The sequence below is a fragment of the Balaenoptera physalus genome, assembly GCF_965194825.1.
Source record: "Balaenoptera physalus genome assembly, chromosome: 13".
In the NCBI taxonomy this organism is placed as follows: Eukaryota; Metazoa; Chordata; class Mammalia; order Artiodactyla; family Balaenopteridae; genus Balaenoptera; species Balaenoptera physalus.
The window spans coordinates 100,661,804-100,733,892 of NC_138892.1; the positions used below are offsets into that span (position 1 = coordinate 100,661,804).

A 72,089-nucleotide genomic window follows, 5' to 3' on the forward strand; every position below is an offset into this window, starting at 1 on the left:
CAAGATGGCCATTGAAACTTCAAGCATTACATCCATTTTCCATGCAGGAAGAATAAATAAAAACGTTCATTGGTGTGCCTACTGAAACTTGCTCTTTTTATTAAGAGAGCAGAAGTTTTCCATAAACCCCACCCAGAAGTTTTCCATTTATATGTCACTGGCCAGATTAGATCAAATAGCTACCCATGGTTTGAAGATGGCTAGGGAGAAAGATGCTGTGTAAGTAGTTAAGCCAATGAGCATCGTCTGCCATATTTTGGCAAATATCTTCTCAATTTTTGAGACTTAGCACAAGAGTTATATCTTATCTATTTACTTATTTGTTTATTTATTTGTTTGGTTGTTGGGTTTATTATTCATTTACTATTTATTTAGCACCTAGCACCTAGTACATACCAGGAACTGTTATAGGCACTGGGGATACAAAGATGAGCAAAATCCCTTCCCTTGTGGAACTTCCATCCCAGCCTTGACCTTTTTAAAAAAATTTTTATTGGAGTAGAGTTGCTTCACAATGTTGTGTTAGTTTCTGCTGTACAACAAAGTGAATCAGCTATATGCATACCTGTCCCCTCCCTCTTGGACCTCCCTCCCACCCCACCCCCATCCCACCCATCTAGGTCATCACAGAGCACTGAGATTTCCTTCTCATTTAGGTCACCACAGAGCATTGAGTAGAGTTCCCTGTGCTATACAGTATGTTCTCATAAGTTATCTATTTTATACATAGTATCAATAGTATATATATGTCAATCCCAATCTCCCAATTCATCCCACCCTCCCTTTTCCCCTTGGTATCCATACATTTATTCTCTAAGTCTGTGTCTCTATTTCTGCTTTGTAAATAAGATTGTCTATACCAATTTTTTCAGATCCACATATATTCGTTAATATACGATATTTGTTTTTCTTTCTGACTTATTTCACTCTATATGACAGTCTCTAGGTCCATCCATGTCTCTACAAATGACCCAATTTCGTTCCTTTTTATGGCTGAGTAATATTCCATTGTATATATGTACCACATCTTCTTTATCCATTCCTCTGTTGATGGACATTTAGGTGGCTTCCATGTCCTGGCTATTGTAAATAGTCCAGCCTTGACCTTTTGATCCAATATTTCTACTTTCAGTAATTTACCGTACAGACTACTCTGCAATGACAAGCATGCTCATTGATGTAATAACTAGAAAACAGAAAACTGACTGATTATCTATATGGTATTGATTTATTATAATATGTATATATAAGGTAATTATTCAAAAGAATATATCTCTCTTAATATAGATATCTATGCTGACATGGGAAGTATCTCCAATATATGTTTTAATGGAAAAATTGCAGAGCAAAATGTATGGTGTAGTTAAATCACACTTTTGAAAGAAAATCCATCCTAAAATTCATGTGAAATCTTGAGGGACCCTGAATAGCCAAACAATTTTGAAAAAGAATAAAGCTGGAGGGTTTTCCCTTCTTGTTTTCAAAACATTACAAAGCTACAGTAATCAAAACAGTGTGGTACTGGCATAAAGACAGACAAATAGATCAATGGAAGAGAACAGAGAGCCCAGAAACAAACCCTCATGTATATGATGAAATGATCTTCAACAACAGTGCCAAGACCACTCAATGGTGAAAGGACAGTCTCTTCAATAAATGGTGTTGGGAAAAGTGGATATCCATATGCAAAAGAATGAAGATGGACCCTTACCTTACACCACATACAAAAATTAACTGAAAACGGATTAAAGAAATACATGTAAGACCTAAACCTATAAAACTCCCAGAAGAAAACACAGGGGAAAATCTTCATGACATTGGATGTGGCAATGATTTCTTGACTATGACACCAAAAGCACAGGCAGCAAAAGCAAAAAGAGATAACTGGAACTACATCAAACTTAAAAACTTCCATAGATCAAAAAACAGTTGACAGAGTGAAAAGGCAACCTATGGAAAGAGAGGAAATATTTGCAAATCATATATCTGATAAGGGGTTAATATCCATAGTATATAAAGAACTTCTACAACTCAACAACAAAAAATCAAATACCTGGATTTTTAAAACATGAGCAAAAGATACGAATAGGCATTTTTCCAAAGATGATATACAGATAGCCAATAAGCATATGAAAAGATATTCAGCATCACTAATCATCAAATAAATCTAAATTAAAACCACAATAAGATATTATTATTGTTGTGGTTATATCCATTAGGATGGTTACTATCAAAAAAAAAAAAAATACCCAGGATATGGAGAAATCAGAACTCTGTGCACTGTAAGTGGGATTGTAAAACAGTGCAACCACTATGAAAAATACTACGAGAACTCAAAAAATTAAAACTAGAACTACCATATGATTTGGCAACCTCACTTCTGGGAATATATCCAGAAAAACTATAAGTGAGGTCTCAAAGGGATATTTGTACACCTGTGTTCATGGTAGCATTATTCACAATAGCCAAAAGGTGGAGGCAATGTAAATGTCCACTGATGGATGAATGGATAAACAAAATGTGGTATAAACACACAATGGAATATTATTCAGTCTTAAAAAGGAAGTCCTGTCACATTTACAACCTGGATGAATCTTGAGGACATTATGCTAAATGAAATAACCGGCCACAAGAAGATAAATACTGTATTAGTTCACTTGGTATCTAAAGTAATCAAAGCCAAAGAAACAGAAAGTAGAATGGTGGTTATCAGGAGCTAGGACAAAGGGGAAGAGGGGAGTGGTTGTTTAATGAGTATAGGTTCTAAATTTCAAGATAAAAAGTTCTGGAAATCTGTTTCACAACAATTGAATGTATTTAATTGTTAAATTGTTAATTTAATACTAATGAAGTGTACATTTTAAAAAGGTCAAAATGGTAAAAAAAAAGGAAAAGGAAAATTTACAACTGCCTCTTCATATATATTATTATATACAATAATACCTATAGACTGGAAATATATGGAGTGGAAGATCATGTGTTGCTTGCTATTTTCTTCATGCCTATATTTTTACATGTGCATTATTTTTATAATCAGAGAAATATTTGAAAAACTTGAAAAAATGAAAAGTTACTTTCTTCTCTCCAATTCTCTTCTTAAATAGTGACTATTTATTTGTGCTTACATTATCACAAACAGAATTTATCAATATAATGTTTGCTGAATGAATTCATAAACTTATCATCAACTAGTGATGATGAATAATGCCTTCAACAACAATCTATATTTAGCATCAATTTAAGAATTAAATTTAATACGGTTCTTCATTTAATAAATATTTATTGTTATTAAATGTCTATGATGAGTCAGACTGTGTAGGTTTTAAGTAACTACACATATTATTGTTTTTTGCAACCATCTTCTGATGAAATAAGAGAGGAAAAAAAGAAAGAGAAAGAAAAAAAGAGGTTATGACTAGTTGATAACATTAAATAGCAAGCCACCTAATGAAATCCTGTTAACAAGCCAAGATAATATAGTCCAGGTGTGTAGTTTTCCAGTGGTTTGGTTTCACAAAAGTTAGAGCATAAATATATAGGGAAGTGAATAGATTCAACATCCTTAAAAAGTGTAACTGAAAGGATGAAATATCTTCTGACTCCAAACACTCCACCCCAGCTTCTGCCAAAGAAAACCGGTGGAAGAATAACTGTCTCTTGACTTAGAAATTAACTGCATTCTTAATGAACTATAAGAATTTTTGTGGTAAATTATGCATTCTTCTGTAAAAATTAAGGAGTCTATGTTAAGACCAGGTTAATACAAAGATGAGCCACAGGAGAAACAGCAGACAAAACTCAAATTTTCACCCCAAAAGGTCCTATGACACATGAAAAGCTGCTTCATAGAGTAAATTTTGTTCTAAACATAAAATCTTAACACTTGTTACTCCTCTGAAATAAAGTTTCAATGGAATATCATGTTTACATAACATTTAAATGAATTATAGTAAAAACTTTAGTCTTCACTTAAGAGACTCACCGGATGAAATAACATTCTTCATTTCAGAAAACAAAACCAGTGAAATGTTAAAAGCTTGTGGCAAATAATAATCTCTCAAAACCTCACACAGTTTTGCTCTTAACAGTCAAGTTTACATGCTTACTCAGAATCATTGTGGTTTATTGCCAAATCTGCATTACTATAATTACAAATTTTAGTAATAATTACACAAACTGAGAGAGTATAAATATGAAAAAAATCTCAGTTTTTACATAAAAATTGGGTTGAAGTTGTTGGAAAGACTCAAAGGAAATTAATGTTTCAAAATACCATTTATTAGACCTAGAGGAAATAACTATAAATTTTAAAGAAAAGTGTAAAGAATTTAGGAAGATTCTTAACTCCAATTAATTCACAAACAAGAGAGAACCTGAAACTAGAAATGCAGTCAATGTATTAAGATGTGCTTTATGCAAGATAGTGCAACAGATTTAATCAGGTCATTTAAGCTCCATTTATAAAATTATATCATAAAATATTTATACCAATAACAAAAAATCATCAACTTATTTCATCCAATAAAAATTAACATTTTTAAACTTTCTAATAAAAAATAAAATATGTGGGCTTCCCTGGTGGTGCAGTGGTTGAGAATCTGCCTGCCAATGCAGGGTACACGGGTTCGAGCCCTGGTCTGGGAAGTTCCCACATGCCGCGGAGCGACTGGGCCCGTGAGCCACAATTGCTGAGCCTGCGCGTCTGGAGCCTGTGCTCCGCAACAAGAGAGGCTGTGATAGTGAGAGGCCCGTGCACCGCGATGAAGAGTGGCCCCTGCTCGCCACAACTAGAGAAAGCCCTCGCACAGAAACGAAGACCCAACACAGCCAAAAATAAATAAATAAATAAAATTAAAAATAAAATAAAATAAAATAAAATATGTGAGTGCATTAGCAAGATGGCAGAACAGGAAATCCCCAGCCCTTATCCTCCCACAGAAATATCAATCTGGAAACCATGCACAAATAAAAATATGTCTTTGGGGGAGCTTTGGAATCCAGGTAGAAAGTTGTAGCACCCCAGTGGAGCCCAAGACTGAGGAAAGCTGCTTTGAGAAGGCAGGCTCATACCCTGGGAGCAGACCCACTGACCATGGACCTGGCTGTAATCTGGTAGTAGCCCTATCTCCCTGCGGATTCAGCTCCAGTCTTCCTTGTCCATGGTCCTGCTACCAGACCCATGTGTCCCAGCATGAACTATGCCCAACTGTGACTCCAGTAGCAGGCCTACCTACCATGGACCCGACTGAAACTGGTAGCATCCCTGTGATCCATATTCAGCCCCACTCAACCAGAGCCCCGAAGGCACTCCTGTCCATCCAGGGACTCTGGAGGAGCAACAGCTGTCTGTGCCCCATGGTAACAGGTCTGGTGACCCTAGAGTCAACTGAAGATCCAAAGCATCCCTGAGACCTGCCTCCAGCCCACTTGACCATGACCTCAGTGATAGTCCCATCAGTCCAGGAACCTGGTAGGAGAAGGTCTTCACCTGCTAAAACTAGTCTGTAAAGACTGGAAGAGGTGACTGCTCATTCAAATGCAGAGACACCAATTCAAGTCTTCAAGGATCACAAAGAATCAGACAAACATGACACTACTAAAGGAAACAAATAAAGCTCCAGTAACCAATCCTTAAAAAAATGGAAATTCATGAATTGCTTGACAAAGAATTTGAAATAATCTTCTTAAACAACCTCAATTTGCTACAGAAGAACACGGATAGATATCTAAATGAAATTAGGAAAACAAAACATGAACAAAATAAGAAACTCAATAAAGAAATAGAAACTATTAAAAAAGAACCAAACAGAAATCATGGAGTTGAAGAATACAATGACTGAACTGAAAATTCAAGAGACTTACAAAGGTAAAATCAATCAAGCAAAAGAAAGAATCAGCAAACTCAAAGACAAGTCATTTGAAATTACCTAGTTAGGGGAAGAAAAAGAGAAAAAGAATAGAAAAGAGTGAAGAAAGCCTATGTGAGTTATGGGAGCTCCTGAAGTAAAACAATATACACATGATGAGAGTCCCAGGAGAAGAGAAAGATAAAGGGGCATTTAAGAAATAATAACAGAAAATTTCCCCAATCTAGGGAGGTAAAAGAACATCCAGATTCATGAAACCCCCAAATTCCCAATAGGTTGAATCCAAAGAGGTCTACATAGACACACATTATAATTAAATCATCAAAAGTCAAAGACAAAGAGTGAATCTTGAAAGCAGCAAGGAAAAAGCAACTTGTCACATACCTGGGGGTACCCATAAGACTATCACATTTCTCAGCAGAAACCTTGGAGACCAGTAGAGAGGAGGGTGGCATATTCAAAATATTGAAGGAAAAAAATGCCAAGAATACTTTACCTAGCAAAACTGTCATTTAAGAATAAAGGAGAAATAAAGACTTTCCCCCCCAAAAAACCTGAGGGAGTTCATCATCACTAGACCCACTTTATACTACTAAAGGCAGTACTAAAGGCAGTTCTACAAGCTGAAACACAAAGGTACTCAACAGCAACATAAAAACATATGAAAGTACAAATTTCATCATTAAAGATATATATAAAGACAAATAGAGAATATTGTAATACTGTAATGGTGGCACATAAATCACTTTTAACCCTAGTATATACATTAAAAGCATAACTATAGTAGCAGAATAACTATAACCACAGATTTCTTAATGGATACACAATATAGAAAAAAGTAAACTCTGACATGAATTACATAACATGTGAGTGGGATTAAAGTGTAGACTACGTGATTGCAGTTAAGTTGTTAATTAGCTTAAAACAGACTGCTATACCTATAAAACATTTAATGCAAGCCTCACAGTAACAACAAAAACAAAAACAATACAGTAGGTATATAAAAAGACAAAGAGAAATGAATCAAAGTATTCCACCACAAAAAATCATCAAACCACAAAGAAAGACAACGAGAGGAACAAGAGAAATACAAAATAGACAAGAATAAACAAAATGGCAATAGTAAGTCCTTACCTATCAGTAACTACTCTATATGTAAATGGACTAAACTCTTCAGTCAAAAGTCATAGAGTGGTTGAAAGGATTAAAAAACAAAACCCAACTGTATACTGTCTACAAAAGACTCACTTTAGATTTAAAGACATACAAAGGTTAAAAGTTAAGGGGTGGACAAAGAAGTTTCATGCAAATACTAATCAAAAACTGCAGAGGTGGCTATATATCAGACAAAATAGATTTTAAGCTAAAAACTGTCTTAAGAGACAAAGAAGTTCATTCTAAAATGATGAGTGTCAAGTCACCGTAAGATATAATGATTAAAATATATGTGCACCCAACATCAGAGAACCTAAGTACATAAAGCAAACATTAAGAAAACTAAACAGAGAAACAGACAGCAATACAATAATAACAGGATAATTCAATACTCCACCCCCTAAAAGGGACAGATCATCCAGATAGAAAATCAAGAGGGAAACAGCAGAATTGAGCAACACCATAGACTAATTGGGCCTAAAAGACACATGCAGAAGATAAATGCATATGTATAACTGAATCTCTTTGCTGTACACCTGAAACTAACACAACATGTTAATCAACTATACTCCAATATAAAATAAAAATTTAAATAAATAAATAAAACTGCCATGGGTGCTCAGGGCAAAAAAAAAAAAATACCGTGCAACTCATTCCTCTCAGGTGCACATGGCACATTCTCAAAGATGGAGGATAGATCTCATACTAGGTTGCAAAACAACTCAACAAATTTAAGAAGTACCTTTTCCAATCACAATGGAATGAAACAAAAAATCAACAATAGAAAGAAAATGGAAAAATTCACAAATACATGGAAATAAAACAACACACATTTTAAAATAAATTTTATTTATTTATTTATTTATTTTTTGGCAGCGTTGGGTCTGTGTTGCTGCGTACGGGCTTCCTCTGGTTGCGGCAAGCGGGGGCTACTCTTTGTTACAGTGAGCGGGCTTCTCACTGCAGTGGCTTCTCTTGTTGTAGAGCATGGGCTCTAGGCTCGCGTGCTTCAGTAGTTGCAGCACGCAGGCTCAGTAGTTGTGGCTCGTGGGCTCTAGAGCACAGGCTCAGTAGCTGTGGCACACAGGCTTAGTTGCTCCAGGGAAGTCCCAACTACACACTTTTTAACAACCATTGGGTCAAAAAAGAAATCCAAGGGAAATTGAAAACTATCTCAAGACAAACAAAAATGAAATACAACATACCAAAACTTAAGGGATGCCGCAATAGCCACACTAAGAGAGAAATTTATGGGAATAAATGCCTATGATATAAAAGAAGAAAGTCATCAGATAAACAATCTAGCTTTACACTTCAAGGAACCAGAAAATGAAGAATAAACTAAACCCATAATTAGCAGAAGAATATCATAAAAATTAGAGAAGGAATAACTGAAATAGAGAAAAGAAAAACAATTTTAAAAATCAATGAAACTAAGAGTTGTGTTTTTGAAAAGATAAAATTGAGAAACCCTCAACTAGACTAAGAAAAAAAGAGAGTATTCATACAATCAGAAATGAAAGAGAAGATATTACAATTATTCTCACAAATAAAAAAGCTTTTAAGATATTATTACGAGCAATTATAAACCAAAAAATTGGACAATCTAGAAGAAACAGAGAAATTTCTAGACATACAACCTACCAAGACTGAATCATGAAACACTGCACAAATCTTTTTTTGTGTTTCAGTTTCATTTTTACCTTTCTTGAAATAATAAAGCATAATATGTCAAAAATGTTGCTTTTTTTTTCATCTTCAATATTAAAATGGCTACACAAAAATTCACCAATTTTGATGTTTTTTTTTAAATGCACGCTGTTATGACAGCTGTCACAATACAATCTAACAAAATTGTTTCGAATGAAGTTAAAGACAACTAAGCGCTACTAGAGCCATCTTACAGAAAAAAAGAAATGAACTCTTCGGCCAACCCAATAGAAGACAGCTGCCCTAAAGCTTCCTAGGTTTCTAATATCCTTACATTAGATCAGCAAGGCCAGAACAGTCATCTTTTGGTCCAAATTCAAATTTCAAGATGGAGAATCCATATAGCCCTATTTGGGTCAGGTGTCCACCCCTGCTCTGATACACCGTGGTCAGATAGACATGATCAAGGTACAGTCATGACTTTTAGGCACCCACTTCTATGGAAAGAGGGGAGCTCTGTAAATTGCCATCTACAACAAAAGGAGTTCACACCAACATTATGTAGCGCTTTAAGTTTACCAAGAACTTGCACATTCTTTAACTCATTCAATTCATGTAACTGAGCAGGACCCTATGAGGCCTTCCCAGAATAGACCCCCACCCATGTCCTCTACCTGCCTTTTGTCTGTAGAAAAACTTTAGTCAAAGAATAAATTTAATCAGAGAAATAAGAAAATGCAGAAAGGAAAACAGTCAAGCAAGACAAAATAATAATACTTTAGCCATTAAACAAAGTCAAGGATTTTAGTTCTTCCTCAAGGACTATAGATAATATTCTGAGCCATGTCCTTTGAGCTATTTTGCAGATACTGAAACCCCCAGCAGGTGAAAGAAGTTAACTGTGTGCTGCCCACAAAGCATGTAGACTCCAGACTGATTGGAACCAGAAGGTTGATGATGTTGACTCCCAATTACCTCACCACCAACCAATCAGAAGAATGCCCACCAGCTGATCACACCCTGCTCCTTGAACACTATAAGACTCCTTGCCACTCTTATGGAACATAGTATTGGAAGTCCTAGCCAGAGCAATTAGGCAAGAAAAAGAAATAAAGGCATCCAAATTGGAAAGAAGAATAAAACTATCACTATTTAAGGATGACATGATTTTATATACAGAAAACCCTAAAGATTCCACCAAAAAAAGCTATTAGAAATAATAAATACAGTAAAGTTGCAGAGTACAAAATCAACATACAAAAATCTGTTGCTTATCTACATGATAACAATGAGCTAGCAGAAATGAGCCAGAAAATTAAGAAAACAATCCCATTTACAATTGCAACAAAATACCTAGTAATAAATTAAATCAAGGAGGTGAAAGACCTGTAAACTAAAAATTATATGACGTTGATAAAAGAAATTAAAGAAGACATAAAGAAATGCAAAGATATTCCATGCTCGTGGATTGGAAGAATTAATATTGTTAAAATGTCCATATTATCTAAAGCAACCTGCAGATTCAGTGCAATCCTTATCAAAATCGCAAGAACATTTTTCACAGAAATAGAACCAAAAAATTCTAAAATTTATATGGAACCACAGAAGACCCAGACTAGCTAGAGCAATCCCGAGAAAAAAGAACAAAGCTAGAGGTATCACACTCCCTGATTTCATACCCTTTGCTTCATAAATAACAATTTTACCTCATATTATACTTGATTATTTCAAATGAAGTAATAGGAGATTGTGTGTTTATAACTTGCTATGAAAACACATGAATTTAAAAAGCAATACCATTTAAAACTTAACAGCTTTAATAGTATCTTACAAAATATATTCCATGATTTTTCTTACAAAATTTTATATTACTAGAAATTGTGCATTATTTTAAGAACCTGCGATTCAATAACATTTGGGCATAACAAAAATCAAATAAATTCGAGCATCTAAAGCTCTTAGAACATTACTCAGCACAGTCATATAAATAGTAAGCACTATGTAATTCTGAGCTATCATTACTGTTGTTGTCAATATCATCATTATCATCTAAGTAATTAAATAAAACTTGACAAATAATTTTATCTTTTCCTATTAAAATCTGATTCCGTTGTTTGCTCCCAGACTAAATATAACTCTCTAAAACAAAAGTTCTGACACTGAAAAGTTCCAGAGTGAACATGAGAGTCACAGAGAACAAAGTGGGTTCATAAAGTAAAGAGTCATGGAACAACCCTATGCGTGTGTGCATGCACACACACACACACTCACACACACAGTTTTCATTCACCAAAGGAAAACTCACCCTGAAACATATTCTCTACCTAGTCTCATATTCAAAAATAAACTGTATAGAGTTAGAGATAAAAATATGAAGCACAAATATTTAAATTAGGAAAAACATGTAGCATAGTTTTACAATTTGGGGGTACAAAAGGACTTCCTAATCAGAAAATAAAACCCCAAGACAAAGTTACAATACAAGCAACAGAGTTCCTACAAGTAACAATGATACAATACATCACTAGTAATCATAAATTTGAAAAAGAAAAATATATGTCATGCACCACTCCCTATCAGATTGGGAAATTTTTTAAAGGCATGGGAAAAATGCAGTTTTAGACATTGCTGGTAGAAGATAATTGACAGAGTTATTTGATTTTATTTTATTTGTTTATTGGGGTATATTTGCTTTATAATGTTGTGTTAGTTTCTGCTGTACTGCAAAGTGAATCAGCTCTATGTACACATATATCCCTCCTTTTTTGGATTTCCTTCCCATTTAGGTCACCACAGAGCATTAAGTAGAGTTCCCTGTGCTATACAGCAGGTTCTCATTAGTTATCTATTTTAGACATATTAGTGTATATATGTCAATATCAAGCTCCCAATTCATCCCGCTCCCCCTTTCCCCCCTTGGTGTCCATATGTTTGTTCTCTATGTCTGTGTCTCTATTTCTGGCAGATTCATTTTAGAAAGGTGATGTAACAGTACTATAAAAGTTTTAAATGTGTTTACTCTTTGACATAGCAAATTTACAGCACAGGTTCATCATACAAAAATACTTCTACATGCCCCAAAGTATGTATATGTAAGGACAGACATTGAATTCTACTGTTTGTAATAAATTGTTTTAATTCGGGCACTAATTCCTCTGCATCACAATGTAGGGTCTAGTAAAATAGATTAGATTTGTGAATATCAGTACTCTTTAGAATCCTAAAGGAACAAGTGGAGTTTAATTTAAAAGATAACACACTAGGGACTTCCCTGGCGGTCCAGTGGTTAAGACTCCACGCTTCCATGGTAGGGGGCACGGGTTCGATCCCTGGTCAGGGAACTAAGATCCCGCATGCTGCACAGCATGGCCAAAATAGATAAATAAAACTTGAGAGTCATCAGATCAATCTTAAAAAATAATAAATTAAAATAAATTAAAAAAACAAAACAAAACAAAAAACATTTAAAAGATAACACACTAAAATTTTGATAATTTTGAGAAACTATGGCAAGAATATTGTTTAGAAATGATCTGAGGATTTGTTATGCTTTTTATCTTTGTACATTTAAATATTTTTTCTCATTAAAAATTAGAAAGGAGCATTGAGATAGCACAAATGAGAAACACTCTGATCTTTGAGAACATCTCTGTAGATAACACGTTGCCCTAACTCCAAGTTTGCCCTAGATGTTTACGGAAAGGTAAAGCAAGTATACTGTCTGATAGAGCGAATGTGGTATGCCAGTAACTGAGCTTTCTGATTTTTGAAAGTGGTTAATATGTAACCAGCTGAAATGTCCTTCATTATCACTTCTTAGGAACTACGGGTAGCGTATGTGTAACCAGTGGTGCCATTAGAGAAACTACATTCAGTCCCCAGCAAGCACTACAGCAATACAGGGGAAACATTTTTTTCTGTTTATTTTTGTCAAGGCCCAATACCTCCTAATCTTTTTTCTCAATTCCCAAATGATTCTCCTTTGTTTTATTTAAACGGCTTTTTCCTGCATTTTGCTCCCTTACTTTCTTTTCCATAAACTGCCTTCCTTCTTTCCCTTACCTTCTTTTTTCTCTTAACCCTTTACCTCAGCTTCCTAACAGTAATTATTTGCTAAATGCTTCAAAACCGTACAGAACTTGTCCAAGTTGTGTGCTATCATTTCTGTCAAGGACTTGTTATGCAGGTAACCTAACTTTCTTTATTTGGATGCTGCCCTATATCAAAGCCCACAGCAGACAGATGAAATAGACCTCTTTCTCAGTCATTAAGATTCAAAGTATAACTATTAATTTTGACTGGTACAGTAAGGTTCACAGTTTTTAAAACTGTTCCATATAGCATCTTGTATAAAAGTACCCCTTGGAGCTGACAGGACAGATGTTATTAACCCCATATTTATCGGTGAGGAAGCTGAGGCTCAGAGCAGTGAAATGAGTTACCCAGGACCTTATAATGAGTCAGAACTAGGACTCAGGTACCCTGACAACTGATCCAGTCATTTTTTCCCCCCTCAAGCTCATTTTCTGTCTTCCCAAGAAGAGAAAGCTCTGTCTTCGTGAAGGGAGCGTTTTAGATAAAACGTTCCTCTTTATCTGCGATTAGACTGAAGTGGTGTCGCTTCTCCTGAGGATAATTCTGCCATCCACTTACTTAATACGTCCACCTCACGCAACCTCAAAGTTCTCTCTCTTGGGACTATCACTTCTCACTCACAGTGTTCAACCTCTCCCTTTTATTTGATCCTCAGCATTTACAGAAGCAACAGTGCATTTAAACTTGTTCAAGTCTCTCTCCTCTTAAAGAAACCTCCCTCTCAGCCCGACATCTCTGCTGAGTACTGCCCTATCATTCTCTTTCCCTTCACGTAAACTCAGGAACCTCCCTCTCACTCCCCCTGGAGCTGCAGTCAGGCTCTGCTCCACACAGACCCTTAAAGCTGGGTCCCATATTCTTCTTGTCCCTCAATTCAGCAAAAAAAAAAAAAAAAAAAAAAAAAAAAAATGATCATTCGATCTATTATTTGATTTCACAGTGGCATTTGACATGAATAGCCAGGGATTCAGCAGTAATCTTTACAGATGCTCTTTGTAATTTTTGATAAGGCACCAAATGAATGCTATTAATTATTTCTTTCAGTAATTAACCTTGCAAATAAGTGTTGTTATTTCTAGTTTCTTAAAAACCGTTTAATTTCTGTTATGTTTTGAATCAATGTATTATAAAATCATGCAAACTTTTGAAATGATTTTTTTCAATTTTGTATGCTATTAACATTGATGTGTCGGCATAAAGCCCCTATCACTCTGACTAGTAAAAGCCTTCTCTTGACTATTTTCTTAAAATGTCCCTTCTTTGGGACTCAGAGATCCCACACTCTCCTGTGTTTCTCTCAGTCTAGCCATTCGGGTTCCATTTGGGTGCCCTTGCCTAGCTCTGTCCTGGACTATTTTCCATTTTCATCCCATATTATCTATTTCCATGGCATCAGCTCTCCCTATAAGCTGATAAATCTCTAATCTGTACAAATAGGCCAGATCTCAGTAAACTAGTGGTGTTCAGATTGCTTTAACTTTAACCTACAATAAGAATTTTGGGGCTTCCCTGGTGGCGCAGTGGTTAGGAATCCGCCTGCCAATGCAGGGGACATGGGTTTGAGCCGTGGTCTGGGAAGATCCCACATGGTGCGGAGCAACTAGGCCCGTGCTCCACAACTACTGAGCCCGTGCTCTAGAGCCTGCAAGCCACAACTACTGAGCCTGTGTGCCATAACTACTGAAGCCTGTGAGCCTAGAGCCTGTGCTCTGCAACAAGAGAAGCCACTGCAGTGAGAAGCCCGCGCACCACAACGAAGAGTGGCCCCCGCTAACTGCAAGTAGAGAGGGCCCGCGCGCAGCAACGAAGACCCAAGCAGCCAAAATTAATTAATTAATTAATTAAGAAAAAAATAAAGCATTCTAAAAAAAAAAAGAATTTTGTATACTTTCATCAGACAGTTTGCAATGTAACACTGAAATCACATTTTCACAATGTAACCTTTACATTGTGACTCAGAACACTCATAGTTAAAGATAGAGATGATAGAGATAGTAATAAAGAAAGAGAAATTATATTAGTTAGGATACAAGTTTTACTGCTTGAACAAAGATATCTCAAAATGCAAAGGCTTTTAAAGAAGAGAAAGTGTTTTTCTCTTACATGAAAGTCCAAGCTAAAATGGCCTTTGGATGATTCAGGGATTCAGTCTATGCCTTCTTTTTTTTTTTTTTTTTTTTAACATCTTTGTTGGAGTATAGTTGCTTTACAATGGTGTGTTAGTTGCTGCTGTATAACACAGTGAATCAGCTCTACGTATACATACATCCCGATATCCCCTCCCTCTTCAGTCTATGTCTTGCTTGTTGTTCTGCCTCCCTTGACACATGGCTTCCATCTTATTACCTACAATGGAAGATTGGACAACTGTCCACACATCCACATTCCAGCCAGTGGTAGGAAGCAAAGGGAGGCACAGAACCTAGCCCTTCCTTTTTAAATCATGAACTGAAAGTTGCATACATCACTTGCACTCACATTCCAATCACCAGAATTTAGCCATATACCATGCCCAGCCTTAAAGGAGAAGGCTAGGAAATGAAAGTTTTCAGTGAGGCAGTTTGTGCCCAGAGAAAACTCAGGTGTTCTAGTATTAAAGACAGAATTGGAGAAGGGGTCATAGGACACAACCAGTCTCTGCTGCACAACATTGAAACGAATATTTCCAAAATCAATAGTTTCACTTATTCTGTTTGGTACACTGTGTTTTCCATTTTATTGTATTCTATTACATTTTTAAAACTCTTGGTCATGCCTCACTGATCATGACATTATAACTCACTATAGATGGTGACCCATAATTTGAAAAACATTGCTTTAAACCTGCTATGTCTAATCTGATAACCAGTAGCCACATGGGCTCTTGAGCTTTTGAAATGTGGCTAGTCTAAATTAATATGTGTTGTAAGTGTAGAATTCACACCAGATTTCAAAGACTTAGTATGAAAAAAGAATTTAAAGTATCCCATTAACAATTTTTATATTGATTAAATGTTGAAATGATAATGTTTGGGCAATACTGAGGTAAGTAAATTATATTATTAAAATTAATTTAATCTGTTTCTTTTTGTTTTTCAATGTGGCTACTGGAAAATGTAAAATTACATAGAAGGCTCACCTTATATTTTTATTAGATCACACTGCCTTAAGCTCTAGATGCAAATGTTAAACTCCCTACGAATATTATTACTGGACTATCCCACAAGCGCTTTCTAAAACTAGACTCTTTCTCTTCTCAACCCTCAGCCCTCTGTTCTCCTTCTCTTCCCACCCTGTTTCCTGTGTTTCACTCAACCAGTTAAAGGCAACACAGGTCACTCAGTGACCAACCAGGAAAACTGAAAAGCACATTCTCCTTTACCCATCACATGCATGTATTCACTGTGTACTATAATTTTACCTCTTAAATATGATATAAATCTGTCAACCTCTATCCAATCTCATTATGAACACCCTAGCTCAAAATATCATCATTTCTCACCCATATAATTGTGCAACTCCTACCCTGCCTCCTGGATTGCCTCCTTCCAATCAGTCTTCCAAATTTCAGTAAATGTGATCTTTCCAAGAAACAAATCTGGGGAAGTCACTTCACTGATTACTCCCCAAATACCCTAGTAGTACCAACAAGTTCCTTTTTTATTTGAAGCAAGCTTGCTTCACCACTGTTCTAAGTGTACAGGCATTTTCTTCATACCAAACACTTCATTTTACCAAACATTTCATGATGGTTTTTACCTCCTGTGCCTTTGTTTATGTCATTCCTTATGTACTTAGAATGCACTTTTCATCTCCTACTTCCCTCTGGCTAACCACCACCCACACTCTAGAACTTGATTTACATTATGCTTTACCTTAGATTTCCTTTCCAAGGCCCAGGTTTGAATTGTGTCTCCCTGTCCAGTGCTCCCAGAGCATCCTGAACTTCTCCAATAATAATGTCTGGCTACTGCATTTTTATTGCTTATTTGTCTGCTTTTACACCTTCAAGAATGTGCAATCTGTTTCTACATATTTGATCATTCCATCTCCATGATTTTGTATGATTCCTAGACCAACTAGGCTCAATAAACACTTACAAAACAATCAAACAGTTGGATGAATGAATGGATGAATGGATGGGTGGATGGATGGATGGATGGATGGATGAATAAAATAGTTAATATGATTAAAGATTGAAGGGGAGCTGCACATTTAGAAGGCAGTAACAAAATGTGTTTGTATAGTAGATGGTAAAGGCAATTGGTATCTTTGGTAGGCACAGTAAGTCAAAGCTTGTTTTTGAGGTCCTGCTACTTCTCCTTTCATCTTTTCACTTCCTTAATAGAGGAAAATATTTCTATTATCATTCTTCCAGAACCTAGCTCTTTATCTGCAATCCAGTAATATCCCCAAGGTCAAAAAGCTATTCTTTTAACCCAATATCTTTTCCATAGAGGACTGCTAAATTCTGAAACTGCTTCAACATTTGAGGTAGACATATCTGATGGAGGACTTGCAGGCAGACTGACTTGTAGTGAAATATCTATTTTGAGCCTGTCCTGTGTTGCTTAAATTATAGCTTCCCCTGCCAGCTATTCATGCAAGAGATGTGAGGAAAGCCATAAAAGGCACTATGGGGAAGTGGGAAGGAGGGAGTAAGAGAGAGAAGGAGTTGAAAAGCCGATTAGCTGCTTTACGGTAAAACCCAGGGAAAGTGAGCACTAATGGGAATGTGGATTTTATCCCTCCAGGAATCCTATTTAGCCCACCAGGAATTAACCTTGACTGTAATTAAGTCCCTGAGAGCAATGACCCTTTCAGAGAATGTTCAAAGACCTCTACTCTGTTTAGACACCTTGTGTGGGTGGAACTTCCTGTTTACACAGAGAACAGCATAAAGCCTAGTTGCTCTGAGGAATGTTTGGGACCAGACCAGCTGCAGGGAGAAAGGCACAATACAGTCTGGTCTCCTCTGGTCCCTTCTCCCTACAGCATGGGGAAGAACAAACTTCTCCATCCAAGTCTTACTCTCCTTCTTCTGGTCTTCCTGCCTACAGATGCCTCAGTCTCTGGAATACCGTGAGTTTCACATAGAGCATAAACTTGAAGAGTCCTTTCCTTTATTTCAAATCCTCCTTATCATTCATTTGTCTTCCCTATGGAACTGTCACCTTCTTATCTTTGAGGTGTCTTCCAATGATGAGATTTTACAAATCTGGTTTATTCAGTCTTCACTTATTCTTAACCATTTTTCTCCAACTCTCTGGATCTCTGAATCTCTGAATCTCTAAATTCTCTGGGGATATACAAAGGCTTTCTAAAGGGCATTGGAAATTGATACTTTTAAAGGAATCAATTTTCAGATCCTCACATTCATATTGATCTGCTTGAGACCATGCTATTTATCCTTTCTTACCTCCCCTTTCTTAATTTCCTATCTTTCACTTTAAAAGAGAAAGACAAACCTCCCTCAATCAGATTTTACTGTGGAACACTGTCCTGGAGTATAAAAGTCTCTAGGGTGCCAAATAAAGGAGCAATTTGAAATACCGATGTTGATGTTGAGAAAGCAAAGGACTCTAATGGCAGGAGAAAAAATCCTTTTGCAGATCTTGTGGTGACGAATTCTTTGTTTCAACAAAATTGAAGGAAGATCTAAGGGAAATACCAGCTGATAAATAATTACAAGCAATTCTTGATAATAGGGCACTGTGTGATCTTTGGCATGTAATGCAGAAGGAGTTACAAGAACTGGTAAAAATGATACAATTGTTTCATCTGTCATCTATTTACTTTTATGTGAACAATTTTTCATGGCACTTATATCTACACAAACCAAAAACAGCAACAGAGTTAACGTTAGACCTTATTTAATTCTTGCAGTAAGGAATATCCATCCATGGATACATAAGAACAACTCTTCATTTTCATTAAAGATGTACTTTAAAAGTATTTTGATTTTATATATAATAAATATGAATCATAATTTGTAATATATTTATTTTGTTTTGATCAGTTGTATACTAATAAGACTTTTGAAAACAATTCAATCCAGAAGAAAATGTTTAACGTTTACAACTTTAAGGTCACATTAAATTTAAAAGAAGAGTTAAAGTTAAATTTATATACCCACATATAATATTTCATATATATGTGTATATAACATATGCATGTGTGTGTATATATATATATACACATATATATATAAACAAAGAAGGAAGAGTGATCCATAAAATATTTTGAAGCACAGAAATGTTAGGACAAACTCCTGTGTGGTAAATGGCATGAAAATTCAAGTTCAAGGAGGAAAAGGGGGAAAGATGCTAAATTTCTGATCATTACGAAAAGAACATTTTGGTGTATTTTTTAAATAGATCATACTGGATATCTTATCACTATGATATTTAAGATTCCATGGGAGACATACAAAAAAGTAATGTAAGTTTTAATTTAAAATGTCATCAAAAATAATATATTTTGCTATTGTTTAAACTTGTGATAAAAAAACAGATGTTTACTTGAATATATGTAAGGAGGGCATAGTGTCTAAAAATAGTTAGGAATTCTGTGAGCAAAAATGTTTGAAAACTCGAGTGTCGATAAAATTATATATGAGAGTATTGAGAAAGTTTCTGTTCTGTTCGTGAGGACCCCAGATTCAATCTCTAGAAGACCATTCTTGAGTAGACCATTTTTGTCTACCCTGAGTTGAAAGGCAAATATTTAATATGCAAACATCCAGGGTTAGGTAACACACTAAGATTTCATTAGTTGCTTAACACACTGAGACTTTAAACTAAGGACTCTCTTTAAGCCTCAGAGTCCATATCTGTAAAGTGGAAAGCAAGAACTTGCCATTCCATTTTTACAGGCTTGTTTATATATATATGTATATATATATGTTCTAAGTGGATTGGTTTCTGTAGTGTTCCACATGAGAACGTGCTTGCTTTTTACAGCAACCCTAATGTAAAATAGATTTACAGCATAAATATACATAATTAGTATATTTTTATTTGAATTCAGATGCTCACAGACGGATATTTGGGTTCTTTAAAGTGAGGTATACCTGCAAATGTTAACCTCTTAAAGGCTCACTTCAAGTAAAATGTTCACTGCTATGGCACTGACGATGGAAAGGGGAGTAATTCTCATGCATGCCCTCCAACGGCAGAGATCAATTTCATGCTTATCAACATGTCTCCTCTTGGCATAGAACTAACGATAGTAACAAGAATTACGGCGGAAGATAGTGCTGCTGATAATAATGCCTCGCCTCCTACACTCTCCTCTAACTGGATTCCCCCATCCCCAGGCACTACATGGTGCTGGTCCCCTCCCTGCTCCACACTGGGACCCCTGAGAAGGGCTGCCTCCTTCTGAGGCACCTGAATGAGACGGTGACCGTAAGCGCCTCCTTGGAGTCCCTCAGAGAGAACAGAAGCCTCTTTACTGATGTGGTGGCAGAGGAGGACTTATTCCACTGTGTCTCCTTCACTGTGAGTATGGCTGTTTGACTTAAAATACTTGTTTCTATTGGTCAGGAAGATAGGCAACCAGAATTCAGTCAAGGTAAGACTTTGAGAGGCTGGCATGGACTTCAGGAAGGAATCTAAATGTAGCGACTAAGTGTAGAAATTAAGAAGCAATGCATGAATTTCCAATATAAATATTGGTAGACCAATATTTATAGAGATATTAAAATCAACTTAATGATTAGAGAAAATTCCTATTAGCCAGAAAAAAAAAAAAAAGCAGTATGCACTAGACAAAGGGAAAATATGAGTTCTCCTGAAAATTAAAATGGAAAAAATACTAACAAAGAAAACTAGGCCAGTGTTTAACATAAGCCCCAGTAGTGGGCTGACAGGAACACATCACCCCATACTCTTTCTAAGAGTGAACTTGTAGAAATTACCATGAGTGACTATCCAATAGCTCTTCAGCGTTGCCCATATACAGAATCCTTACAGCATACAGCCAATAATACGTTGCAGTTTCCTTTCTCATAGCCTTAAGAGAGGCTTGTACCATGCTCTTTTACCACATAACATCAGTTTGGTAAAGTTCAGTGTATAAGTGAATCAAAACTGTATTAGCGAGCTCGGGCGGCGGGAGGGGCGGCAGCGGCCCGGCAGCCCAGCTTCGCGAAGGCTCTGGGCGTGCGCGGCTCGCAGGCCCCCCGGCACGCGCCAGCCCCGCCGCCACCATGGCCAAGAGGAAGGTCAGCTCCGCCGAAGGGGCGGCGAAGCAGGAGCCCAAGAGGAGACTGGCGAGGCTGTCAGCGAAACCGGCTCCTGCAAAAGTGGAAACGAAGCCAAAAAAGCGGCAGGAAATGATAAATCTTCAGACAAAAAAGTGCAAACGAAAAGGAAAAGGGGAGCAAAGGGAAAACAGGCCGAAGTGGCTAACCAAGAGACAAAAGAAGACTTACCTGCAGAAAACGGAGAAACTAAAAACGAGGAGAGCCCAGCCTCTGATGAAGCAGGAGAGAAAGAAGCCAAGTCTAATGAATATCACACACTTGGTCCTACAGTGGTCCCTGTCTCCCTTCTTGTACAATACAGAGGAATATTTTTATCAACTATTTTGTAAATGCAAGCTATTTAGTAGCTTTAGAAACATTTTTAAAAAGGAGGGAATCCTATCTCATCCCATTTTTTAAGTGTAAATGCTTTTTTTTAAGAGGTGAAATCATTTGCTGGTTGTTTATTTTTTGGTACAACCAGAAAATAGTGGGATATTGAATGTGGCAGGCATTGTCTTGGGTGCCAGCTTAACATTCCACAGATGGGGGGATATTTTATATCCTATAATACAAAGCATACTAAATGGCAGTTTGGAGTCAGTTGTGCATTTAATGTCTTGAACACTTTAAATTACTTCTCTTCCCATGTTGTTTTTGGTAGAATTATTTCCTAAAGCAAAGCACTCACCCCTTGATCTTGGCTCTCCTGGTCAGAATTTTGTGCACTCTGTAACATCTTTGGTCATAGTAGTCCAGTTCTTCTAGTAACTTTGTTAATGTGCTGTGAACGATTGACAGTTTGGGTATGTAGTGTATATGATATTAAATTGTGAATTAGTGGGACTTACGATGTAACAGCATATCAATATTTGAAGATATTGGTACTCGATAGCCTGTCAAGGAAAATTTGCCTCCAAATTTTAAGCTGGAAAGTCACTGGAATAACTGTTCAGAAAAGAATCACAAGTACATGATTTTTTAGATTTTTGGTATGTATGTTAAGAATTGTGTACAAATTGAAATGTCTGTGTACTGATCCTCAAAACAACCAATAAAACATCTCAATTATGAAAGAAAAAAAACAACTGTATTAGCTGATTTGCAGCAACATGGATGGACCTGGAGATTATCATACTAAGTGAAGTAAGTCAGACAGAGAAAGACAAATATCATATGATATTGCTTATATGCAGAATCTAAAAAAAATTGATACAAATGAACTTATTTACAAAACAGAAACAGACTCACAGACTTAGAGACAAACTTATGGTTATCGGGGGAAGGGTGGGGAGGAGGATAGATTGAGAGTTTGGGATTGACGTGTACACACTGCTATATTTAAAATAGATAACCAACAAGGACCTATTGTATAGCACAGGGAACTCTGCTCAATATCCTGTAATAACCTCAATGGGAAAAGAATTTGAAAAAGAATGGATACATGTATGTGTATAACTGAATCACCTTGCTGTACCCCCGAAACTAACACAACATTGTTAATCAACTCTACTCCAACATAAAATAAAAATTTAAAAATGAATAAATAAATAAAGCAAAAATATTTTTTAAAAACCTGTATTGGCTGATCTATAAGGAGATGTGAGTATCATTTATGACCTCTCTCACTGATGTATTTTCCTCCATCCTGTGTTCTGTCTTCCCATTTGTAAATGACAGAAGTCATTCTGTCTGTGAATTCCTGTCCATGCCAAATTTCCCTGATGAGAATGAGAGAGTGAAATTAAGTAAAAGGGACAAGATCCCCAGGGAGAAGTGGGACAGGGACTCGAGGAGGAAACTTGGCAGATGAGCGGGTTCTCAGGATCTCTCCTATATTTCAGATCCCAAGAGCTCCATCCAATGAGGAGGTAATGTTCCTCACTATCCAAGTGAAAGGACCAACCCAAGAATTCAAGAAGCGGACCACAGTGCTGGTTAAAAATGAAGAGAGTCTGGTCATTGTCCAGACAGACAAACCTATCTACAAACCAGGGCAGACAGGTACAAAAAGGCTTATGGTCAGGACAACTTCAAAAAAGAAAGATCTTCCTCCCCTGTGTATTCCCCGGTCAAAGGAATCCTGGTTCCTTTATAGTCTGTCTTACTAGCCTATAGGCCTGGCTTAAGGTTTCTGGGACTCATGAAAAATATTTCTGTTTCAGTGAAATTTCGTGTTGTCTTGTTGGATGAAAATTTTCACCCCCTGAATGAGTTGGTAAGTGTCCTAATGTCGATCTAGAATTATTATTATCTATATAAACAGGCTGAGAGTTTGTTTCTGGTGTTGGGGGAGAACCAGGGAGAGGAAGAATCTGGTACTGATAGCAGTATTTTCTGGCATTGCCATAGTGCAAGATCCTCATTTAAAACAGTATTCTGGGTCCAGAGAGTAGCTGATTCTTTCTTGGTACTGATACTTAGTTGTCACACAAACTTACTCTTTAGAAAATTCTCAATTAGCCAAACTAGAAAGATACATGATATAATAAATAAACCATCAAAAAACTTAGGTTTAAATGACTTCTCAAAGATTCAAACTTTTTCTAAACACAAAACCTCTCCTATAAAGGAAGGAAAGTGTAATCAATGTTTGTTCCTCAAGACTAACACTCTCAATTTTAATGTAGACAAGAAACCAAAGTCTTAATTTTTCTTTCCTAGATCTAGTCCTCAACCACATTTTCTTATCTCAGAAAGAGGCAATTTTCAATGAAAAGCCAGGGACTCTGTTGACTATAGCCCCTCCGGCCCCAGCTTCCTTTTCCCCTCTTAAAAGTGTTCTCTTTCCCTTGCCATAGAGTTTGCAATTCCCTGCTGACCCTGATCAAACCCATCTTTGCTAGGGGGTGAAGAAGGGAAAGGGATGGGAGGGAAAGAAGCAACTCTTTTCTTCTAGCCCCTCAGGCAAAGGATTAAGGGCATAATCCTACGTCTCACCCGCATCCATTTCATCAGAAAATCATGTTAGTTTAAAATATATCCAGACTATGTTTTACAAAATGAATCGCTACGACCTTGTCCTGACCAGTATCACCTCTAAACAAGACTACTACAATAGCCTTGAAATTGGTCTCCTGGTTTCCACTTACACTCCTGTATCTAAAATCAAACACCTAGCCCTTCACTCTATCAGCTTAACTCTGCTTTATTTTTATTTCTTGACATTTACCAGTACCTCAAATCTATCTATCTATATATCTATCTATATCTCAAATATATATATCAAATATATGTATCTCAAATATATGTCAAACATATATATCTCAAATATATATCTATATATATCAAAAATATATATTTCATATATGTCTGTGTTTCTCATGTATCCATCCCTATTAGAATGTAAGCTCCATGAAAGCAGATCTGTTGTTCTTTTGTGCACTGCTGTATTCATAACACCTAGAATGATACACAGCACATGTTAGGCACTTAATAAATATTAGTTTTAAAAATGAATAAGCATTGATAGTAGAGGAGCTATTCCCAGTCATCCTTATTCTTAGAACTACCTAAGAATTCTGTGACCCACCTTAATATTTGGATCTGAACATTGTTACTTATAATTCCATTAGTGTTGATTTCTCAATCTGTAAAATAGCATAGCAAAGGAATGTTCTTCACTGGGATACTAAAAGCATTTAAGTAATATCAGTAAATACCATTCCTAATGAATGGCACATATGCATTTGTTGCTCACACCCAGTAAGTACTTAACATTACTTATTAATTGCTTGTAATGGATTAATCAAAAGTTCTGTAAAACTTAATCTGGAATTTTTCTGTGTTTTACTACAGATAAAGTTATTCTGCATAAAGCTGTCTTGCTTATAAATCAGAACTAAGAATATTTGAGAACAATTCTAAACTTCTTTCTCTCTCTTTTGTCTTTCAGATTCCACTAGTATATATTGAGGTAAGCAACGTGAAACATTCCATAATTAGACACAAATAATAAACTTAGGGAAAATGTTCTTATTTGAGAGATTCTTACAATATTTCAGAAACTTGTCATTAAGGGAGAAGCCTTCAAACTCATGTAACACTAGATGGTTCCAAGTCATCTCCCTTCCCCACCCCTCCCCACCTCTTTGTGGATAACATAGGAGTCCCCATAGATTTCCTTTATTGTCTCTCATGCTCTGGGCTCTTTTGTAAATTACAATTACTGCGTCCACAGGACCCTAAAGGAAATCGCATCATGCAATGGCAGAACCTCAAGGTAGAGAGTGGCCTCAAGCAGTTGACCTTTCCCCTCTCATCAGAGCCCTTTCAGGGCTCCTATAAGGTGGTGGTACAGAAGGAATCAGGTGGAATGGCAGAGCACCCCTTCACCGTGGAGGAATTTGGTATGGATTATGCAAAATCATCGAACAGTTTTTTCATATTTAAACTTCTAGGGCCTAGAATTTGAGTTTCTTTGGAATTACTTTCTATTTCCCATGGGTGAGATTAGGCTTGGAGTGGAACCAATTACTTCTAAATCCAATGAGGACCATCAATGATTTGTGAATAGGACGTCATATAGCATTTTTGGTAGTCATTTTTAATCTTCAAAAAAAATGTAAAACATTTTTAGCCCAGTGGAGTCTCCCATAATTCATTAAGGTTACATTGATCCATCATAGTCCTTCAACCAGGATCTCCATTTGAGAGAAAGGTGGATATATTGGAGAAGAGGGCTACCTTTTCAGGGCCCTAAAATATGAGTAGAGAATTGTTATGAGAACCTGGAAATACCAATTCCCCAGAAGTTGAAAACCAATCACCAACTTCCTTTATCTCCAATCAACAGTGCTTCCTAAGTTTGAAGTGCAAGTAAGAGTGCCAAGGATAATCACCATCTTGGAAGAAGAGATGAATGTGTCAGTGTGTGGCCTGTGAGTTTATACTTTTAAAAAATCTTTGGCAAGGGGAATTATTTTAAGGAGACTCACCCTTTGAGATATTTTGACTAGCTTGTCTAGAAGCAGTGCAGCACAAATACCTTAAATACATGGGAGCATCCCCATCTCTAGAACTTTCCTCTCCTGTTGCTTTTCTATTTCTCTTCTTATTTTCTTTCATGTCCTTTCCAACATTATTATAACTATCATGGGGCAGGCAACTGTTCCTAGAGCTAAGCTATGCTAGTAGGATTGATTCTGAAAGTAATAAAGCTACTCACACATGCACATACACACATACACACACAAATGAAATAGTGTTGAAGGGTAGTGACTTTCCCTTTACCAGGTTGTAAACTAAACTCAATCATCAACAGATCATTTACTTGACCTTGGATACATAGTGGAAAAATGGCTCAGATTCAGAATTTGTAGAGATAGGCATATTACAGAAATCTCGTCTAACTCATCTGTCTACCTAAGGCATGTCACATACTTCTCTGAACTGCCATTTTCACTGATGAGAGTAGACATGATCTCACAGTCTTTTCCAACCTTGAAAATTCATGTTTCTAGGATCTTATTGCTCCCATCTCCAGTAGCCCAGCAGTAGCAGTACAGAGAGAACAGGCAGAGTGAAGAAACCAGTCCTAAAGACCTTCAGCTGGGTCCCTGCCCCAGCACTATCTCAGAGTAAGGTCACCAAGCTCCTGATCCCACAGAGCTGGTGAACCAGTACTCTTGCAAATATAGATATAGAGGGTATTTTGAATAGGGAAGGAAACAAATACCCTCAAAACCACAGCAATTATCAATGACATATTTATGGCACAATCCCATTTTTGTAAAAAGTAAACAAGCAAAAGTCTACATGAACAGAGATGGCTACACATAGGAAGAGGATGATGGAAGGAGAGATACCATCATATTAATAGTTTATATTCCTAGGTAGAATTGAGAGCATTTATTTCTTGTCTTTGTTTTGTTTTGTTGGTATTGTTTTTTCTCTTAAGATCTGGTGTAGCTTTGGCAAAATAAAAATATTTTTTAAAAGATGAAACTGAAAATTAGAGATTAGGAAAAAAAAAAAGACATGGTAAAAGAAGACTGTAGTAAATTCCAGCATGTTGCACTGGAAATTTCTAAAAGAGAAGGTTCATTACTTAGTTTACTTGCCCTCAACACTATATGAGCCCTGCAGAAATTAGAGGGAAGTACAGAGTCTAAAAATATACTATAGGGCTTCCCTGGTGGCGCAGTGGTTGAGAATCTGCCTGCCGATGCAGGGGACACGGGTTCGAGCCCTGGTCTGGGAAGATCCCACGTGCCGCGGAGCAACTGGGCCCGTGAGCCACAGCTACTGAGCCTGCGCATCTGGAGCCTGTGCTCCGCAACAAGAGAGGCCGCAATAGTGAGAGGCCTGCGCATCGCGATGAAGAGTGGCCCCCGCTTGCCACAACTAGAGAAAGCCCTCGCACAGAAACGAAGACCCAACACAGCCAAAAATTAAAAAAAATTTAAAAAATATATATATATATACTATAGCTAAAGGGAAAATATAAACAGGTAGAAAATGGGGGTGTTCAATGTCTGATTTGATCCATTTGGCAATGTTCTTATGACAGGTACACATATGGGAAGCCTGTCCCAGGACGTGTGACTATAAACATGTGCAGAAAGTACAGTAACCCTTCTAACTGCTTTGGTGGAGAATCACATGCTGTCTGTGAGAAGTTCAGTCAGCAGGTATGTGGGAAACTACTCCTAGGGATTAACAGCCCAGGCACTGTTGATGAGCAGTGAGTTACAACATGGTGGTAACTCAGGAAGAGACCAATCTGTAAGAGAATTCTATGCTAGCTATAGTCGTTTTTTAAAAATCAGTGACTTAGCACAATAGGAATTATTTCTTGTAATTGTCCATTGTGGGTATTCTTGGTGCACCAAGCACCCAGAATGATCGAAGTTGAACCATCTCCAGTACCTGGTATCTAAAGCCGCCTTGAGTATCCATCCAATTATGTAAAGGAAGGAGAAAAAAACATACAAATCTTAACCACCTTGGCTGGGAAGGGTGTCAGTTTTTCTCTCTTTCTATGAGCAAGAGCTTGTCACACAGCCCCACCTAGATGCCAGGGAGCTGGGAAACACAGTCCCCAGATGGGCAGCCGCTTCCCAGCCACAGCTGTAAACTACGGAAGGGAAGCCAGGCTTCGGTGAAGCGTTAGCTGCCTGCTACACTAAGATTACCCCCCAATTTTTAAGGCATTTATTCATTTCTTCACCTCATTCACTCTGGGGAATATCAGATACTAAGGAATACACCTGTCAGTTATAAGCCAGAAACTGTTGTGAGATGTAATTATAATTAATCCCTAGAGAATATTTATTGTGTTCTCATCATACAAAATTCCTAGGTTATGTTGCCTCAAAAAAAAAAAAAATCCCACCAGATTAACTGACCACTGATTTGTCCAGTCTTATGTTTTTGTATTTTATTTCGTCCCCTCCTAGCTAAACAGCCAGGGCTGCTTCTCTCAGCAAGTAAAGACCAAGATCTTCCAAATGAAGAGACAAGAGTTTGAAATGAAAATTGAAGTGGAGGCCAAGATCCAAGAAGAAGGAACAGGTGTGTATACCTCATGGGTATGGGAGAAAGAACATGGACATGGATTTAGTTCCTTTGCCAAACAGTGAACTGAAAGGGAGGAAGTAGGATAAGTTCACGGAGTGCATCCTTCCAAAAGAGAACTTATTTTTTCCTTCTTTTTCAGAGGTGGAATTAACTGGAAAAGGGACCACTGAAATAACAAGAACCATAACCAAACTCTCATTTGTCAAAGTAGACTCAGACGCTAGACGAGGGATTCCCTTCTTTGGGCAGGTGAGGTATTTTTAAATTCACAAATCAAACTGTACTCTCACCTAATATGCACAACATATTCTGCTAAAACTATACCTGGTTAATATTATCTGTTGATTAATATAATCAAAGGTATAAAACCACATAAAATAGATTTGTTCCTCTGTAAATTTGTACATCAAATCTCTAAAACCATTCTAAAGCACTAGCAAAATTAGAAGGTTTTGGGAACAGCCCTGCGTGATGTCACTCAATCTCTTTCCCATGGTTTACCAGGCAGTCTCAGATTTTTATAATATTTTTTCACAAGCGTCTCGAAATTCCTTATGGCCAATCACATTATCCTTCTAACATTAACTTGTTATGGAAATGGGTGGGTAGGTGGCTTTCATTTTTATTTTGAAATATAAAAGATTCTACTGTACCTAGTGTTTCTTTCATGGTATTATATATACATTTCTTTTTCAAGTATATTTTATTTTATTCAAGTATACTTATTCAAATATATTTATTTTATTTTAGCAAGTATATTTTAAAAACAGCACAGAGGGGTAAAATACTGCTATTTAAAGTATACCCAGATTTTAAAGATATGAATTTTTTCTCTCAGATCTACAAAAGAATCTGCTACTGTTATTTTTCTGCTTACTGTTTTAAGCAGATGTGCTAATGGAGCTTTCGGACTCCAGAAGTCTGAGATGAGAGTTGTATGTACCTCCATGTGTAATTACTGTGCATCCTGTTTTTAATGGAAATATTATAAGATGTCAGCTGTGGAGAGTGTAAAAGACAGAGGGACCAGGCTCCACAAAAGAGTAGTGGAATAAATTTTAGAATGTTTTGATTATGTTATGACAGCAAACATGTTCAGAAACTTTGGTCACTTCCTAAAATGAAAGTTCACTTCTTTAAATTTCTCAGAAGTATATTGTACTTTTTTGAGATTTTATTCCTGCTAAATAACTATCCTATTATCACAAGACTCTCTCACCAAAAGTGAAAGAATCAGAATTTTGTACCTATCCTGGTCTTCCTACATACAGCTGACATTTGATTAGCAAACTTAGATCTCGTTAATCAATTACAAATACTAATCCAAGTCTGCTGGTTGTGCTTCCTTCTACCAAAAGTAGCTTATACTGAGAAAAAAAAATCACCATCTTTAAAATCTGAACTGAACTACTCATCTTCTGTGTTCAATATTAGCAGTAAGTTGACTTTAGGCCCTTATTTAATATTCTATGCTTCTTTTCAATTTTACATTTTTCAGATGGGAAGTACCTCATAAAATCTACCTACCTTCCAAAAGTTTGCAAATCTAGGTCAAGAAGCAGATATCATATATAAAACTAGAGGAGCACACAGGACAATATATTAGCAATTGCTAATATTAAACCTCAGAACACTAATCTGTAGAAAGGGAATGGTCTGCTATAAAATAAGTATTTGAGGCTCAATTAAATTTGACTAATGGGTTAAAAATTTTCATTATGGCTCTTGTGGTCTGTGACTCTCCAAAAGTTATATATATATAATATATAGAGTTTCCAAAATATCCACAGAATACATTTCTCAGGTCACTTCTATTATCTCCATCATTCTCCACCCCTTAACATTATTTTTCGTCTTAGGACTGATTACCACTAAATAAGTATATATTACGCATTTATTTAGCAGCTATCTCTTTTACTGGACCGTATGCTCTATGATGGAAGGAACTTTGTTTTGTTCACTGCTGTAGCCTCAATGCCTCGAACCATGTCTGACATATTGGACACACTCAATAAATATGTGTAATAAAATGAATATTTGGTGCCTATTGGATATTAGCCACGTAACTGATCTGCAGCTTTTAATCTTCAGGTGCGCCTAGCGGATGGAAAAGGTGTCCCTATACCAAATAAACTCATCTTCATCACAGCAGATGAAGCCCACTATGACTCCAACGCCACCACTGATGAGCACGGCCTGGTGCAGTTCTCCATCAACACCACCAGCATCACGGGCACCTCCCTCACTGTCAGGGTAAGTTTGGAGGGAAGTTACCAATGATGTAAAGTAGTCTTGGAAGAAAGGTTGCAACCAAAAAGTGATGGCATTTCCAAGTTGTGTTTAGTCTTAGGAACAAAAAATGAGAAAGTAAAAACCAATTCAAGGTCAATTTTGAAAAAGTTTGTTAAAAGGAGGCAGTATAGTGTTGTGGCTAAAGTGGGGGTTCCACGTGTGCACTCGCGTGTGGCGACATGAATCGTGCAAACGCTGTGGGAAGCAGCGTGGCAGTCCCCCCAAATGAGAACTACCATATGACCCAGTATTCTAACTGCTGAGTATACCTTCAAAAGAACTGAAAACAGAACCTCAAAGGGATACTTGCACAGCCCTGTTCATAACAGCACTATTCACAGTAGCCAAGAGGTGGAAGCAACCCAAATATCCATCAACAGATGAACAGATAAACAGAATGTGGTATATATGTACAATGGAATAGTATTCAGCCTTAAAAAGGAGGGAAATCCTGTCACAGGCTACAGTGTGGACGAACCTTGAAGACATTATGCTAAGTGAAATAGCCAGTCACAAAAAACAAATAGTGTATGACTCCACTTGCATGAGGTATCTAAAGTACTCAAAGCCATAGAAATAGAAAGTAGAATGGTGGTTGCCAGGGGTTGGGAAGAAAGAGAAATGAGGAGTTGGTATTTAATGGGGACAGTGTCTTAGTTTTGCAAGATGAAAGAATTCTGGAGATGGGCTGCATATTACTTAACACTACCAAACCGTACATTTTAAAACGGTTAAGATGGTAATTTATGTTGTGTTTTTTACCACAACTTTTTTAAGTGTAGGTTCCAGAATCAGATAAATTAGATCAAAATCCTGGCTCAACTCTATATTAAGAGCAAATAACTAAGAGTTGAGTATAGACTTCAACTACTTCACTAACTCAACTCTTGAACCAATGCTATTTACAGAAAGTGTTCTCAGACCCCTAAGGTTGCAATATTACATTTATTCATAATACCCATTTGAAACCCATCATAAATGGGGCATCTACTCTCTGAAATGCAATTCTTCCTTTTCTGAGGATTAGTCTCCTCAGTGAGGTTTCATAGCTCCAGTGTCTCTGTCTGAATAGGTAAAGTGGCCAAAGAAATGTAAGCCAAGCTAATCAGAGCAAAGGATGCCTCCTTTTATGCTCTTCACAAATGTAAAAATCAATACCAACTCAAGGAGCCTCCGCCCTGTAAAGGCCTGCAATACAGATAAACAAAATAAGGGACCCTCCTCTCTCACTTTTGAGTGTGGAGCACAAGATTTCTAGGTACTAGTTAAGGTAGGATACTAAACGAATGCAATTCTGTGAGCACACTGATTCTCTATGACACGTAATCTATAAGATAATATTGTTTTTCTAATTCATTAGGTCAAACACAAGGATCATAGTCCCTGTTACGGCTACCAGTGGCTGTCAGAAGAATATGAAGAAGCTTATCACACTGCTAATCTCGTATTCTCCCGAAGCAAGAGCTTTGTCCACCTTGAGCCCTTGCCTCGTGAACTGCCCTGCGGCCGAGCTCAGACAGTCCAAGCACATTATGTACTGAATGGACAGGTCCTGCAGGAGCTGAAGGAGCTCGTGTTCTACTACCTGGTGAGAAGGAAGGCCACTACTTTGACTCATCTGTAAACTCCTGTGTGGGCAAGGATTTATGAAGCTCTTTAGGCATCACTCCTTTGACCTCTTATCCATGTTCCTTTTGAAAGTCTGACTTCTCTCAGGGCTAATTATTGCCGGCAGGGGCTCAATAAAACAAGCATATCACATAGAGAGCAAGACTTGGGGTCAGATCTCTGTCCGGCACATTAAATCCCTTTTCATTTCCTTTTTTGCAGGTAATGGCAAAGGGAGGCATTGTCCGATCTGGGACTCACGTACTGCCCGTGCACCAGGGAGACAGTGAGTATTTCCATAATTCCCCATTTCTGCCCTACTCAGTCACACGCAACCTTACGCTGCAGAAATACCAGGAATAGCTTCAAATAAACAGAGAGAATTTTCATCTAACCCCAATAAAGAAGTTGAAAGGGGAAAGCAATAATGTTTTTTTTTAAACCCTTTATCAAATATTTATTTTCTTTTCTTTCAGGTTATTCTGTTCAGATTATTTAAAGTGTTTGGTTGTTTCATAATTTATGCTTATTCCAAATTTTCAAACCATAAATAGTCATGGACCTCCTTCTCAAAATGACATTTCAAAATTGTTTTAGACAATGGAGAGAAGGTAAAACTTTGGAGTGTCTTCTATATGTTAGGTCTTGTGCTGAGTCATTTATATCTTTACATCATATTTCCCTTTTGAAGATAGTTATGATTTTATGAAGAGGTAAATTGGACTCTCCCCAGGAACAAATGTGGAACAATGTAATCCTCTGAAGGTTTCACCTATCCTAAGGGAGTCTAAAAGTTCCCTTAAGAAAATTATCAGTGAACTACTCTTTTGTTGCTACTTTGTAGCAACACAGAAGCACTATAGTAGAGAAGTTTGATGCAACTTCTAACAATTCTATGTAGGCATCAAAAAATAAGTTGCAAAGGAGCTCAGTACTCCTCTTAAGAAGAAAGAATAGAATATTTGGTTCATAGAAAGTTAAAGAGGATATCAGGGTAAATACAATGTGTTAAACTCTTACTATTACATCTCGCAACTTCAAGTTCTATTTCCCTTCTCTAGTGTAAAGTCTAGATCAAATGGTAGCCAAATGGATGTCTCCACGTCCTTAGATAGCATCAGAACTTTGTACAGATGAACTCAAGCTTAAAACTGGGGAGAAATCATTATGTGATTTTGAGAGAAGAGGGGGCTTTGATACGGTTTTTTTTTTTTAAAGCCAGGATTCTTAGAGATAGTCATCCATTTATTACATCTACTGTTTCTTATATCTATTACATCTACTAATAGAGTCATCAACCAGACCAGGCTCCTAAAATAACGTTGTACAGCAGAAAAGTGTTATTTCAGCCCTGAGCTGTCTAACCCATGACCACTTCCTCTCATTCTCTCTGGGCTCCAGTGAAAGGCCATTTTCCCCTGTCAGTCCCCGTGGAGTCAGACATCGCTCCCGTCGCTAGGTTGCTCATCTATGCCATTTTACCTGATGGGGAAGTGGTTGGGGACTCTGCAAAATATGAGGTCGAAAACTGTCTGGCCAACAAGGTAGGTGTTTTATATCATAAATTTTTCAACATTTAAAACTAGAAGTTACTATCACTATCACTAATTATTTTCTACATGCAAGCTCTGGGGCCAAAAGGGTTAAATGAATTCCCCAGAGATTTTCAGCAAGGTGATGGCAGATCACACTAAGAAGCCATGTCAAGAGAAAAACAAATATCGTATATTAACACATATATGTGAAATGTAGAAAAATGGTACAGATAAACCTATTTGGGAATAGAGGGCAGGAGCAGAGACACAGACATAGAGAACGGACATGTGGACAAGGAGGGGGGAAAGGAGGGTGGGATGAACTGGGAGATTGGGATTGACATATAAACAGTACCGTGTGTAAAACAGATAGCTGGTGAGAACCTGCTGTATAGCACAGGGAGCTCAGCTCGGTGCTCTGTGGTGACCTAGATGGGTGGGATGGGGGGGGCCGTGGGAGGGAGGTTCAAGAGGGAGGGGATATATGTATACATATGGCTGATTCACTTCGTTGTACAGCAGAAACTAACACAACATTGTAAAGCAACTATACCCCAATTTAAGAAAAAAAAAAAGAAGCCATCCATGTCACTTGACTCCTAGTGCAAAATTCTCATGCATTGTCTCTTACCATATGATACAGTTCAGAGTACCTTGTTCCCTTCTCTTATGATGAAATGTTGGGAAACATGTAACCAAGTTTATAAGACTACAAAAGGGCCAAAAGAAAAATACAAGAGCGTCTAGAACCATTTGCATTCCGCCCACAGTTAGTTAATGAACACCTCGCTATGTATCGAAGGTAAAAAATGGCATCTCCAATTTAATAACTTATAAAAACAGATATCATTATAATAGCTCAACTGATGAGAATCAGAGTGACAAAATAGGGAACCAAAGGCCTCAAGACTTACATGGTGCCAAATATCAACGAAGTCAAACAAAGTGATTATGCATTGAATTTGCGGAGCACGCAGGAAATGCTGGTGAATGCATGGGTAAATCAGGAAATTTGTTTTTCTGACTTTGTCCCCAATTCCACAGGTGGGTTTGAACTTCAGCCCAGCACAGAGTCTCCCAGCCTCCCACGCCCACCTGAAAGTCACCGCTTCCCCTCAGTCCCTCTGCGCCCTCCGTGCCGTGGACCAAAGTGTGCTGCTCATGAGTCCCGAGGCCGAGCTCTCCGCGGCCACAGTGAGTTCCGTCAGCCCCAGGGGACTCAGAGCAAGGAGAAACCCTGAGTGGGATAGAATCTATTAAAGTTATATTTATCTAGGAGTTAATAGTTTTGAGCTCTTTCATGTGCACTTTTTTTGGTGAGGAAGATATTACATATGAATGTAAATATAAATCATGCACCATCCAAAATCCCTGAAATCCTAGAGCTCGATGAAACCAATAGTAGGAGTTTTCAAACTAGTTTTAATATTTCAAAAAGTCTAACATAAGTGGTACATATACTGCACTTAGACTGCACAGGCTAAGTGAAATATCAAATTTCTTTTAATAAGAATTGTATCAGTTGAAACACTGCATGCCCAAGATGAACACAGTTTCTGAAGGAAGATCTGTATTGTCTCTGATTAATAAAAATTAGGAAATATTAATTACTATGTGATAAATGACATTAATAAATGAAACCTTTTAAAATACTGGGTTAATAGGAAAAATAGCAAAAGGGTATGCTTAGTATAACAACAGGAAACTACTTAATGTGTCCTAATAGTAGTTTGCCCATTACTTCAAATTTTCAATGAGGCCAATTGGAATAACCTCTTACTGAAGTTTTTTTCACTATCAAAATTTTATAAAGGGAAAGTTATGTTTTTACTTCCCTACAAGAAAAACTTACAAGAAAAGATCTCTTACTTTTTGGTCCTTCCAATGGTATTTAATTAAAAATATCAGAATACTTCTAAAGGAGATATTAAGTGCATAGTGGAAGCAAGGGAATATGTGGAACGATAACATTAATGTTTTATGTTTATATAACATAATTTTATAGTTCTCAAAGTTTTTTTTAATTATAACAATCCTAGTGGATAGATAAGGCAGAAAATTCTATTAGTTTGTTAATAATAAAGCAGAAGCTTCCATGTATCTAGGAGTAGACCTGGGTTAGAACAAGGGTTCCTCTCAATCTTTGATAATGTTTCACTGATGAAACGCTTGCACCTAGTAGCATAAGTCATTCATTCAACACATTTATTTAGTGCCTACTGTGTTCTGGGTGTGTCTACTGTGTGCCTAAATTCTGGGGATCTCATAGTGAACTACTAGAAAGACAAAAATCCATGCACTCATGGAACTTACATTTTCATAGGTGAGACAGACAATAATTATGTGATATGCTTTGGAGAAAAATAAAGCAGAGGGAGGAGATGGAGAACGCTAAGAAGGAGCTGCCTTTGAGAAAGTGTTTCATTTCATTGTGCTACTCACTTTGCTAATCTATTCTTATCAAACAATTTTGAACTCCTTTAAATATAAAACACCTACAGGATTTTTATGTTTGTCTTATTCTTCCTGTTGAAGTGAATTGGAAAGTATCATTTTCAGTATTCTACAGTTAAAGTTTTATGTATTTTATAAAGATATGGAGCATTTAGTTCCCATGAATACTAAGAAAATACTGTCCTGACCTATACAGAGGATACATGCTTATCCATGTGCCTGTTTAGAATATGTTGTCCATTTACTTTGTTAAACACTGAGTCAGTTGCTAACCACCAGATAGAGATGAAACTATTACCTAATTCTGTCATCCTGAAGCATTGCACAATGTCTCAAATATGGCAAACCTCAATTTCTCTTAATTAAGTTTTATTTCATTCCAGCATAGAGTCTAGGGTTTGCCTCTGAATTGTGTAACAAAAGATTATGATCCTGAGTACTTAGATAGGAATGTTTTAATTGTTTTTTTCCCTAAAATTGTTAAACGTTTTCAAAATCATCTTCTCTGTAAATTATCTAGGCAACGGAGCCACTCAAAGAAAGTCTGGTAGTGATTATTCTTTTCTTGTCTCCTTGCACTTAAGAAAAATAAGCCACAAGTAAGCTTCTCCTTTTGCCCTTTGCATTTGTACAGGTTTATAACCTGCTACCAGTAAAGGACCTCAGCGGTTTCCCTGAGCGTTTAAATCAACAGAAGGAAGACAATGAAGACTGCATCAGTCACCATAATATCTATCTCAATGGGATCATGTATTCCCCAGTATCAAATACAAATGAAAAAGATATGTATAGCTTCCTAAAGGTAAGTCCGTTATATTGCTGATGGTCAGTTCTTAAGGTTCACAAAATATTATATATGGAAAAAAATATTTATTTTAATGCTTCCATATTATAGTTGAGGGTAATGGGACATAGAGAGGTCAAGTGACTTCTCCAAGGTCACTAATAGTAGCAGATCTACTAATAACAACAGAGCCAGGACTGGAACTTTTGGGATTATTAAGCAAGTTTTTTTTTCTTCATTCATTTCATTCATTTATAAATATTACACATGTAAAATAATTACTGTTGAAAAAGGTTTAAAAACAGAATGAAATTATCTCTATAAGTATATCAATTTCCTTTCTACTCATGTGAACATTACAAGTTTAATATTAGGGCGGGCATATCTGTACGTGTACGGCTGATTCATTTTGTTGTGCAGTGGAGGCTAACACAACAGTGTAAAGCAACCATACTCCAATTAAAGTTTTTTTAAAATGGTCAAATATCAGTAATTTCACATGGTTCTACCTGATTAGAATCATTAGACAGCTGAAAAACTGTAATATTTACACATCAAGTGAAACAATGCAAGCCTTTGTATTCCAAAGAAAAAAGTCTTTGCAGGAGAGAATGACCTCAGCTACTCTGAAATGTGCTTAAACCACACATACTCAGCACCAGGGCTTATGGCGCGGGCTTCCCATGTTTAAGGATGCTAGTGGTGAGGCTCAAAAGTTGGATTCTGACTGAGCTTCCTCAGTGCACAGTAAAGACGGGTGTTAGAGTAACAGTTACAGGTTAACGCTGGGGTGACAAGAGGCAGGGACACTGTTTGAAAGAAACAACTTCCAAATCCAAAAACACAAAAAAGGTTAATATTAAGCTAGTTGGATTGTTTGTTAAATTCAATGAAAACAAGTATGTGTATACACATATTTTATGATATTTGTGTACTGATTAGGTTGTGATTTCCTTTACAGGATATGGGCTTAAAGGTATTCACCAACTCAAAAATTCATAAACCCAAAATATGTCCACAGCCCCAACACTATAAAATACAGTCATCTCAAAGACTGTTATCTTCTCCAGGTAAGAAATTAAGAAAAATTAATTGCCTAATATATTGAACCAAATAAACTAATTCTTTAAAAAAGATAAAATGTGATGAAATTAATTAAAAAGGACTTGTGATTCCAGACATACAGAACAGACTTGTGGTTGCCAAGGGGGAGGGAAGAGTGGGGAAGGGATGGAGTGGGAGTCTGGGATTGGTAGATACAAACTATTACATTTAGAATGGATAAACAACAAGGTCCTACTGTATAGCACAGGAAACTATATCCAATCTCCTGAGATAAACCATAATGGAAAAGAATATAAAAAGGAATGTATATATGTGTATAACTGAATCACTTTGCTGTACAGCAGAAATTAACACAACATTGTAAATCAACTACACTTCAATTAAAAAAAAAAAGAACTTGTGGTTTAGATATATTAAGGTTCTTGCTCAAGGTCACATAGTGATACAAATCAAAAAATTCTGTTTGTGTCCAGTCCCACGTATGCAGCTGGAAAGAACACAAGGCAGGCTGTAAAAAGCATTATAAGACAGGTGCAGATATGAAGAATAAAAGAAAGGATTGATTCTGATTGACGAATCAAGAAGTCATTCATATAGAATCTGCTTCTAGTAAATGGAGATGTGTGAGTTTTAAAAGGGAAGGGAAAGTTTCCAGGCATAGGATAATGTAAACAGAAACAGAAATGTTCACAAATTGGGACTATATTCTCACCAGTCAAGAAAAGAAGCTCTTTAACTTCCCCAAAACATCAGCTAATATCCATATTGAAATCACACTCATCTGTCAATGATATGGGCTACTTCTTTGATGAATCATATAGTAATCAATCATTTATTTATTTATGGTCTGATACTGTCAAATCATGGTTGAATATAGGTTGGGTACAAACAAAAGAGTTTGTCAAAAATCAAGGTAAACATTCAGTGAGAATCAAATGGCTACACGGAATTTAAATAAAGATCATTGTATATTTTTATTAGTATTTATAAATTATATCCTTTAATCCTTTATCAATAAGATTTGTAGTAAATTTATGTATGAACAAGTGTATAGATGCACAAGATTTGTCCCAGTGAGCCGGTTGTTAAATATTTACAGAAGGTAAATAGGGTGAGAGATCCTAACTCTTATCTTCTGACACATTTGGGAATAAAGAGCTTTTAAAATTCTTGATCCTCTCACTCCTACAAACGGTTTCTCAAAGCCACTGTCAAAATGTCTGGGTATGATTTTTCTTTGCTCCCGCAGAGGTGCAGACCAAATCCTGACCTCAAGTCACAGCACTCCCCACTTAGCACAGTGCGCAGGAGCTGCAGAGCGTCCTTTCTGCCTCTAGGTCTCTTTCCCAGGCAATCCAAGACTCTTTCTGCCTCTAGGTCTCACTGTTCTCTGATTGTGATTCTCTTCCCCCAGCTCACTCCTAGCTTACTGTAATGCTTCAGAATTCATCTAAATATACCACCTCCTCCAAGAAGCTTTCTCTTAATACCCAAGTGTCCTCTCCTGGTTCCTACCTATTTCATCACCCTATTTCTTTTGTAGCACTTACTACAATCTCTCATAAGCCTTATCTTTATATTTATTGTTTCTGTCTCCTCCGCAGTCATAGCTGAAATGGGAAGAGGTCGTGAACTTATGCATATAATACATATTTCAGAGCCTCCCACAGAGACTGTGCGAAAGTACTTCCCTGAGACATGGATCTGGGATTTGGTGGCAGTAGAGTAAGTAACTTCTTTCATATATAAGATGCAACAATATAGATTCCTCACAATTTTCCATTTTTAGCCAGTTTTTCAATATCCAAGTATATCTTTTGGACACATTGCTGTGTTCAGGAGAGGTTTAGTATAATACTTCTGTTATGAAGTCTCACTAATCAAATTGTATCAGAAATTTTGCACAAATGTCATTCTAAGATTTCCAGAAAATGAGCATAAGGACTAAATATAACCAAGCACTGCACAGATTAACACCTATAAGAGATCCTTCATTGCTCGGCAGTCCTGAGTTAAGCACAGGGTCAGTCAAGCCAGCTCTACACAGTAGTAGTAGAATTTAAAATTATAAACCTTCCCTCAGTGGAACAGTATTTTAGAGAAAAAAATTTAATAACAATCTAAAACTACATATTTATCACTATATTGTCTATAATAGATTATACTACAACTACATGTCTAAGGAGAGTGATATAGACTAGAATTGAAAACAGAGTTGGAAAAAAGGGACTTACACATTCCCATTTCAAGCCTTGATTATACTCTCCATTATTGGTATTTCTACTAAGTGCATTCAAGTCATGACAATAGAATCATTTATGTAGGGGTTCTCTTCCTAGAAGGGATTTACAGGCATACCTCAGAGATATTACAGGTTCAGTTCCAGATACTCCAATAAAGCGAATATCACAATAAAGTGAGTCACATGAATTTTTTGGTTTCCCAGGGCATATAAAAGTTATGTTTACACTATACTGTAGTCTATTAAGTGTATAATAGCATTATGTCTTTAAAAATGTATAGACTTTAATCAAAAATACTTTATTGCTATAAAATGCTAACCTTCATCTAAGCCTTCAGCAAGGCATCATTTTTTTGCTGGTGGAAGGTCTTGACTTGATGCTGATGGCTGCTCACGGATCAGGATGGTGGCTGCTGAAGGTTGGGGTGGGGCTGTTCCTTAAAACAAGACAGCAATGAAGTGTGCCACGTCAACTGACTCCTCCTTTCACAAACGATTTCTCTGTAACATGCAATGGTGTTTGATAGCATTTTACCCACAGTAGAACTTCTTTCAGAATTGGAGGCAATCCTCTCAAACTCTGCCACTGCTTTGGCAACTAAGTTTTTGTAATATTCTAAATCCTTTGTTGTCATTTCAACAATCTTCCACAGGAGTAGCTTCCATCTCAAGAAACCACTTTCTTTGCTCATCCATAAGAAGCAACTCCTCATCCATTCAAGTTTTAACAGGAGATGGCAGCAATTCAGTCACATCTTCAGGCTCCATTTCTAATTCTGGTTCTCTTGCTGTTTCCACCACATCTGCGGTTACTTCCTCCACTGAAGTCTTAACCCCTCAAAGTCATCCATGAGGGTTGGAATCCACTTCTTTCAAACTCCTGTTAATGTTAATATTCTGACCTTTTCCTATGAATCAAGAATGTTCTTAAAAAAAAAAAAATGTTCTTAATGGCATCTAGAACAGTGAATCCTTTCCAGAAGGTTTTCAATTGACTTTGCCCAGATCCATCAGAGCAATGACCATATACGGCAGCTATAGCCTTACAAAATGTATTTCTTAAAGAATAAGACTTGAAAGTCAAAATTACTTCTTGATCCATGGGCTTCAGAATGGCTATTGTGTTAGCAGGCATGAAGACAACATTAATCTCATGGTGCATCTCCATCAGAGCTCTTGGGAGACCAGGTGCATTGTCAATGAGCAGCAGTATTTTGAAAGGAATCTTTTTTCCTAAGCAGTAGGTCTCAACAATGGGCTTAAAATATTCAGTAAACCACGTTGTAAACAGATGTGCTGTCACAAAGCCTGTAGCTTTGTTGTTCCATTTATAGAGCACAGGCAGAGTAGATTTAGCATAATTCTGAAGGGCCCCAAGATTTTCGGAATGATAAATGAGCACTGGCTTCAACTTCAAGTCACCAGCTGCATTAGCCCCTAACTAGAGAGTCTGCCTGTCCTTTGAAGCTTTGAAGTCAGACATTAACTTCTCCTCTCCAGCTATGAAAGTCCTAGATGGCATCTTCTTCCAATATAAGGCTGTTTCATCTACATTTAACATCTGTTATTTAGTGTAGTCATCTTCACTAATTATCTTCTGGATAATTTGCTGCAGCTTCTACGTCAGCACTTACTACTTCACCTTGAGCTTTTATGTTATAGAGATGGCTTCTTTCCTTAAGCCTTATGAACCATTCTCTGCTAGCTTCAAACTCTTCTTCTGCAGCTTCCTCACCTCTCTCACCCTGCACAGAATTGAAGAGAGTTATGGCCTTGCTCTGGATTAGGCTTTAGCTTCAGGGGATATTGTGGCTGGTTTGATCTTCTATCCAGACCACTCAAATTTTCTCCATATCGGCAATGAGGCTGTTATGCTATCTTATCATTCAAGTGTTTACTCAAGTATCACTTTTAATTTCCTTCAAGAACTTTCCTTTACATTCATAACTTGGCTAACTGTTTGGTGCAAGAGGCCTACCTTCCAGCCTATCTCAGCTTTCAACATGCCTTCACCACAAAGCTTAATAATTTCTAGCTTTTGATTTAAAGTGAGAAGTGTACAATTCTTCCTTTCAGTTGAATGCTTAGAGGCCATCGTAGGGTTGTTAAGTGGCCTAATTTCAATATTGTTGTGTCTCAGGGACTAGGGAAGCTCAAGAAGAGGAAGAGGGACAGGGGAATGGCTGGTCAGTGGAGCAGTCAGAACACACACAACATTTATCTATTAAGTTTGCCATCTTATATGGGTGCAGTTCATGGCACCCCAAAGCAATTACAATAGTAACATTAAAGACTGCTGATCACAGATCATTGTAACAAATATAATAATAATTTAAAAGTTTGAAATATTGAGAGAATTACCAAAATGTGACACAGAGAGATAAGGCAAGCAAATGCTGTTAGAAAAATGACACCAATAGGCTTGCTTGACGCAGGGTTGCCACAAACCTTTAACTTGTTTAAAAAAAAACACAGTATCTGTAAAGCACAATAAAGCAAAGTGCAAAAAAATGAGGCATGCCTGTATTTAACTGCTTACTTTTTGTTCTGCACATTGCCATCCTCCCCAGCTCCTCAGGTGTGGCTGAAGTAGGAGTAATAGTCCCTGATACCATCACTGAGTGGAAAGCAGGGGCCCTCTGCCTGTCCAGTGACACTGGACTTGGTCTCTCTCCGACTGCCTCTCTCCGGGCCTTCCAGCCCTTCTTTGTGGATCTCACGATGCCCTACTCTGTGATCCGCGGAGAAGCCTTCACACTCAAGGCCACTGTGTTAAACTACCTTCCCAAATGCATCCGGGTAAGGACTTCTCTTTATTAACTTGAACACAAGGTAACAGTCAAGTAAATTAAAAACTGCATTCCTGGGAATACTGACAAACTCCTGTGTATAAGATGGGCTCACCAGGAGATAATACTGTCAGAGATACTCATATGTTATATGACTATGGTTGCTGATATCTCCAAATACCAAATGACAACTTAAAACAAGGTTCTGACCCTTATCATAACCCTTTAAAGTTAGGAAGTTTGCGTAACATGAGGATTTCTGACATGAACAACAAAAACCAGTATGCTGATTCTCATGTCTTATACTCTCCAAGGTTTCAACCTCTACATTCCCATATATTTAACTTTTCTTATATGATTAACTGTATTAAACTTAACTTTTAAAGTTATTTATGTGCATCTTACCATAACTGTTTATAAATCTTGTATACTCTGCTGGGAGAGCTGAGGGTATGGTCAAGATCCTAAGCCAAAGGAGCAGAGCTTCTACAGGCAACAAACATACCATCATGACTTTTCCTCTCCTCTGCTCCTACCACGTGAAAGAGCAGATTATCCCCAAATACTAATGTTTAGATGTCAGATCCACTTATAAGATGCTCAGTCTTCATTTACATTATCTTCAATATTAGGCAACCTGAAATCTACCCAATCCCTCAATGTGCTTTATTTCAAGCCATTCTCCCTTTGGCCCCCTTTCCCTCTGGTCTATTTGTCTCCTTGTCTCATGTGTGGTTTCAGGTCAGAGTGCACCTAGAAGCCTCTCCTGCATTCCTAGCTGTCCCAGGAGAGAAGGAACAAGAGACTCAGTGCATCTGTGGGAATGGCCGGCAAACCGTGTCCTGGGCAGTAACCCCAAAGTCATTAGGTGAGAGACAGCCTCCTAGAGGCAGTTCTCTACTCAAAGACTGTGTGTGTCTGTCTATGGGATCCTCATATCCAGGCAAAGACGCCCTCACCCCCCGCCAAATGGTAGAAGTTTTTTCTTTGTCTTTCATCCTAGGATGTCTAGAAGGATATACCCCCTTCCCTCACCTCCGGCTCCACCTTGGATTCTCAGTATCATTAGCCTCTAGTCTATGCTGCTTCCATTCCTGCTCCTATGTTTTTATAGAACAAAAAAATAAGGTCACAAAGCATTAAACATTTATAAATCTTGGGGTTTGGAGGCATGGAGGAAGAGAGAGATGGTGCTCATCTCTACTGGCCCCTTTTTCCAGGGAATGTGAATTTCACAGTGAGTGCAGAGGCACTGGAGTCTCAAGAGCTGTGTGGGACCGAGGTGGCTGTGGTCCCTGAACATGGAAGGAAAGACACAGTCATCAAGCCCCTGTTGGTGGAAGTAAGTAAGCCTGCCCATTTGATAAGTCACGGTGAGTCAAGAAAAACAATGGTGAATCCAGCTGGGGTTCCAGCTTTTAGGTAAGAAGGGCTAAAAAATAGATATATGAAAAAAGAAATATATATATATATATATATATATATATATATATATATATATATATATATATAGTAGTCATGGGATATTTCACAATATGATTCTCTCTCTGTGTGTCTCTGTCTCTCTCTCTTGATTTTACTTTGCAATTTTCTCCTCCCTTTCTATCTATCAACCTGTCTCCTTCATATTACTTACACTTATAGAATTTGCTTCTATAATACATTTGAAAGTCAGTTCCAACTCTTCTCTTCATCAAGAAACCTGTAGTATTAACACACATGTCCTGAAAGTCAGTCTATTCTCACTTCTAACTTTTCTTTCTTTCCACCTAAAGCCTGAAGGACTAGAGAAGGAAGCAACATTCAACTCCCTGCTGTGTCCATCAGGTAAGACTCAGTCATCATAATTAAAATAACATTGACTAGAATACAATATTTGAAGTTCAAAGTATTTTATATATACCATTCCTACACTTTCCCTATGAGGTAAGCAAGACCTGAAGAACCATCAACCCATTTGGTAAGTGAGGAAACTGGTTTTTAGAGAGGCCAAGTAGTTTGATCAGCTGAATATCCGTATCCCAGGAATTCTGAGTCTTTATTTCTTAAGCACCTGTGCAAACATCAAATTGTCCTTCTGACCAGTGTATGATCTGGTTATAGGTAGAAAGTGGGTAGATTCAAAATGAATACTGCCAAAGGGGATATTTCCTTGGATATTTAGTAATACCACACATGGGTAGCTGAATTCAAGCCCCTTCAACACTGAGTTTTGCATAGCTAACCGCACTGGATAATGAGACTATGCTATTTCCAGAAGAAAAGGTTGCCATAGCCTTTACCATTTGTCATGTCAATATTTGTTTGGTGCCAATCCTATACCTAGTATCCTATCAGTCATTGGGAAGGGACTAAAGAAGCTTACAGTAAAAGATACAGCTTTATCTTTGTGGAGAATTTCCTAGTCTAAACAAAAGCATTTATAGAAATTTAGTACACTAAGAAATTTATCAACACAATGTGTTCTCATATCAAACCAATGTCTAATCAACATCATGTGTTCCTTACCTTTCTGTACCTACTAATTTCTGTTTATTATCTTTTTTGTCATGTCAATACTTAAAGTATATAAAATGTATTCTAAAAACATAATTGCCTTATTATTTAGCCTTATTTCTACATTTAAGTGAATTTAGTCCTTACTGCCAAATCCATATATGTCATCTGTTTTCTTACAAAACTTTTTTTGAAGGTAAGAGAAGTTTTTGACATACAAATAATACATACATAATTAATATAACTATGTATGTATTTAACACATAATTATATTATGTATTTAACTACATGATTAAATTTAACTACATAACTACCGGTAATTAATATAATTGATAATACATACATAATTAATGTATACAACTTAATGAGTGTGGAGATAAGTATACACCTGTGAAACTGTCACCACGATCTATACCATAAGCCTATCCATCACTTCCAAAAGTTTCCTCCCACTCTCTTATTATTATATTTTTGTAATATAAGATCTATCCTATTAGCAAATGTTTAGGTTTACAATACAGTATTGTTAACTGTAGGCACTATGCTTTTACAATAGACCTCTTGAATTTATTCATCTTGCATAACTGATAGGTTGTACCCTTTGACAAAAGTTTTATTATTAATCTTATGAGGACAGGATGCAGTATAATGATAAATACTACATTTTTCTTTTTCCATCTTCATGTAATTCACCAATATTAAAATGCCAGCAAATGTATGCTTATCAGCAGCAATTAATCTATTTTCACTGAGTCAAATACTGTGCATCTTCACCCCTAGCCCCATGTCTAGCGCTTCCATTAAAAATACTGTCTTCATATCTGGTGAAATTTGATGGAAGTAAAGACCGAGCATTATGGTAGAATTCAGGAACTTTTTGAAGATTTTTCCTTTGCTTATATATACATAGCGGGTTTTCTGCATACAACTGTTGTGTAAGGAGGCTGGGGATGGACATGAAATATATCACCTTGTGATAACAATCTTGTGTTAGCCATAGGATGATTACGACAGAATCACAACATCACAGGTACTTGTCAGTTTGTAGCCTTCTTTTGGAATGCAACTCCACACACAAGGAGGTTGGGGAAGGAAAAGTTCTAGAAATCTCAGAATCCCATTCATATATGTTGAAGGTATTTTTTAAAACTGGAATATTAAAAGAGGGACAACTTTTCAGAAGAAGTTTAGGTACAAGGCATAGTTCTGGCTTCTGGGTCTTGGAGCTCTTCAGGAAGATATACAGCAGAAATCATCTTCATTGTGGCTGATTTGTTTCTTTCTCTAGGTGCCGAGGTGTCCGAAAAATTATCTCTGAAGCTGCCACCAAATGTGGTAGAAGAATCTGCCCGAGCCTCCTTCTCAGTTTTGGGTGAGTCTCCAGCCCTAGGGGACTACTGTACTATATTAAACAATGTCTACTATATTTTTTCCCATAAATACTTTCTCAAAATAACAGCTATACTTTTAACTTCTTTCTTCTTTGGACTTACTTATTGCTTCCAATCATACTTCTGTTCCTTGAAGACACCCTTCCTAAAATTCCTCATTTCTTTACCTCAGCTAATTATTCATTTCTTCTTAATGATTCTGATAGATTATTATCTATAAGCTTTATGACTTCCCATCTCTCCCATTTCCTAGGAGACATATTAGGCTCTGCCATGCGAAATACACAAAATCTCCTCCAAATGCCCTATGGCTGTGGAGAACAGAATATGGTCCTCTTTGCTCCTAACATCTATGTTCTGGATTATCTAAATAAAACACAGCAACTGACTGCAGAGATCAAGTCCAAGGCCATTCGCTACCTCAACACTGGTGAGTCACTGAATAAGGGAGCGAAAATTTCACAGTGCAATTTTAACAATAGGTTGGAATCCCCAATAGGCTTGAGTTACTTATCAATTCTATGATATGTAAATTTATCATACTATGAAAGTTACAATAATAAGAATACTATGACAGTTGATTTCATGGTACCTATCCAGTGTCCAACCTCCAATAAAATGTTTAGGACTCAGAACCATCTAACATATTGCAGCAAAATTTAGGAACTATCACAAGATGCCAAGGCATTTTGTTTATTTCTCTGGCTACAGAATGTACAACCCATCATGTTGCTTCATTAACCTTCCATTCCAGGTTACCAGAGACAGCTGCTCTACAGGCACTATGATGGCTCTTATAGCACCTTTGGGGAGCAACATGGCAACAATGAGGGTAATACCTGGTAAGGGAAAGACAGTTTTTTGAGCTCCTATTTTTGTGTCAGGTCTTTTACATATATTATCAAAATTATATTCCCAGGAACCCTATCAGATATGTATTATTAAACCTATAGTTGGTTATACTAGATAAATATACCAAAACTAGCAAGGTAACAAGCAAAAAAGCTGAGATTCGAATACACGTATGTTAGATTTGTCCCCAGAATTCATCCTGTTCATAATACACCAAGGTATTCTTTCTGAAATAGCTATTATTTTTTTTCTAAAATAGCCCCCATAACCATGATTTTTTTAATGAGATAGCCAGCAAACATAACATATAACTTCTAGATAAACCATGTTCACTTCAGTTTATGTTTTTAGATCATATTCATCTTAATCACTAATAAATTCAATAATAGGAGGAAAGAAATGAGATGGACCCAGTGATATGAAACACTGTTTTAAAATCCCTGAGGCAAAGCAATGTCAGAAGTTACTGCATGTAAGAGCTGTGTATGAGAAGATTCTGCCATCTACAGAAGAAAATCGCTAAAGAAAAGATTTAAAGCCTTACTCAAATAAAATTAAAAAATAAGTAACATTAGTACAGTTGACCCTTGAAACACATGGGGGTTAGGGGCGCTGACCTTCAGCAGTAGCAAATTCACATATCATTTTACAGTCGGCCCTCGGTATCCCCAGTTGTGCATCCACGGATTCAACCAACTGGGGATCATGTAGTATTGTAGTACATATTTAGTAAAAAAAAAAATCCATGTGCAGATGAACCCATGCAGTTCAAACCATGTCGTTCAAGGGTCAGCTGTACGAGAGCTAGCAGATTCATCAAGTAAAGGCAATGGGAGCTCTAAGTAAAGAATTCCTGTTAGATGATTCACATCAGTGTGAGAAGTGTCCTATGAAGCCTGTTGCTGTGACGTGGTTATAAAACCATTGTAACAACATAAATGTGATCATCACTTCCTCCCCTTCAGGCTCACAGCCTTTGTACTGAAGAGTTTTGCCCAGGCTCGAACCTATATCTTCATTGATGAAGCACATATTACCGAAGCTCTCACCTGGCTCGCCCAAAAGCAGAGGGACAGTGGCTGTTTCAGGAGTTCTGGGTCACTGCTCAACAATGCCATTAAGGTGAAGTGTTCTCGGAGCTAGTGTTGATTTGTCCATTACACTGTCTACAAGGATGAGGAGAGGAAGTGATAACATAAGAATTCCTTAAGGAAGGTATCAGAAGAAAATAAAACCTGGATAGCACCAAGAAAGAGGGGATGGAACTCAGAGTGATTGTGATACTTTGCTTCATGGGGATGTATATGGGTAAGGACAAATTCCATGACAGCAGAATACAAGGAGCTGATTAAGAGCATTCTCAAAAGTTATTGGGAGTTTTTAAATTACTGATTCATTTTCAGTACTGGTAATTGATCTGTTCATATTTTCTATTTCTTCCTGGTTCAGTCTTGGGAGATTATACCTTTCTAAGAATTTGTCCATTTCTAGATTGTCCATTTTATTGGCCTATAGTTGCTGGTAGTAGTCTCTTATGACCCTTTGTATTTCTGTGGTGTCAGTTGTAAATTCTTTTTTCATTTCTGATTTTATTGATTTGAGCCCTCTCCCTTTTTTTTCTTGATGAGTCTGGCTAAAGGTTTATCAATTTTGTTTATCTTTTCAAAGAACCAGCTTTTAGTTTCACTGATCTTTTCTATTTTTTTTAAGTTTTTATTTTATTTATTTCTTCTCTGATCTTTATGATTTCTTTCCTTCCACTAAGTTTGGGTTTTGTTTGTTCTTCTTTCTCTAGTTGCTTTAGGCATAAGGTTAGGTTGTTTATTTCAGATTTTTCTGGCTTCCCGAGGTAAGCTTGTATCGCTATAAATGTCCCTCAAATTATTCAAATCTGTCTCTCTCTCATATTTACAGGGTGGAGTGGAAGATGAAGTGACCCTCTCTGCCTATATCACCATTGCCCTTCTGGAGATTCCTCTCCCTGTCACTGTAGGTGCCCTTGCTGAAGCCTCTTTCTAGATGCAATGAAACTGCTGACCTGATGTCTGAAACAACACCCCACTAAAAACCAGTTGTCGGCATTCCTTCTATGCAATGTCAATGCTTCCCAGATCAGTAGAGAATTTAGTCAGTCCATTAAGAAAGATTTACACTTCCCCAGTGATGGCCCTAGTCTATTTTTCCCCTAGCAACCCCACTACCACCACCACCACACATGCAGAATGAATTCTAAAGATATGGCCTATATTCCTGCCTTATGAATGTGAGACTAACAGATGAAAAAAAATACTATTCTCTCTATCCGTAAGAATGAGGCTAGAAAGACAAATGCTTTCCAACAACTTCTTGACCTCTGTGCTGTGGTCTGTGTTTACCCGGGAGCACTAGCCCCGCTATTCACAGAGCTCGCTCCCTTCTCGCTCTGCCTTCCCAGCACCCCGTCGTCCGCAATGCCCTGTTCTGCCTGGAGTCAGCCTGGAAGTCAGCCAAGGAAGGATCCCGAGGCGGCCATGTCTACACCAAGGCACTGTTGGCCTATGCCTTTGCCCTGGCAGGTAACCAGGAAAAGAGGAGAGAAGTACTCAAGTCACTTGATGAGGAAGCCGTAAAGGAAGGTGAGAGCACACCCGGGATCTTTCTCCCATCCCACAGTCTCTGGATCAAGGACTCCATATCAAAAATACCCCATGACTACCTCTCAGGACCCCTTTTCCCTCTCTTCTTTTGTCTATGTCATTATGGACTCAAGGATTTCTTACTCAAGTCACACATGCAAAGATAAGAGGCAATGTACTTTATATATACAAAAAGGCATAAAGAATAATAAGCAAACACCTTTAATACTTCCCTTCCAGCTTAAGAAACAAAATATTACCAATGCTGGAAAAATCCCTTGCGTACCATTCCTACCTGCAAAAGTAATCGTTATCCTGAATTTGTCATGACAATTCCATGGATTTCTTTATCTTTTTACTGCATATGTATCCCTAAATAATATTCAGAATGTTTACATTTTTCATCTTTAGATAAGAAGTATCATCCTTCTGAGTATTTCTGCTTGATCCTTGTCTGTCTGTCTGCCTTTTGTTTTTTAAGTTCAACATTAGGCAGGCTGAGAGGAGTCTCCTGTATGGGTATGTTAATTTTTACTGCTGCATGATACATTACAATATATTTAAAAGGCCATCATTTATTTAGAGAGTCTCTCCTCGTGGATCTTTTCTTGTTTCTTATTTACTTCTATTGCAAACCATGCTGCAATGAATACTCATATACCCATCTCCTTGAGGGGGTGTGTGAGTTTCTCTAACTTGTACTTAGAAAGAGTAACTGCTGATTAGCGGGCTAAACACATCTTCCCCTTTGCTGGATATCATCAGATTACTCTCCAAAGAGCTGTTTTCTTCCCGCAGCAGTGTAAATCTGTTCCCGTTATTTCACACCCTGTCAGCCTTTGCTATTTTGAGGATTACTCTATTTTTTTCTTAACCTAATGAGTGTAAACTCCATTATCTCATGTGATCTGTGATCCTCATAAGAAACCTCCGAGGACAGTCTTTATAGAAAGCTGAACAAGCCCTAGATACGGTCTGGATAACATCAGACGTCGGAAATTACCACAACCAGTCAGAGAACTTGCTCTGCCATTTCTCTCTTCCACCAACGCAACCACCGCAACCATTTGAAAACCTAGATGGCACAGCTTCTGACTCCTTAGCCCAGATGAAACAAGCCTTATTCAGCTGTCTGTAGGCGGGAAGCCGCCAGATAAGATTTAAGAGATTATCACTGGAAGGCAACACGCACTTCAGCACTGGCCCTTGTACTTTTACCTGAAGTTAAATATGAACATGTGGTCACTTGCAGATCTTTTTCTCACCTCCAGATAATTCCGTCCACTGGACACGACCTCAGAAACCCAAGGCACCAGTGCTGCCTTTGTACCAACCCCGGGCTCCCTCTGCTGAAGTGGAGATGACAGCCTATGTGCTCCTCGCTTACCTCACTGCCCAGTCTGCCCTGACCTCGGAGGACCTGACCCCTGCCACGCGCATTGTGAAGTGGATCTCAAGGCAGCAGAACTCCCAGGGGGGCTTCTCCTCCACCCAGGTCTGTGGTTAGCGAGAGCCTTTTACTTTACCTTCAGGTAGAAAAATGTTTGAACGAGATGCAAACACATACAAGAAGAAAAGAAATGAAGATAAGAATAACTTGAAATGAGAAGAATGTGATTAGTATTCAAGGATGGTGAGAAATAAGAAAAAATGAGAGTCAAAGAGGGCTGTAAAGAAAATGCCAATTCTGCCCCACCCCCATCCCATATTTTTATCACAGGCTCCTATTTCCAGTAACAACTCTACATCCCTAAAGCAATAGTGGGGCACCAGGACCCTACACACAATGGCCACAGCAGAACGAATTTAAAAATCCACCATTCTTCTGGAAGTTCTAAGAGTCCTTTCAAGTTGTTCCCAGAAACACTGTTCAGAAACCAATCATCTCTCCTTGCAAAGCTCTCCATTTCTAGGTCCACTTTGACTGGCTTCTTTTAAGGCTGACACATTTCATGCTTTCTCTATCCACCTCTTAATATACAAACATTTGTTCATTGGGAGCATAAAGAACTGTCTTTATTCATCCAAACTCCTGAGCCTAACTATACAGTCTTATATCTAAAAAATTCATCAATATAGACAGAGCAGGGAGTTTCATCTCCAGAGAATTCAGGGGTTAGCATATGCACCCTAAAAGAGAAGCAGAATGTGACAGAAAGACATTCCATCCCTTTTCCACTGTATTTAATCTCTTATTTTTCCATATAAATGGAGAAAATAATTTTGTTAAAAGTTATCATTCGTTTCTTAGAAAATTATTATTTGAAGGATGCCAGGTTCAATGTGGATGAGAATTGAGAATGTGACCTGCCCGGTGGAGGGGGATCCAAACTTCTGATGAAAAAGAGAGAACCAAATAAAAATGTCAACAAATCCAGAATATAATTATAATTATTCATTTTTTATTTCCTCTGGAGAAACTGAAGCATGACCCTGATCATGGCTGCAAAGGACCCTGGGTTTTCTCAGGGCACTGACCTCAGCAGCAGAGCAGAGTGTAGCTTGGGGTGAGAGCCAAACTGAACTTCGGTTGGGTGGTAACAGATATGACCACAGGTGTCAAGAAAGACATCTTAGGGGCTTCCCTGGTGGCGCAGTGGTTGAGAATCTGCCTGCCAATGAGGGGGACACGGGTTCGAGCCCTGGTCTGGGAAGATCCCACATGCCGCGGAGCGACTGGGCCTGTGAGCCACAATTGCTGAGCCTGCGCATCTGGAGCCTGTGCTCCGCAACAAGAGAGGCCGCGATAATGAGAGGCCCGCGCACTGTGATGAAGAGTGGCCCCCACTTGCCACAACTGGAGAAAGCCCTCGCACAGAAACGAAGACCCAACACAGCCATAAATAAATAAATAAATAAATAAATAAAATTAAAAAAAAAAAAAAAAGAAAGACATCTTAGGCAAATAGCTAATGCTAATAAATAATTCCCATTCATATATATTCTCCACATTGCATACCTCACATATATTTATAGAGAGAAGAGAACTGATTTTCTGAGAAATAAATTTCTAAAGCATATAGTCCAAGGCAGATATGTGAAGGTTATGGTTCTGTCATCTATCTAAGGATTATAATCAATCTTGAAATGAGAACCCCAATATTTAAGCAGTGAGGGAAACAGGAGATAGGAAATCAAAGCCCTTTTTGTGGCAGCTAACATGGGCCTTTGGGTCTTCAAAGGGTTATCATGCCTAAGTGGCTTCCCTCACCTGTCTCTTCCAGGACACTGTGGTGGCTCTCCATGCTTTGTCCAAATATGGAGCAGCCACTTTCACCAGGACTGGGAAGGCTGCACAGGTGACCATCCAATCTTCAGGGACATTTTCCACAAAATTCCGAGTGGACAACAGCAACCTCCTGTTACTACAGCAGGTTTCGTTGCCAGAGGTGCCCGGAGAGTACAGCATGACAACGACAGGAGAAGGATGTGTTTACCTCCAGGTGAGATTCCAGGGGCAGGTGGGGACAAAAGGTCCAGAGTAACATTGTCACTGAGAAGGCCTAACGCAGCAAATGATGGGGCAAATCAAAGAAAGAGTTGAGGAAGTTGGGAGGAATCCTGGACAAGGGAAAAATCACAGATTTTTGTCTGTTCCACAGACATCTTTGAAATACAATATTCTCCCGAAAAAGGAAGAGTTCCCATTTGCTTTGGAGGTGCAGACTCTGCCCCAAACTTGTGATGGACCCAAAGCTCACACCAGCTTCCAAATCTCACTGAGAGTCAGGTAAGATCTCTGACTGCATCATGCAATTCTGGGTATAACAACCAATCTTCTTACTGGAACTCCGCATTAAGCAGAGTAGGGTGACAGTGAATGTTTGTTCTACCTTTATTGAAAAAGCAACGTGTTCTTGTGTTGACACAGAATTTCTCAGTGTTGGGGCTTACATTGCACATCCCCCAATTCCAGGATCTATTAGTGTCTAGTCTCATTATTTACAGCTTATTAATTCCCCTCAATAATAAATAAAGAACCTCTAACCTGAATCCTGACTTTATTCTAATGTAATTAATCATCCTGATTTCATTCTATTGTAATGAAATCCTATATTATTCTTGCTTTATCTGGGACAGAGGTGGAGACTTCTTGAAAAGCACGAATAGAAGGAAGTAGTGACTCTCTAGTTAGAATTCCTCCTGGTAATAATTAAATCTCAGATTATATATAAAATAATCAATTTTGGGGAAAATACATACATAAGCAGCCATATTCAAATACCTACAGGGCTATTTGTATCTGTCCTCAAGAATATTATAACCTGGTTGGGGATACTATTCAGGAAAAAAGACAAAGTATATGTAACAAATAACTGGGATAGCTTAGCAGTCTCATGTCCAGCTAAGCATCACTTACAGAGCTTTCTTAAAATGCAGATCCTCAGGGTTCACACCCATGAAATTCTGATTCATCAGGTCTAGAGTATAGGCCTGGTCTCTGTGGCTTTAACAGGCTCCCCTGAAGATTCTAATGCACAGCCAGTTTTTTGAGCTACTTGGTAGGAAATTTAGGAAGACTTCTGGTACTTTTCAGGGCTATTGAGTGCTTACTGTGGACATCGAAAAAAAATATTTAATAACACAGAAAATCCTAATTCCTTTCTTCTCTGGATCTTTAGTTACACCGGAAGCCGTCCAGCCTCCAACATGGTGATTGCTGACGTGAAAATGGTATCTGGCTTCATTCCCTTGAAACCAACAGTGAAAATGGTAGGTTTACTATAAGCCCAGGAGACCCTATTTTATTAAATGTTTTATGTATCTCTAGACTTAGACAACATTAATATAAAAATACTATTAAATGAACTTCTATCCAAGACATGACTGTCTCCAAAAGCAGAAATATAATTTAGCACGTTTATATGGGGGTTTGTTTGTTTGTTTTCTCATTTAACTTTGTTTAAATGGGTCTCAAAATTTTATGATGGACTTTTGGTCAAGTTTCCATTAAGGTATTAATAAAAATACTAATTTAAAAAACTAATAACTCAAAACTGCCGCCCACAGAAAAACAAATGATCCATAAAACATTCTCCTTTTCTTCTACTTTTACGATACATTGTTATCATTAACCAGTCTTTCACTACTAAGTTCAATGGTCAATTCAGACGGTTTTGAGATGGGGCTTCCACCATTGATCAAACTGGGGTGGCAGGTATTAGGGATCATATTCATTTAGCCTTCTGAACTCTCTGCGCAGACCTGGTGACCGTGCCAGCTCCAGCAGCCTTCCTGTCCACTGCTTTAGGGACACCCACAGCAACGGTCTATCTCTTGTCATGAACAGCACTTTGCTAGGAGCCACATCTACTGGGAAAAAATTGTCAGCAGGCTACTGCTTTAATGGAGCTTAGAATCTTCAGAAGATAAAGCATACGCACATGAACTAGTGAAAAAATATGAGAAAGATTGATTGACATAAACTAGAACTACTACAGATGTACAGAGGAAACTGAGATTGCTACAAGTTAGAATAAGCAAAAAAAGTAAAAAACCAAAAACCTCCTTCATAAAGGAATGGAATGTGAATTGAACCTTGAAATATGGGTAATTTCCAAGTTTAGGACATTTAGTTCCCTTTTCTTCAAATAAATCAATTTACACATAGGTCCTGTGTCGTACTAATGTTAAACCCTGCATCCCAATTATCTTTCATTTTTAATTCTGCCACATTATTGCCTTTGCTTACAAAAAGCATTTGAAGAAATTTTACCCTCAGGCTTAATTTGGTAATAAACATTCTTCTTTTCTCTGGTTCCCCAGGGTTTTCTTCTGTTTATTAACATTTGTGATGTCTTAATTTTCTTCAGCTTGAAACATCTGACCACGTGAGCCGAACAGAAGTCAGCAACAACCATGTTTTGATTTACCTGGATAAGGTGAGAGCCCTGCCATTCTATCCAAAAAAATATGGATAATGAGCTACCTGGGAAGTGAGTGAAGGCATTTTGGAGACATCACCTCCACGCTAAAAATTTGAGAATTCTAACATTAGGTCCAGTGAATATTCTCCTCTCCTTCTCTATTTATATTTCATCTGGGACTATGGGAAGAAATGACTTGTTATAATATTGGGATATGAATATTTCTAGGACCCCATAAGCAAGAAATTCTCCACAAAAGGTGCTCATTATGTTATGCACAAGTTATTTTGAAGATACATATAAGGAAGTAACCATTGGGATTAGTCAATTATTATATCAACAGCACATCAAAAAGACAAAAGGGGAATATGCTATCAATCTCAGCAAGGACTTAGACCATAAAACAAGATCAGTGCACCAATAAACCAATCTGATTTTACAGTTGTGTGTTGTTGCATAGTTTATTCATTACTATATTGACGGATATTATAGTTTACAAATTTTATGAAACATAGGCTGCAGTGATCCACCTTTTATATTCCTTTTTGAGTCGACACAAGTATTTCTACAAGATAGAGTAGTGAAGCTGTACTGAATCTCTGATACTTAAAACTAAACATAGCTATTCAAACAATAAAAAGCCTGCCTCATTCACCCCCTAGGAACAGAGCCACGCACTCACATTGATGGGAATATATGAACAGTTTTAGTTATTTAAGAAACAATTTGGGGAAGTTTTCACCTACTCTGAGAGCTTTTGGCCCAATTTAAGTACCCTGTTAGTTGACAAAAAGTTTTTCCCCAAAATAGATGAATACTTAAATTCACTCAAAGAAGATACAGGAAAGCTCCCTGGAGAGTCATTTAATTCCCTTTTGCTTTATAGGTGACAAATCAGACCCTGAGCTTGTCCTTCACGGTTCTGCAAGACATCCCAGTAAGGGATCTGAAACCAGCCATAGTGAAAGTCTATGATTATTATGAGACAGGTGAGTGAAAGTAAAGTTCACACAGAAATTAAATACCTGATCACAGAAATTTAGATTTGAGAGATGTGTTGGGGCAATTCATTACACTAATCACTCTCATCACTTCATTTTGTCTCTATCAAGTCTGATATAAATATATTATTACTAATACAAAGCACCTGTAAGATATTTAGTTCCCTTTTCTTCAGATAAAATCAACTGTAGGACAATATGAAATTTAAATAAGTATAACATCTGTACTCTTACCCTTCAGGAGTTTAGGGTAAAGGAAAGCATAACATACAATATTTGAAAATATAAGACAGAAAGCAGCACATCAAATGAATGATGCTGAGGTTTCCGATACAATTCTTCCCACAATAAAGATTCTTTCACTGACCTGTAACATAGATGTTCGCTTTCCCTCTCACTTCTCCTGACTATTTTTGTTTTTATTCAGATGAGTTTGCCGTTGCTGAGTACAATGCTCCTTGCAGCAAAGGTAAGCAATTCATACTCCTTCCAGATGGAGTCAGAACCCCTTTGGCCTGTCCCTCAAATCTCCTCCATAAAATTCTGGCTAAATATTTCTCATAGACATCATACTGTTCACAGTGCAACTTATTATAGAAAAATATATTTATTGGGAAAGGGCCCCTGATAGTCACACCTCAGTTCACAGAATTGCACATTAGATAATTTTAAGTAATGGATCTCATTTCCCACTATACTAATTGGATTTCCTCAGGTACCATGCTACCCAAATCTAAAGGAAGGAATATTCACTGTTCCAGAAACCCAAGTCCATCTTAATTTTCTATTCTTTCCACTATCACAGACACTGGAAATGCCTAAAGACCACATCAATGAAAACTGCTTTGCTGGAGTCCCTGTTCCACAGACTCAGGTCTCCATGGAAGAAAAGAGTTTTTATATCTCTGAAGGCTTGTTGAATAAACCTTTTTCTCTGGTCAGCCCATATCACTGTTTACTCATTTATTCAGTAAACACTTATTACACTTCCATGTGATTCCCAATAGACTCCTGAGATAAAAATTCATAGCAATCAAGGGCTAAAGGATTTCAAAAACTGAAAAACCTTACAGAGGTGGTCGTCACAGTAGGCTTCATTTAGAGGTTGCAGGGAAAAGAAGAAAGTATTGGATTATGTACTAGGAGCATGTAAAGTGAGTTTGGTTATAGAATTACCCTACGAAAAAGCCAAAGAGTGGATTTATGAGAGAATAAAAGGCTGACTTGACAAGGAAAGACTTTCCACACTAAAGGGAAATATGAAATAGAATGTTGGATATGTCCAACATTGGGAGGCAGCATAATTAATTGGGACTTGATCTGAATTGGAAGTTATGTGACCTCAGAACCAAATCTGCCATTGACCAATACAAGTGATCAGTCAGTTAACCTTGGGTTTCAGATTCAAGAAAGGATGACAGATTGAAAATGCTGAAGAGGTGATTCAAGTAGAAGTGAATTTTCCTAGAAGAAAGAATATATAGGATTCAAAGCCCAAATAGAACTGTTACATCTTTTTTCTGCAACTTTGAGCCAGAACCAAAGGATGGATACAAACTCAAGGAGGTATTCAGAGGCATTAAGTATTAAAATCATCCATTATATGGATGGAGGGGCAGAAGCTTCTGGAGTTTGAAGAGAAGGTCCCTGAAAAGTCCTAGAGTCCTAGTCTTCATCTGGTTGAGTCGGACAGAAGCCTGGATGCTATAAACTAAGAACTCTAAAGGACTTGAAGTTCAAGCACCCTTAGCTCTGTCTCCAGGCTAGGCAAAAGTAAAAGATAAATGTTATCACCTTTGTGCTAGATTCTACTCTAAGCACCTCATAGGTATTAATATATCAACTCTATGAAATAGGTATTCTTATAACAAATGAGGAGAGTGAGGCACAGAGAGGTGTAACTTGCCCTAAGCTACTCAGCTAGTAAAGGGCTGAACCAGAATTCAATACTAAGAGGTCTGGTTTCCAAGTCCACACTCATAACCTCAAACCATGCTGTCTCTCCAGCCCACTTCAGACAAGAAAGCCAAGAAAAAAACATATTTCAGAGCTGAATAAATGTTATAATTAGTATCAATTAAGCATCCATCCAGGGCATGAAATATAAAAAAAATTAGGGGTATGACGAAAGGAAATAAACTAACAGGATTAAAATAAATTCTATCAGTTAGTTCTAGTCCTTTTTTCTTTGTTCATTGCAAATCATGACTGCAAATGTACTTGAAGAGTATACTTGTTGCAAATCAATCATTGTGTCTCCTTGGACCAAGATTCATTCCAGAAACCTTTACTGATTACTTCCTGTGTGTCAGGCACTATATTCCACGCTATGATACAGAATTCAATAAAATGGGATTCCTTCCTTAGAGAAATTACACTGCAGAGTAAAAGAAAAAGATACATATTTGCCTTATTATAATACTACATGATAAGTACTGCAAACTATTTATTACCAAGATGGACTCCAGGCACAGTGACCTTCTCAAGTTTTGACGTACCACATCCAAGTTCTGATATTCTAGTAATTATCAAGCACTCTCTAAGAATTCATTTATAATTTGCTTCATTTTTCTTTCATTTGTATTGTAAGATTTTGGACACTATTTTTGTGACCAGGGAGACCTGGACCCGTGCATCCTCTTGAGCCATGAATTTTCACATTGTGTTCTTTACCCTGGGGAAAGGTCTAATTATAATTGAAAATGGATTTGCCACCAGCCTACTGGTGGGTAGAATTGGGTAGAATTTTAAAGAGTGACATATCTTGACTACATCGAATTTTGTGAATTGAGATTTACTCTTTCTGTAAAAGGATGTGGAGACATGACAGTAAATGAGATAGAGATGTTCAGGGGTCAGTTTATATAGAGTTTTATATTTTATTTTTAAAAATAATAAGGTGCTATATGCTTGCATTTTCTCACATGTGCCTCATCACCAAACTCATCCTTCCCCACCTTGAGTGAGTTGGTCAGAGGCAACCCCGTGCCTCAGGGAAATTGGGTGGTTATGGCAGGAATTCAAAGAGAAAGAAATAGAATACTTGATCCACCTTGCAAGAATAAATAACTTTTATATTTATTTAAACCCCACTGATAAATCAAAAGTTAACCCTGGAAGATTAGAGTATGGCAGTTTACTGTATGAAAGAGGTCACAAGAATTCAGAATATATAGGAAACATCTAAATGATGGCAAAATATGTGGCTGGAAACAGAATGAGGAAGCACTCTATGTATCATTAAAGAAATATCCCCAGGATTATACTGTTAAGAGAAAACGGTAGAGCTAAGAACAGGGTACATATTATGGACTCATATTATAATAAAAGGGTGGGAGCAGAAATAGCATGTCCTTTGTTTTTTCTTTTTGCACTTACATAAACTAAGACTAGAATGATACCCACCAGAAAAAAAAAAAAAAAAGCTACTAAGAAAGTATTTACCTTCCTACAGAAACAGTGTAAAGTAAGTGGAAGTTTTCAAGGATGGGAAGGAGACCACTTAGAGAATACCATTTAAAATTATTTGACTATTGAACTGTTTGAACATATTTACTATTCTGAAAATTAAACTAAAATCCAGTGAATAAGAAGCTTAAGTCTAAGAAGAAATATTGAATTCAGTACCTGCCAATCTATACAACGAGAAAGAATACTTACTCTATAAAGTACAATTAAAGATATCTTACCGAGAGGCTAGGAGAAGATGGCGGAAAAGTAAGATGCGGAGATCACCTTCCTCCCCACAGATACATCAGAAATACATCTACACGTGGAACAGCTCCTACAGAACACCCACTGAACGCTGGCAGAAGACGTCAGACCTCCCAAAAGGCAAGAAACTCCCCACGTACCTGGGTAGGGCAAAAGAAAAAAGAAACAACAGAGACAAAAGAATAAGGACGGGACCTGCACCAGTGGGAGGGAGCTGTGAAGGAGGAAAGGTTTCCACACACTAGGAGCCCCTTCGCGGGCGGAGACTGCGGGTGGCAGAGGGGGAAGCTTCGGAGCCGCGGAGGAGAGTGCAGCCACAGGGGTGCGAAGGGCAAAGCGGAGAGATTCCCGCACAGAGGCTCGGCGCCGAGCAGCACTCACCAGCCCGAGAGGCTTGTCTGCTCCCCCGCCGGGGCGGGCGGGGCTGGGAGCTGAGGCTCGGGCTTCGGTCGGATCGCAGGCAGAGGACTGGGGTTGGCGGCGTGAACACAGGCTGAAGGGGCCTAGTGCGCCACAGCTAGGCGGGAGGGAGTCCGGGAAAAGGTCTGGAGCTGCCGAACAGGCAAGAGACTTTTTCTTGCCTCTTTGTTTCCTGGTGCGCGAGGAGAGGGGATTCAGAGCGCCACCTAAACGAGCTCCAGAGAAGGGCGCGAGCCGCGGCTTTCAGCGCGGACGCCAGAGATGGGCATGAGACGCTAAGGCTGCTGCTGCCGCCACCAAGAAGCCCGTGAGCGAGCACAGGTCACTCTCCACAGCCCCCCTCCCAGGAGCCAGTGCAGCTCGCCACTGCCAGGGTCCCGTGATCCAGGCACAACTTCCCCGGGAGAACGCACGGCGCGCCTCGGGCTGGTGCAACGTCAGGACGCCTCTGCCGCTGCAGGCTCGCCCCGCCTCCTCCGTGCCCCTCCCTCCCCGCGGCCTGAGTGAGCCAGAGCCCCCGAAGCAGCTGCTCCTTTAACCCCATCCTGTCTGAGCAAAGAACAGACGCCCTTAGGCGACCTACACGCAGAGGCGGGTCCAAATCCAAAGCTGAAACCCAGGAGCTGTTCGAACAAAGAAGAGAAAGGGAAATTTCTCCCAGCAGCCTCAGAAGCAGCAGATTAAAGCTCCACAAACAACTTGATGTACCTGCATCTGTCAAATACCTGAATAGACAACGAATCATCCCAAATTGAGGAGGTGCACTTTGGGAGCAAGATATATTATTTTTTCCCCTTTTCCTCTTTTTGTGAGTGTGTATGTGTATGCTTCTGTGTGAGGTTTTGTCTGTATAGCTTTGCTTTCACCATTTGTCCTAGGGTTCTGTCCGTCCCTTTTTTTATTTGTTTGTTTTTGTTTTTAACATTAAAATTTTTTTCTTTTTTTCTTAATAATTATTTTTTATTTTTTTATTTTAATAACTTTATTTTATCTTTATTTTATTTTATCCTCTTTCTTTTTTTTGCTTTCTATTTTTTTCTCCCTTTTATTCTGAGCTGTGTGGATGAAAGGCTCTTGGTGCTCCAGCCAGGCATCAGGGCTGTGCCTCTGAGGTGGGAGACCCAACTTCAGGACACTGGTCCACAAGAGACCTCCCAGCTCCACGTAATACCAAACGATGAAAATCTCCCAGAGATCTCCATCTCAACACCAAGACCCAGCTCCACTCAATGACCAGCAAGCTACAGTGCTGGACACCCTATGCCAAACAACTAGCAAGACAGCAACACAGCCCCATCCATTAGCAGAGAGGCTGCCTAAAATCATAGTAAGGCCACAGACACCCCAAAACACACCACCAGACGTGGACCTGCCCACCAGAAAGACAAGATCCAGCCTCATCCACCAGAACACAGGCACTAGTCCCCTCCACCAGGAAGCCTACACAACCCACTGAACCAACCTTAGCCACTGGGGACAGATACCAAAAACAACAGGAACTACAAACCTGCAGCCTGCAAAAAGGAGACCCCAAACACAGTAAGATAAGCAAAATGAGAAGACAGAAAAACACACAGCAGATGAAGGAGCAAGGTAAAAACACACCAGACCTAACAAATGAAGAGGAAATAGGCAGTCTACCTGAAAAAGAATTCAGAATAATGATAGTAAAGATGATCCAAAATCTTGGAAATAGAATAGAAAAAATGCAAGAAACATTTAACAAGCACATAGAAGAACTAAAGAGGAACCAAGCAATGATGAAAAACACAATAAATGAAATTAAAAATACTCTAGAAGGGATCAATAGCAGAATAACTGAGGCAGAAGAACAGATAAGTGACCTGGAATATAAAATAGTGGAAATAACTACTGCAGAGCAGAATAAAGAAAAAAGAATGAAAAGAACTGAGGACAGTCTCAGAAACCTCTGGGACAACATTAAACGCACCAACATCCGAATTATAGGGGTCCCAGAAGAAGAAGAGAAAAAGAAAGGGACTGAGAAAATATTTGAAGAGATTATAGTTGAAAACTTCCCTAATATGGGAAAGGAAATAGTTAATCAAGTCCTGGAAGCACAGAGAGTCCCATACAGGATAAATCCAAGGAGAAACATGCCAAGACACATATTAATCAAACTATCAAAAATTAAATATAGAGCTTCCCTGGTGGCGCAGTGGTTGAGAATCTGCCTGCCGATGCAGGGGACACGGGTTCGAGCCCTGGTCTGGGAGGATCCCACATGCCGCAGAGCAACTAGGCCCGTGAGCCACAGTTACTGAGCCTGCGCGTCTGGAGCCTGTGCTCCGCAGCGGGAGAGGCCGCGATAGTGAGAGGCCCGCGCACCGCGATGAAGAGTGGCCCCCGCTTGCCGCAACTAGAGAAAGCCCTCACACAGAAACGAAGACCCAACACAGCCAAAAATAAATAAATAAATAAATAAACAGAGTAAACAATGCGTTAAAAAAAAAAAAGAGAGAAGGCTTCGATAAAAAGAATCATATATCAGAGAAAACTCAGAGCCTTCTTTTAGATGGCTGCTGTGCAATCCAATGTTATGGATAATAAAAGTGGATAAGACATAGCTTGGCAAGCCACCCAGTACCAGGAAATGTAAATTTGTAATATTAAAATCAGGGACATTTTCTGAGGAAGTAACAAGTCCAAGTTTAAGATGCATTCCCAAAACCACTGGCCCTAGAACTTTCCAGAAAAGTAGACATCACACATAATCCTCTTTGTATCTGATTTGTTTGTGTTATCTAGATGTTGGGGTATCTGAAAAATTGTCCCTGAATCTCCCACCAAAGGTAGTGAAAGAATCAGCCAGAGCCTCTTTCTCTGTTTTGGGTGACTGAGTCACTCAGTCCCTGGAGAACGTGGGACAACCACCACTGCCATTCCCCCTACTTTTTTCAAATATAGCTTTTAACTGCACTTCAGCTTTTCAACTTCTTTCTCATACCTCTATATTTTCCTCAGTTGCTACTTGGTTTCCAGCATATCTGATCCAACATTCAAGTTATAATTCCTTGTTCTGACATCTCATCTTTCATTTCCAGGTGACATACTAGGTTCTGCCAAAAAAAACACACAAAACCTTCTCCAGATGCCCTATGGCTGTGGAGAACAGAACATGGTCCTGTTTGCTCCTAATATCTATGTACTGAAATATCTGAATGAAACCCAACAACTGACTCAGGAGGTCAAATCCAAGGCCATTGGCCATCTCAATGCTGGTGAGTCCACTTTATTATTGTAGGTGTTCTCTCCACAAACAGGCGTGACATCCACTGGGCATGAAGAGCAGTGCTGTTGGTGGGTCCTTTGTGCCTGAGAGGCCAGGGCACGTCAGGGGCATCAGCTTGCCCATTTGGGAATCCTCTTTCTCTGATGTGCCACTGCTACTTCATGCGCCATCTGAAACCTTCCGTTCCAGGTTATCAGAGGCAGCTGAACTACAAACACAGAGGTGGCTCCTATAGTGCCTTTGGGAACCAACATGTCACAAAGGAAGGCAACACTTGGTAAGAAAAGTTCCTATAGGACAAACTTTGCACAAGCATAGCCACTCTTATTCCTCATGGAAACCCTACAACTTAGATATTATGAACCTCATTTTATAAAGGTAGAAATTTATACCTAGTGTTGTTAAGTAAATGTTTCTTGGTGGCACAAATAATAAATGGCAGAGTTGGGACTTGTCTCAAGGTTTATCTACCTTGACTCCCAAATGCATTTTTGATTCAACACAGTAATTAAGATGTACTTTCTCATGTCTAATACCATCATAAGTAAAAAAAAAATCTGGCCACCTTAAGTTATTTTCCAGTACCCAGAGATGATAGAAACTGAGACTAGAAAAACTGCTGCCATTCTTCACACAACCCTGTATCAAAAAGTGCTGTTCCTCTGAGACAAAACACACAGGCAATTAATGAAAAGAGAGGTAATTAATGAAAAGGCAGTTGGTGGAAGGAGAGGGAAGGAAGGTTCAGGGGGGAGTATTTCACTTTTTGAAGATGCAAACATCACCAAGAGGTTAGTCCATATACCAGGGATGGCAGAAAAGAAGGTTTGTCTCATCTACAATAGAAAATCAGAGAGAGGGAGAAAACCTAGCATGAGAGTGCAAATGTCTGAGTCAATCACCTGAATAAGGAAGATGAAGCCTGAATCCTTGAAGCAATGAGAACGTGAACAAGGTAGTAAGGACCACTTGAAACCACTTTGTCCTGGAGGAACAAAGACAGATTCCCCAGCTCTAAGCACTCCGAACCCCTCATACTGACTCACGAGTGTGGAGGGGTCCCCGTGAAGCCTGGGCACTGAATGTGCTGCATGAAAACAAATGGCCTCATCAGCCCACTCTTCCTCCTCCATCAAGCTCACAGCCTTTGTTCTCAAGACCTTCGCCCAGCCTCGAGCCTTCATCTTCATTGATGCAGCCCACATTACCCAAGCCCTTACCTGGCTCTCTGAGAAGCAGAAGAGTGATGGCTGTTTCAGGAGTTCTGGGTCACTGCTCAACAGTGCCATTAAGGTGATTGCTTTTGTAAGCTAGTCTGAACCTCCTGACCTCACTATTCCATGGCAACCTGTCCAAGGGTGAAGGCACATAAGAAGGAGGCACATACGAATTCCTAAAGGAAAGGACTAGGAAGTACGGGAGAAGGTTAGGGTGGGAGAATAAACCCACGTACCACTGAGGTAAAAGAAATGGAATCTCAGTTGAGAGTAGCACTTTGTACGGTGGGGAGAGATGTATATGAGAACTTCCCAGGGACCATGCAAGAGAAAGGACTGACCATGAGGAGAGGAGATATCTTCAAAAGGTTTCCTGAAGTGGAAATAATCTCTCTTTCCCTCCCTTGTACTTACAGGGTGTAGTGGACGACGAAGTGACCCTCTCTGCCTATATTGCCATGGCCCTTCTGGAGATTCCACTCCCTGTCACTGTAGGCACCACATCACTTCCTCAGCTTCCCAGACCACCATGAAACCATTGCCCTATTGTGCTAATAATACTCCTCTCAAAGCCCAGTGACAGCTTTCCTTCTGCTCAATGCTGATGCATCTGCCACAGTCATAGAGACTCCAAATGACCCATCAAGAAGGATTCATTTGTTCAGTAAAGACCTGGACTATGTGCCAAAGCTAATCCTAAAACACATGGCCTCTAGCCCTGCCCTTATCAGTTTATTTTACTTAGAAAGTAATTTTTTAAAGAGTGATTTCTATTATGTTGTGTGGTTTTTTACAATCAAAAAAAAAAAAAAGAGTGAGGGACTTCCCTGGCAGTCCAGTGGTTAGGACTCTGAGCTCTCACTGATGAGGGCCCGGGTTCAACCACTCGTCCGGGAACTAAAATCCCACAAGCTGCGTGGTGTGGCCAGAAAAAAAACAAACAAACAGTGATTTCTAAAAAGATGATCAGGAGATGGTTAGATAAAGCCATTTGATCTAATTTTTTTTATGTGAAAAGCACTGGTCCCACGTATCTTACTGTCTTTATGTTTGTTCTGGGATATGCCAGGAACCCTTTCCACGTAACTCAGGATACTATTGCTCTCCCTTCACAGCACCCTGTTGTCCACAAGGCCCTGGTCTGCCTCGAATCAGCCTAGAAAAGAACACAGGCAGAGGCCCGAGGCAGCCACATCTACTCCAGGGCACTGTTGGCCTATGCTTTTGCCCTGGCAGGTGACCAGGCCAAAAGGAGAGAGTTAACTGAAATCACTTGATGAGGAAGCAATAAAAGAAGGTGAGAGCACACATCAAGCTGTTCATCCTATCCACTTCCACTGGATAGAAAAGGGGAAGAATATTGAATTCCTGAAAATAACCTCCTTTTTGGTCTATACCACTACAAATGCTGACATTTTTATGCAGACTAATCCATTAAGAGATTAATGCTCCTTTTACACACAAATCTTCCCTGGAATTTCTGTTATAGAGAAAACAAGATAGATAAAAGTAACATCACAGAGTGAATTGGAGGGGGGGTGTTCAGTCTCCCTTTATTTACAAAGACAAACATAGTTGACATTTATACTTTTCTTTATGGTAAATGAATGTGTATCAGGGTGAGGAGAAGCTACTAAGTACCATAGCAAAGACAATGTCATCCATAATTACAACTTCCATGTTACTGTTTCTAATACAACTCTCTGAAATAAGATGGAAGATTTTATATTTCATCTCAAAAAAAACCTAAACAATGACCAAATCATTTTAGATTGGGAGCAAAGGAACCAACAAATGAGGAAATCATGTCTGACTTTTCACCACCAGCTCTACCAGAACAACACTTGAGAAAGTAGTTCAGTTCACATCTTATAAATTTCTGTCCTCAATATTTCCCTCGACCACACTAGACCATAGCCAAGTTCAGATTTTTACTCAGAAATAAGAAATCTAGGGATATTATGATTGAAGTAAAAAACTTACTTCAGCTTTTGCTACATTTATTTCTTACTAAATATAAACATACTGTCATACATTAAACACCAATAGCTTTCATTCTTTCTCTATTCTTATCCTTAAGACAACGCAATGCACTGGGAGCAACCTCAGAAACCCAAGGCACCAGTGGAGGATCTTTACGAACCCCAGGCTCCCTCTGCTGAAGTGGAGATGACAGCCTATGTGCTCCTCGCTTACCTCACGGCCCAGCCTGCCCTGACCTCGGAGGACCTGACCCCCCCCACGCACATCGTGAAGTGGATCTCAAAGCAGCAGAACTCCCACGGGGGCTTCTCCTCCACCCAGGTGTGTGGTTCCCCTTTCGGTTAGGGTGCAGCTGGGAGGCTTGAACAACAGACAAATCTGTAGTGACAAGAGCAAGGAAAAGGGAGAAGAGGACATGAAATGAGGGAAAGGATATCTGTTATCATTTTGAGTCTGTAGGAAATAAGGAAAAGAGTCTAAAACATTTCCCAAAATAAATTGTCCTAATCCCTGTGCTAGCGAACTAGAGTTTTCTTTATACCTCACTTTGTACCACACCACATTTTGCTCAGAAACCACAACCTTAATTTACGGACAATGTCTAAAATTCTGGAAAGTCTAGAAACCTAGAAGCAGACCCTTAAACTGAACCAGAGAGGTTAATTGCCTAAAATATGATGTACGAACAAAAGGGGCTCACCCACGTCTTTCTGTCCCACTGCACCAGCTAGCCTCTCCTTTCCCTCCCCTCTTGACAGACTCTCCTAATTTTACTTACAAATAGATCCTAAAGGGAAAACCGTTTTCCTCTACCCTTAACACTTCTGACAGTAACAACCTGGAGTTAGCATAAACCTCACAGGCTCAGTCCCACAAGACTGCCCCTCACTCCCGGTGCCAGTCACCGGTCCAGGCCTCCTGTACTTCAGACCAACCAGCTATAATTTAGGGGTTCCCACAACCCCCTCTTGAGGTTGATAATTTGCTAGAATGGCTCCCAGAACTCAGGAAAGCACTTTACTTACTAATACCAGTCTATTATAAAGGATGCAATTCAGGAACAGCAAAATGAAGGAGATGCCCGGGGCGAGGTTTGTGGGAAGGGGTGCACAGCTTCCATGCCCTCTCTGGGCACACCACCCTCCCAGCACCTCCACCTGTTCACCAACCTGGAAGCTCTCTGAACCCCTTTGTTTAGGGTTTTTGTGGAGGTCCCATTACATAGGCATGGCTGATTAAATCACTGACCACTGGTCAATCCCAAGCCCCTCTCCAATCCCCAGAGGTAGAGGGTGGGTAGTAGGAGGGGGGTTGAGCCTGAAAGTTCCAATCCTTTAATCATGTGGCTAGTTCCTCTGGCAACCATCCCCCATCCTCCGAGAGTCACTTCACTGGCATACAAAAAGAAACTCATCACTCCAAAGACTTCAAGGGTCCTAGAAATTCTTGTATCAGGATCCAGGGGCAGAGACCAAATACATATTTCTTATTATGCCACAGAACTTCTTTGAGTTTTCTTAAAAGTAACACAAACTCATGCTTCCCTTCTCCATTCTCTACATGTGGGTTCAATCAGGACTATAAACCATTAACTTTAATCGTCCAGCCACATCCAGCCGTATCAAATATTATTTCTAAAGAAACACATCTAACGTAATACCTTGTAATTTCCACTCTCAGTATTCTGAGTGTACATTGAAGAACTTATCTTCACAGAAATTTGGTGAAATGGTAGACTATTCTAAAAGATAAATAAAATATAGAGAAGCAAAATCTCAATGACCGGTGCGCCACCCTGGTTTGCAACTCACTTCATTGTCTCTCTTGTTCCTCTGAAATGGATAATCTTCATTTTGATGTTAAAATACCCTCTTCATGTTTGTTTTCTCTTCCTTTCAGTCCCATTGTCCAAAAGACAGTGTCAAGACTCATTTTTTTATAAATTTATTAATTTATTTTATATTTTATTTTTGGCTGCATTGGGTCTTTGTTGCTGCGCATGGGCTTTCTCTAGTTGCGGCAAGCAGTGGCTTCTCTTGTTGTGGAGCATAGGCTCTAGGCGTGCAACTTCAGTACTTGTGGCTCATGGGCTCAGTACTGTGGCTCCCAGGCTCTAGAGCACAGGCTCAGTAGTTGTGGCGCATGGGCTTAGTTGCTCCACGGCATGTGGGATCTTCCTGGACCAGGAATCTAATCCATGTCCCCTGCATTGGCAGGCGGACTCCCAACCACTGCACGACCAGGGAAGTCCTGAGACTCATTTTTAATAAGAAGAAAGAAGGAGTTCTAAAAGAGAGATCTTCTGGGGCATGAAGTACATTCTAATAGAATGGTATCAGTAGAGAAATAATCCACAGGAAAGACTGGAATTAAAAAGTTTTTCCTTTTATTTGATCAGAGTGCAGACCATAGACTAATAACCATTGACTGCCTTGGTGTCTCTGGAAGGCACATCAAAAGTAGACATTTAAAACACACCACCAGACATGGTCCTGCCCACCAGAAAGAAAAGATCCAGCCTCATCCACCAGAACACAGACACCAGTCCCCTCCACCAGGAAGCCTACACAACCCACTGAACCAGCCTTACCCACTGGGGGCAGACACCAAAAACAACAGGAACTACGAACCTGCAACCTGCAAAAAGGAGACCCCAAACATAGTAAGTAGAGCAAATTGAGAAGACAGAGAAATACACAGCAGATGAAGGAGCAAAGTAAGAACCCAACAGACCAAACAAATGAAGAGAAAATAGGCAGTCTATCTGAAAAAGAATTCAGAGTAATGATAGTAAAGATGATCCAAAATCTTGGAAATAGAATGGAGAAAACACAATAAATGTTTAACAGGGACCTAGAAGAATTGAAGAGCAAACAAACAATGATGAACAACACAATAAAAGAAATTTAAAATTCTCTGGAAGGAATCAATAGCAGAATAACTGAGGCAGAAGAACGGATAAGTGACCTGGAATATAAAATAGTGGAAATAACAACCACCCAGCAGAATAAAGAGAAAAGAATGAAAAGAATTGAGGACAGTCTCAGAGACTGCTGAAACAACATTAAATGCACCAACATTCGAATTATAGGGGTCCCAGAAGAAGAAGAGAAAAAGAAAGGGACTGAGAAAATATTTGAAGAGATTATAGTTGAAAACTTCCCTAATATGGGAAAGGAAATAGTCAAGTCCAGGAAGTGCAGAGAGTCCCATACAGGATAAATCCAAGGAGAAACACACCAAGATACATATTAATCAAACTATCAAACTTAAGTACAAAGAAAAAATATTAAAAAGAGCAAGGGAAAAGCAACAAATAACATACAATGGAATCCCCATAAGGTTAACAGCTGATCTTTCAGCAGAAACTCTGTAAGCCAGAAGGGAGTGGCAGGACATATTTAAAGTGATGAAAGGGAAAAACCTACAACCGAGATTACTCTACCCAGCAAGGATCTCATCCAGATTCAATGGAGAAATGAAAACCTTTACAGACAAGCAAAAGTTAAGAGAATTCAGCACCACCAAACCAGCTTTACAACAAATGCTAAAGAAATTTCTCTAGGCCGGAAACACAAGAGAAAGAAAAGACCTACAAAAACAAACCCAAAACAATAAAGAAAATGGTAATAGGAACATACATATCAATAATTACTTCAAATGTAAATGGATTAAATGCTCCAACCGAAAGACACAGACTGGCTGAATGGATACAAAAACAAGACCCATGTATATGATGTCTACAAGAGACCCACTTCAGACCTAGGGACACATACAGACTGAAAGTGGGGGGATGGAAAAAAATATTCCATGCAAATGGAAATCAAAAGAAAGCTGGAGTAGCAATTCTCATATCAGACAAAATAGACTTTAAAATAAAGAGTATTACAAGAGACAAAGAAGGACACTACATAATGATCAAGGGATCAATCCAAGAAGAAGATATAACAATTGTAAATATTTATGCACCCAACATAAGAGCACCTCAATACATAA

The 72,089-nt window shown here is 38.4% G+C and overlaps 1 protein-coding gene and 1 pseudogene across 2 annotated transcripts; both read left to right on the plus strand.

The window, feature by feature from the left end:
• Positions 1 to 14,418: 14,418 nt before the first annotated feature.
• Positions 14,419 to 58,452, plus strand: LOC309640826 (alpha-2-macroglobulin). Its single transcript, XM_082420157.1, has 36 exons — positions 14,419 to 17,828; positions 20,065 to 20,248; positions 22,839 to 22,998; positions 23,160 to 23,212; positions 24,890 to 24,910; positions 25,175 to 25,343; positions 25,790 to 25,874; positions 27,506 to 27,626; positions 28,395 to 28,509; positions 28,655 to 28,764; positions 30,607 to 30,768; positions 32,168 to 32,395; positions 32,638 to 32,701; positions 33,817 to 33,959; positions 34,995 to 35,144; positions 37,039 to 37,206; positions 38,150 to 38,258; positions 39,858 to 39,978; positions 43,066 to 43,294; positions 44,026 to 44,152; positions 44,505 to 44,626; positions 45,060 to 45,111; positions 47,069 to 47,152; positions 47,425 to 47,601; positions 47,926 to 48,013; positions 48,989 to 49,145; positions 49,938 to 50,012; positions 50,458 to 50,638; positions 51,910 to 52,133; positions 53,863 to 54,081; positions 54,241 to 54,368; positions 55,261 to 55,351; positions 56,452 to 56,520; positions 57,392 to 57,494; positions 57,934 to 57,975; positions 58,312 to 58,452. Exons 1-36 carry the CDS (start codon positions 17,743 to 17,745, stop codon positions 58,326 to 58,328), a joined length of 4,434 nt encoding a protein of 1,477 aa, XP_082276283.1. The 5' UTR covers positions 14,419 to 17,742; the 3' UTR covers positions 58,329 to 58,452.
• LOC309640921 (non-histone chromosomal protein HMG-14 pseudogene) lies at positions 20,257 to 22,832 on the plus strand (annotated as a pseudogene). The gene has a single exon. The product of its transcript is annotated as a non-histone chromosomal protein HMG-14 pseudogene (transcript).
• Positions 58,453 to 72,089: the final 13,637 nt, after the last annotated feature.

Bases quoted from the DNA above. Each gene is read 5' to 3' on its own strand.
- LOC309640826 (XM_082420157.1), top strand. From the start codon at position 17,743: ATGGGGAAGAACAAACTTCTCCATCCAAGTCTTACTCTCCTTCTTCTG. The intron at 24,911-25,174 runs GTAAGCAACGTG...CTGCGTCCACAG, and splicing joins TTCCACTAGTATATATTGAG to GACCCTAAAGGAAATCGCAT. The intron at 37,207-38,149 runs GTAAGTCCGTTA...TTTCCTTTACAG, and splicing joins ATATGTATAGCTTCCTAAAG to GATATGGGCTTAAAGGTATT.